Genomic DNA, 72,089 nt, shown 5'->3' with positions numbered 1-72,089 from the left:
GTAAGAATCTGTCAATCTCAGTCGCAGAAGTAAGATAAATACTTCAGTTTAATGAAGATGTGTTCATTAGATCTCACTCAGTGCTCATCAGTGCATTGAGGGAACACATGCTCAAATAATCAAATCCGGACTCGCACTCAAAAATTATCGATATATTTAACGAGGTAACTGACACATCTCCTGATGCAATAAGGAACAGTTTTGTGATTGAAGAAGAGGCCAACAAATTCTTCAGCAAGGTTGACTCTGGGCAATGTTCAAATGTTCATTTATCGAATTCCTCCCATTCTAATCATCCAGTCACGTCAAGTGAAATTCAAAATCATTGTGAGACAAATGTTTCGAATGAATCAAATTTTGACCAAATTTCTAGTGATGTCATATCAGATGCCATCTTAATGGTTCATTAGTTCCTAATGAAGTCTTTAATGAGTCTGAGAAAAATATTTCAAATGAATCAAATTCTGAGGACATCATAACAAATGTCGCTTGTTCTCACAATGTATTTGTTTCTAGTGAGCACCGCAGTCAATACGAAGCACAAATTCTCAATGGGTTCAAATCTAATTATAATCCTGATGGTCCCATATTCTCACAACTCATCCACTCCTAGTAGACGTGGGAAATGTTTCGAATAAATTGCAGCCTGATCACATTTCAGATGTTATTGTAGTAGACGTTAGATGCTCTCATACCTCAAATATCTCTACCCAATGCTATGATGAATCGATTGATATAACAATTGTTTGCGGAGCAGTCGCAAAAGCAGTGATCAAAAGTAATGTCGTTCATACAGTGGGGAAATCTAAATTTAGTCCCCAAGTCTGACAGTTCGGAGTTCGGGGTAAGGCTCCATGCTTGTGACAGTACAAATGAAGATTTATTTAGGATAAAAGCGGCTGAATCAGATAGTGGCTCAAAAGTTCATGCTCACATCAGAAAGCTTACGTCAAATGAGTATAAAATGCGTGTGAATTTCATCTCCCCAAAAATGTTAAATATGATCAATTTGCATAAAGCACTCAATATTTCTTGGAAAACTGTATGATGGACAGTCATCGAATTTCAGTATTCGTTATAATTACTTACAAATACCCAACAAATCTGATTATATTTATTTTGTTTATTCGGACAAAGTGAATGTCACATACAAAAGAGTAAATCCTGTTCCAAAAATTAGAAGTCAGTCCATCTTCAATATCCCTGTATGTAGAATGCAGCTACATACTGATCCTAATGAGTATGATGATGTGGAAACAAAGCGAGTCAATATGAATCACAAGCATTGTTACGGACAAGTCGAAATGTTAAATGTGCCCATTTGTATTGTGAATAGAATAATACCATCAAAAATTTTGTTATGAAAGGTGGAAAAATCACCATGCAGACGTGCAGAGATAACGAAAAGGCATCGTTTCTCACACAGACTTCTTCGCACTTTGATGACGCCTTTTAACCTAACAACACACACCCGGCTGCTAATGGCAATCCAATAGACTAGTGCCACCTTAGCTCTATTATTATTATTTATTTATTTAAACACATAAATATTGGTACAAGGAAGCACCAGATAAATATGCGCCTCACAAATCTCATTTGATTAGCTTTAGTGTCTGACGCGACACCAACGCCAGCAAAACGGGATAAAGATGCTACAAGTCTCTAAGTAATCGCACGTAAGACAAGCTTTTCAAAGCAACAGATGAAGAGCGAATTTGTAGTACTTCAATGGGATAATGCCTGAGTGGTTTTTTAGAGGGTCATTCATCAAGGCTTTGATCTGAAGGTCTAATCCACAAGGCAGTGGAGCGACGTTAGGAGATGCAGACCCAGGGTAACCGATGACAAACAATAGGTTCATACGCCATTTGATTATCTACAATGCATTTCAAGTGTTTGTCAGCTGTCTGATTGTTTTAGACAGGATATTTACAATCAATCATGTAATAGATTCAGCCTTTACTGAATGAATAAGCCCTACATATTAGTAAATAGAATTGCAAATTTGTTTGGTTGGAACTTTTGAAGAGTTCTGAAAAATCTATCAGCATAGGTTGTTCCAAACCAAAACATGGCATCAGTGCTTGAAGTCACTAACTTCTAGTCTGAGCCATGTTGGCAGATGCAGACTACCTGGTTGGGGTCCGCGTGACTATCGTAATAAATGGCTGGAGACTCTGGGTGACATGGCTCAGAATCGATCACAATGGCGTAGGTGTATACACTCTTTATCTTCCCTTAAACCTTGAGATTAAAATTGCTTCATAACTTTTTTCCTTCCTATACTATATCCTTATATACAACCTTTCTTTATATACTACCACCAGTAAATTAATTACTTCTATGAATCCGGTGTTCATCTTGTTGTGCTAACGAGGTGTGGCAACTTGGACCGATGCATATATGTGCCTGGTCCTACGTTGTCGCTGACTGACTGACTGATAGGTTGTTCCTTGAATGGTTTGGTGAAATAAAATATATCTGAACAAGAAATATTAATAATTTGTGGTCACTGGTTTGGAAATAAAACTCGTCATTTTAACGCGCATAGACAAAATTCCACGGAAGTGCGTTTTCATTGTAATCATTATTGAAAATTAAGTTTCTATATTATTTTAAGTTTGAAGCCCTGATTCAAGCCATTATTTATTGAGATTGTTGTAATGTTTGGACTATTATGATCTGTAACATTATAAAGTGAGCACTTGTAGTCGTAAATGTGCATAACCGTCAATTTCATATGGTGGAAGTGAAGGAACGCTTTAAATCTGCTTGTGTCTTTATAAAAGTAGAGTGCACATTTTTTTGACTTTTATGAAATGATTGAACTGAGGTCTACCAGATAAGGTATGCGAGAAAATTTTGCCGATTTTAGTGCACTCGTTATTATTGTCTATTGTAGTAACTATCTATAAGATTCGGAGGCTCGGTACTCAACGATTAAATTAAGTTTTCATCAAAAACACACTTGAGTCCATTATTTTGCATTTCTAGGAAGTATTTTTATTAGCTATAGTAATGATTTTATTCCCTTACGACGCTATCAAGATTTTTCTCCATCTTGTTTCATGAAAGGCAATGAATAGAGAAAATAACTGTTTTATACATTATCTCACAATAAAACAAACAGTAGTTTTAGGAGTAACATGAAGGTTCTGACTGCTTGTGTATTATTTCCAACGCATTACATAAAATAATGCCACTAACATACATTTATTCACGCACTACTGTTTTTTTCAACGTTTGAGACCTTTAATTTACAGACGGAATTCAACAAATCTTCAATATAATTTTCTCTTTCAACAGGATGACCGCGTGCGTATTCGAATTCTACATAACAGTGAAATTCGCTTCCCATAACAAAAGAACTTACCTCTAAGAGCATCTTTAGGATTCATATTCATAAAATCGGTAAGGTATCTTGAGTCTGATAGGTAGTATGGTAGCAAACATTACCTGCATATTAAGTAACCCGTTCGATTTACGCCATGTGTGCAGTGTACAGCAATTATGCCATCTAAAAACATAAAAATCAGAACATTTGTAACACTCGAATTTACGAAAATATATTCAAAAATATAGATGAGTAAGTAGTTGATTATTCATAACAGCTATGGAAAATGATAAGCAACGCCACCTTTAGCAGGAGTGATTTAAACTACATAAAATGATAGGAAAAACTGGTTTTCAAAGTACACTTAATTATTATGGAACGAATATGGGGCGAAATAATATCAAACTAGTCGATTAGAAAAGCTACAATATTAGAACTTCGCGAGGGAAACTGTCGGATCTCTTGAAATAAGTAATCGAGGGAATGTTCCAGATGCGCATCCACGAGAAGGATGAAAGATAGTCACTAAGGGACCTATGGATAGATGAGGAAGAACCAATCATGAAATATTCTTTCAATAAACTAAAACCCAACACTTTCAACAGGCAATTCAATTATCAGGAAAATTTTATTACCTTTATTGTTGACAAATGAAATGCGCCAGAATTATGCGAAACTCGAAACATTGACACCCGACGGCGAGACCATAATTTATGGTCTCACAAGCGTTACTCAAAGGTCAATGAATTATAGCCTCACCGAAAAATGATTGTCTTGCAATCATTATACACATACGGTGAATGAGGCGTTTCGAAAGGTTTGAGTGACCGACTTATTGTAGTATTTGTCAAAAGATAAGACGGCTAGGAATTGACAGGCACAACACAGAGAAACAAACCTTAGACGCTATTAATGCCGACAAGTAGAAAAATTTCGAGACAAGATACAGATATTTTCTGGTCGAAAAAAGGATAATGTAGGATACTGTGCAAGACTGCATCAAGCCGTCTTGAAAGTTGAAGGCAACATAAACCACGAGATAAACTGGGTTTACAACTAAATTCAAACACAGTGAGTTGTTGGAAATCTAATATATCACAGGAAAACAACAATGTGAATTTGTATAAAGAGATAACAGCAAACCTGGGGATTGTTCACGCTCCTTGTTAACCAGGTCGATGAACCTATAAAACATAGATTCTGAACTTGAAAAAAACTTGCTGCTCAACAGTTTTTGAGTTTGGGACTGCATGTCCTTCCACATATATCTTATGGTAACTTATGTTATTATCATGAAGGAACTGAGGAGGTAAATAACGAGGGAAGTTACCTTTGTAGAGTAATATTTTGTATAGGTCAGATCTATGACACATGTCAACTTCTGGTTGCATGATTGAACACAATCAATAAGGTCACTCAGTGTAAATCTGTATAATGTTTACTGCACCATATTCACTCTTACCTTAAATGAGGAGGGATATTGTAGGACTTTTCTGATGGTATGGGTAGTTTTATCGGAAGCAAACGCGTCCCTTTAACTGGGACACCCAGTGGGGTATAATCAAACCAACTAGAAAAGGATATAAAATTACCAAAAAATTTGTCGTTAAAAAATGAACAATTATAAAACAAAGTCTGGCAATTTGTATACTATAGAAAAGTCTGTTTACTTAAAATATCAGTAAGAGTTGTTCTAGAATTATTAGACGGACTTAGTTGTTGTTAAACAAAAAGATATTAAATACTATGGATTAGATGAAACTACCGATCGGGCGGGTAGCGCGGCATTTGATCTGGCACTTAGGTTAAGGTCATCCATCCGCCCAATACTGAGTCTCATACTTTTGTGAGATTCCTGTATGAACGAACAACAATTTGAAGACAACCGACATGAGCACATTTAACATTTCGACTTGTCCGTAACAATGCTTGTGATTCATATTGACTCGCTTTGTTTCCACATCATCATACTCATTAGGATCAGTATGTAGCTGCATTCTACATACAGGGATATTGAAGATGGACTGACTTCTAATTTTTGGAACAGGATTTACTCTTTTGTATGTGACATTCACTTTGTCCGAATAAACAAAATAAATATAATCAGATTTGTTGGGTATTTGTAAGTAATTATAACGAATACTGAAATTCGATGACTGTCCATCATACAGTTTTCCAAGAAATATTGAGTGCTTTATGCAAATTGATCATATTTAACATTTTTGGGGAGATGAAATTCACACGCATTTTATACTCATTTGACGTAAGCTTTCTGATGTGAGCATGAACTTTTGAGCCACTATCTGATTCAGCCGCTTTTATCCTAAATAAATCTTCATTTGTACTGTCACAAGCATGGAGCCTTACCCCGAACTCCGAACTGTCAGACTTGGGGACTAAATTTAGATTTCCCCACTGTATGAACGACATTACTTTTGATCACTGCTTTTGCGACTGCTCCGCAAACAATTGTTATATCAATCGATTCATCATAGCATTGGGTAGAGATATTTGAGGTATGAGAGCATCTAACGTCTACTACAATAACATCTGAAATGTGATCAGGCTGCAATTTATTCGAAACATTTCCCACGTCTACTAGGAGTGGATGAGTTGTGAGAATATGGGACCATCAGGATTATAATTAGATTTGAACCCATTGAGAATTTGTGCTTCGTATTGACTGCGGTGCTCACTAGAAACAAATACATTGTGAGAACAAGCGACATTTGTTATGATGTCCTCAGAATTTGATTCATTTGAAATATTTTTCTCAGACTCATTAAAGACTTCATTAGGAACTAATGAACCATTAAGATGGCATCTGATATGACATCACTAGAAATTTGGTCAAAATTTGATTCATTCGAAACATTTGTCTCACAATGATTTTGAATTTCACTCGACGTGACTGGATGATTAGAATGGGAGGAATTCGATAAATGAACATTTGAACATTGCCCAGAGTCAACCTTGCTGAAGAATTTGTTGGCCTCTTCTTCAATCACAAAACTGTTCCTTATTGCATCAGGAGATGTGTCAGTTACCTCGTTAAATATATCGATAATTTTTGAGTGCGAGTCCGGATTTGATTATTTGAGCATGTGTTCCCTCAATGCACTGATGAGCACTGAGTGAGATCTAATGAACACATCTTCATTAAACTGAAGTATTTATCTTACTTCTGCGACTGAGATTGACAGATTCTTACACCAGTAACCGCTTTGTTACCCAATTTCACCTTTCCTCTTCAATTTTGTTGTCGATGACATTCTGAAAACAACTCTGATGGATATAGGTAATAGTGGTGTGAATCTGTTGCCTGGAGAAAGAATTCCTGACCTTGAATGTGAGGGTAATATCGTCGTACTGTGCGATGATGCCCAATCAGTGACCACGCGTATGGCATGTGTTTTGCACCCTCAAAGTGCAAAGTACTTTTACGAAACTAGTAGGACCCTGACCCCGCACTCACTTTGGGTAGTGAGTAGATGAAAGTAGTTGAGAAGTTTGTGTATCTGGTTAGCTTTGTGAGTAAGTGATGAGATCAATTCACGTACAGTGAAAGCCAGAGCGCCTTATGCCAATCTGGGTCATCTATGGCACCTTCGTGGTGTTAGTCTGGCTGTAAAAGGTCGGATCTACAACGTGCCGATGAAAGAAGCTTTGCTCTATGCTTGTGAAACTTGGCCTCTCCGAGTTGAGGATATTAGGCGACTCTCTATGTTTGATCATCGTTGTCTGATATCCAGTGGCGACGCCATGTTAGTAGTGCAGAGTTTCGGTATCGTGTGCTCGGACATACTGACGATCGTTCAACTAATGTCACCATCTGCAAACACCAGCTTCAGTAGCTTGCACATAAACTACGAATGTCGTCCCAGAGAACTCCACGTCGTGCATTATTTTCCGACACTGGGACTGGTTGGAAAAGTTTGTGAGACAATCAGTGTATGACGTGATTTCGTGGTATGAAAGAAAGCTGTATAGAACTGGCTGCTGTTGGACCTTTGCAACTCCCTGGTCAGGGTCCTAGAGATGGTACAACTCAGTGGCTAAGGACGTTATGGCTCAGAATAGAAGCCAGTAACTTTCTTCATAAAAGTAAACGTAACTTCTTTAACTGAAAGAATTCCTTCTGGTCGCATTTTTCCTAATTGAGCTGCTTCTTCCATTATTATTATTTCACTCCAATACACTAATTCCTGTTCATTGTTATTTTTTTTTATTATACGCGCTTTACATTATCTATCTCTTCACGACCTCATTGTTATTGTGTGGCGCATGTGTATTTGGTCCCTTGTTGTGCCAATGTTTATGTGTTCAATTAAATAAATAAGATGCATTCTTAGTGTGCCTTTTTATTTCACTGTATTGGTATGGATAGTCGATTGAAATCCTGGGAATAACTAACAAACATTTCTGTACAGTTGAAATGTGAAACAGGAGATAGCTGTTTGTATATTTTATTTTGAGAATCGCCCAATGTACATAGTAGACTGGGGGATTCCAGACAGATCTTATTTCACTCCGAGGCAAACATATTACATGCTATTTCAAGGCCGCGTGGTGGGCGGTTTTTTGCGGGATGCAATTTATTCACTAAGCCAAGGTTACCGTCTACATTTCACCGTTCGCATCAGCTGATATGGTGAACCAATCAGAAGTAGCCGAATGGGAAGGTCAATAGATAGCAATCAGAAGTAACCTAAAGGACGTATGAATTCCACTGTATAACCATTGGGGAAAACCTTGGAAATCATTTGTTATAACCGAATCAGACCAAAGGCCATAACAGTACTAAACATAGATTATTAAATCAAGCAACTAGTATAGATCCAACTGACAAAACAAAGTGACGTATGACCTAAATATATTTCGAGATTTGGCTAAATGTTTCGTTAGACAAAGGAATTTAGTTAAGGCAGTGTCGGGGAAAGGAATATTATTCAGTGAAATGACTAGCCAAGTAAGTTTAAAAGATATATGAATATTGATCACCTACATGACTTGAACTTATTTTGAATATTGGTTTCAAGATTTTAAGACTCGAAATTCTTCACAATACGTTATTTCTCATCTGTTCTAATTTGATGAAATTTCAAATTAATAATCAAGTACTTATTCGTTTAGTCGACCTTAAATCAAACTCGAAGGTTAATGACGTTATCCACATATCTAAGTCGAAGTAAGTAAAACGACTTTCAAATCTATGACTTAGTTGTTGGAAGTATATTATTTTGAACTAAGTTGTCTCGGTTAATTGATAGTATAACTATGTGTTCGCTTATGCACTACTACATCTAACCATATACAAAACTAGATTGTAGTGGTGAGAGTATTACTTCACAACCTCTTGACGATCAGGTGGGAATTTGGGAATTCGAAACATTTCATAAGGGCGCTGTCATTCCACCGATTCGGCCGATAGGTCATTCGATTTATTGTGTAACTTAAATTTTACTTTCGCTTTCACGTAAAACACCAACTTGAAATATTTGATGATTATAATTATTTGATACACAAAGTGCGTTGCAATCAATTTATGGGATCTGATGGGTGTCATAACTTATCTAACCATTTCTCTACACTTTAGGAGAAATATAAAATATTCCTTAGGAGGTCTTCAGTTGTTATAATGTGTTTCATGCCATCCTACATGCGGCCTATCATTTGTTTAATTTTGTTCAACACTGATTGATACTATCCCGGTACGATGTCACCAGCTGTTTAGTTCCTAACCTTCCAAAGTACTTTCTGGTTTTGGTTCCACATCTCTATTACGGTCATTAAATATCGTAATTATGATCAGCAAATAAAGGATTGAAGCTAATTATTTCAGGCAATAACTTCGTAGTCCTTTTGTTGTGCTATGTACATGTCTACGATAGCTTCCGAAATTGATAAGGACCTAACGTAGTATAGAGTAATTTTGATCTTATAGTTTGAGGAAAGACAGAGAGTGTACATACCCACGTTAGTGTGATCGATCATGAGCCATGACACACACAGTCTCCAGCCATTGGTTACGATAGTCACGCGGACCCCAACCAAGTAGTCCGCACCTACCAACATTGCTCAGACTAGAAGTTAGTGACTTCAAGCACTGATGCCACGTTTTGGTTTGACCGCCCCTAACTCTCTTCCAATCATCCCCAACACTAGTCAGCATAGCGCGTCGTGGTAATCGGTGTTCAGGCATACGTAACACGTGGCCCAACCATCTCAGTCGATGAAAATTTATCACCTCATCAACTGATTTACCATCATTCCCTAATACCCTGTGTCTAACCCCACTATTACTTACCTGGTGATCCCAGCAGATGCGAGCAATATTTCCAAGGCATCTGTGGTCAAATACTAGTAACTTACGAGTATCTTCTGCTCTTAATGGTCATGTTTCACAGCCGTAAAATAGAACAGAGCGAACTGATGCGCAGTATACTCATCCCTTAGTTGATAGACGGATATCTTGTCTTCGCCATAGATGACGTAAGTTGGCGAAAGATAAACGAGCTTTTTGAATCCATGCAGAGATTTCGTCAGACACCAACCCATTAGGGCTGATCAGACTTCCAAGATAAGTGAAGTTGTCCACGCGTTCGACTACTTCACTCCCTATCCTTAGTTCGGGTGTTGACGCAGGCCAGTCCTGGAGTAACAATTTACATTTAGATGGGGAGAAACGCATCCCAAACATCCTGGCATTATTACTGAGTTCCAACAGAAGACTCTGCATTTTGTTAGCGTCTTCACCAAACAGGACTATGTCATCTGCGTATTCTAAGTCGCTTAGTGGTCCCCCTGGTAGGAGATCAATTCCTGTAAATTCAGTCGACGAGTGTTATTTCCAGCAACAGGTCTATAATGAAGTTAAACAAAAACGGGGATAGTGGACAGCCTTGACGTACACCACATAAGGTTGTAAAATCACATGACAGTTCGCCATAAGCTCTCACTCGACTGATAGTGTTCGAGTAAAGAGCCGTCACAAGGTTTATGTACTTCTCAGGTACACCTTTCAATGATAGACATTGCCACAGAACCTCTCGGTCTACAGAGTCAAATGCTGCTTTCAAGTCAAGAAAAACTATCATTGTCGGAGGCCGATAAGCATGTCTGTGCTCTAAAACTTGACGAATGGTGAATATGTGGTCGATGTAGCCACGACCAGGTCTGAAGCCACCCTGATTTTCTCGTGTTTGCAGTTCACGAGTCTTAGTTAGGCACCTGATAATTATTGAGGCTAGTATTTTAGATACTATGTTAGTCAGACTAATCCCTCTATGGTTATCGCAGGATGATTTTGACCCCTTCTTATATATTGGGACAATCAGTGATTATGACCAGTCGGATGGGATTACATCCGTCTCCCAGATTTTAGCCAGAATATTAGTCAACCTAATCGCTAAAATTGGACCACCATATTTAAAGACCTCTGGAGCCAATCCATCTGGTCCAGCTGCTCTTCCTCGTTTCAGATTACTTATAGCCTTTTGAACCTCAAGTAAGGTCGGGGGGCCTACTTCAATGTTCCATTCAAGTTTTCTGGGAATAGTGGGTAGTTGTGCAGTAGCTGAAGGCCAGCTAAACTGCTCCTTTAAGTGTTCCACCCATCGTTCTAAACGTTTGGGTTGAGAGCAGATAAGGGTTCCGTCTTTTTCCGAGATTGTCTCACTTACACTTGACTTCTTAATTCCAGTTTCTTTTATTAGTCTGAATAGTTGCCTGGTGTTGCCTACAGCCGCTGCCTTTTCCATCTCTTTTGCTTTCGTTGCCCACCACTGCTCACGATCGTTCCTTAGACTTTTAGTTAACCTAGATCTAATTTGTTTACGTTCTTCGTCATGTTCAGAGCCTGATGGGATGAGTTTACGCGAATCCATCAGTGAAATAGACTTAAAAGAAATCCATTGGTTTTTTGGAGCCCTATGGTTTGAATGACTAATAGATGTTACTGCTGTTTTCACAGCTGTTCGTATGTCTTTCCAAGCAGTATCTGGTTCAGTCTTGTTTACAGAACTGCCTAGATGTGAACTCAGTTGTTTCTGGAATTCGCATTTGGCTTTCTCGTCCTCCAGTTCAATCCTAATGGGTCTTCTTAGTGTACTTTTCCTGCGTCCATCGAGGTGCAGACAAATGCATGCTCGTATTAAAGCGTGACCAGAGTCTAAACAAGTATTCCAATACGAGCGACAATCTTCTATTGAGCCTCTCCAACGATGACTGATGACAATATGGTCTATTTGAGTCCATCGTTGGTTTGGTGCAGGTGGTCGCCATGTTAGACGATGTCTCTCCTTATGCTTAAAATTAGTGCTTGCCAAAAATAAACGATTGTCTGAGCATAGTTGCAACAGACGATCACCATTATCGGTTCGTTGAGCCGGAATACTAAAACACCCACCTAAATATCTTTCTGTTTGATTTAAGCTGCCTACCTGGACATTAAAGTCACCCGCTACGACTACTATGTCTGAGCGCTTAGCTTTCTGAAGAAGCTCAGAGAGCTTTCTGTAAAAGTCATCTTTCACCTCATCATGGCTGCAGTCAGTGGGAGCGTAGGCAGAAACGACGAAAAGGCAACGACGTGTGTCCCTATCCTTCCGAGTTCTTACGGAGCCATTTAGCCGGACAGCACACAGGCGACTGTTAACGGGGATCCATTCTAGTAGTGCCTGTTCTGCCCTTGTACTGAGTGCTATGCCTACACCTGCAAGTTCACGAGAAATAGCCAACGGATCGCCAGATACACGGAGGGTGTATTTCGTTGGCTGTCCATTTTGGCGAGGCGAGGTCAAGTAAATGCCCACACTGGGATCCTGTATGCGTGTTTCGGAGACACAGCATACATCAATGGTACGAGATTCCAGGGTTTTAGCCAAGGAGGCCTGTTGACCGATTTGGCATAGGGTACGTACGTTGAAGGCTCCAATGTGTAGTTTGGAGCGAGGTTTTAGTAGACCTGGGACAGCGTTTCGCGCACTAGAATCGTTGGCCATGGTGACACTTGAGGAGGAAACCGGAACAGGAAGTTTAGTGTTGAAAGTCAAGGTAGAAGGAATAGTAGGAAGTGAAGAAGGAGATTGATTATGAATACAGTGGTCTTGAGTGTTGTTAGAGGTATGAGGGCAGTTATCAATTCCCGGTTGCCCACACCGTGGAAGGATTCTTCTAGAGGTACCTGAAAAGGAAATTGGGTTAGAAGTGGTCTTAATGACCTGTGAGCGTGACCGCAGTGCCCAAGGGACAACTGCTTGAGGTCGGTCACACACGACCTTTTTGTGGGGGATTTTTGACGTGTTAACTCCGTTCTTCAAAAAAAACCTTACCGCCGGAGACGGATATCCGTGGGATAAGGCGAGGTGTGCATTTTTAGGGTCGACCTTTTCTAACCCCACCCCTCCTTGTGGGAAGGCAGCATCGCTGTCATGCTGGTTGTCTGAAGGAAACACCTTACTGCTGTCACACCTCTGTACAGTCAGCAGTACGACTTCGCCTTCGGACCTTGGGTTTGCTGCTTTAAGTCTCACCGCTCTTCAACCGACCTGTCTGGCATGGTAGGACCTCGAGGAACGATTGTTCCAGCCAGCATAGCTCGATTGCCTCATCAGGATAGGCAAGACCGACCACCACGTCAAGGTAGCAGCAACGGTCGGGTTTTTCTTGAATGATGCTAGTTCAAATATTTAGCACCAATTCCGATAAAAATAGCAATAAAATGCATATAGTTATCTAAATTTCAGTAAAACTTGTTATCTAGCACAAAGAAATTATTGAAATCACAAATACAAAGATCTTGAAACCGTCACCACTTATTTGGCAATAAGAAACAGATGAATTAGACTAACTTCGCGGAAGGACTTAATTTCAGATGATCTGTTTAACTTCTGCTTAAACCCGGATGGATAGATTAGTCTTTGATCCAGGAAAGAAAGTTTGACATTTACCTGGGACATCTGTTTGTTAATTTATTTCGAGATAGTCTTTAAATTAAGTTTCTACTAATTTACATTATTTTTGTACACCCGACTGTCGGCTAGGTTTAACTGTAAATAGTGTGAACAAAAAGTCTACAAACTATCATTTCTTATCACTTACGATTACCACCACAATTTGTAGTGCACAAGGCCTCTTTGATCCTTCAAAACAATAAGGCGAGAGAAATCTACACGATTTTCGGTTCTAATACTTAGTTTTATCCTAGCTGAATTATTTCTAAAGAAACTAAAGCCTTATCAGAGTCCTAACATTTATGGTCTACATACGCTTACTACTGTTGATATGTGAAATTAATTAACAGACCTACCTACCTGTCTGATTTGAAATAAAAGTGTCGTAGATATAAATTGCGATAGTAGCATCAAGTTCGTTTGCAACAATGCGCCCGTTAATTTTAGCATTACTCTTGGCCAACTTAAATCTAAAATGAAAACAATTTTGTCACTATAATAAGTACATTTTCATGACACTAAACCGTAGAAAAGTTTCTGTGTGAGATTAAAATGATTGAACTAACTTGTATCGATTTTATCTTCATGAGAATCCATAATTTACAACGGACTTTATTGTAACAAATTCCTCTCGTGATTGAAATGCTGACCAGTGTTTTTGATGAGACAAATTAACGAAAGAAGGATAAATTAGTAACTAAGGTGAACGAGAGAACATAACATTGTTCGTTCCTTGTATAATTGTCGCCTATTTAGTTTGATATCAATATACTCAGAGATTTTTAGTTTGCACCCCTGCTTCGGTTTGGGCACCTGGGCAGTATCACAGCCCTCACACAAATCAAATGAGATTTGTGCGGCGCATATGTATCTGATCCTTTTTTGTACCAATATTTATGTGTTTAAATAAATAAATAATAAATTTTAGTTTGCACCGATATACTTTTGTACAGGACTCTACATTTTCCTGTTTGCTTCTGCATTCAAGCTGGTGCTTAACGATGCAGAAACGTCTTTGTGCATATAAATAAATATATATATATATATATATATATATATATATATATCAGTCAATATAACAACAGCTATACAAGTGTCCTGCTACTTTCTATAGAGGACTCTCTAGTTATATATCAAAATATATGCGAGAAAATTTGAAACCAGACGATACCCAAATAAAAGTATTTGGATTGACAACTAGAGTATGTCCTTAAAGTAGCACGTTCCAGAAGAGTATATAGATGATGAAAATCACTGAAAATTCCACCTTTGAACAACTAACCCATATTAGTGACTTTAAGACTATTTGTCTAATTTGTCCGAACTCTCAAAACCTCTTCGTTTTCAATGCCCTTGAATATTAGATACTTTAGCTACTCACGAGATCAGGTCTAGTCTTTGTGTACAGAAGAAATATATCTTTACTTTGTCTAAAATCTAAATCTACAATTTTCGTTTGTTATACTTTCGCTTCCGACATTATCTGTTTTCAAATTATTTTTGTCTCGCTTAGTTCTTAATTTTTAATTCTTCCCGATATCATTTTTCCGAACACCATTTTAATTAACTGACTCCAACTACATTTCAACAGATGGTTGGTTTTAAAGATCTTTCCTAACAATATGAGGAGGTCGCACAGTATTTATTGTTATTATTTGCATGATATAACTTATTATTAAATTATCATGATTATCAGTTGTTTACATCTCACAAACACATATATTTCTCTAAACAAACAGGCTGATAAGAAATCCTTTGAAATGAAGCTGTCCTTTTCAACCTTCTTGTTTTTAGAGTGTCCGGTAAGTCTCTGCAATCTCGTCCTAGTAAACACTAAGTTTTAACCACAACATGGAAATTCTTCGTGCAGTGGTCTAAGCACCAATTTAGTTCCCTTATCGTCAAAATTGGTTTGTAGCATTCTATTGTTTTAAACCAGTGTCTTGTAACTAAAATCGGACTTTATAAACTTAGAAACCAAGCTAAACTAAAAAATAGTAATCGCTTCATAGATTTCGGATAACCGCATCAATGAAACTCACAATGTCGGCAATGCGGATGCTGGAGCTGTTTTTCGATCTCGAACAGAAGAACGCCTCATTGCCATGTAGTAAACTTGCAGTAATTTACTAGCGTTTTCTTCCATTTTCACCGTAGGTGCATTCTTGCATGCATCTAGAAGCTGTTCATCAAAAGAAGAAAACTTAAGTTTACCTGTATTGTACTACTTCAAGTAACTGTTTGATTAATCACAATCTCCATGATTTTGTCAAAGCTTATATTATCAATTTTTCATTAGACTCACTAATTAACAGTGATTTAACAAGTGGTAATGTTTGTTTGCACTGACATTTGCATCATACTTTGTGAAAAAACTGAAATATAGAGGCGTTTGGTATGCTTCAGAAAAGATAAGTTCGTGAAGTTGTTCGTAAATTCAGATTTTCAACAAAAAGTAACCATGATATCAGTTTTAACATCGACCGATACCACACAGAACCAGTAAAAACTAGGGAGTGCTGATTAACTACTCAGATCTCCTTTTTGGTCCGTTTACAATTTAGGTAAGCTGTGGATTGATTTCAGTCGTCTTTGGTTTGTTAGTTTGCTCAATTTTCAAGTACTGAGATGTAATTTTACAAGCATGTTGTTTTGCTAAGACTGTTTAGTGGTTTCTGATTTTTGTGTTCATAATGTTTCAAGTAAGTGCGTCACCGTTGTACCTAGATTATTTGTGAATTTCTGATTTCATAGTAAACGCCAAAATCTCATGAGCGTTGATTATAGCGAAAAAAGTCAAAACACTGGGTAACTTTGTTGTCTTAGTTTAGGACTCCTTGAATAACATCATTTATGATGAAAACGTACTTAAAATGGAGCAGTTTCCACTAGCTTACTATTTTAATAATAACGATATCCCCGGTAAGAACTAACATTGAAAAAACTTGAGTGTTGGTAACCTGTGAGGTTAAATCATGTTAGTATTGAGGCGAATACCAGCGATATTCTGGATGATAATCGCATTTCAACATCGAATGACTGAAGCTAGTGATGTGAACTAATGAGTCCGAAATTGATGGTCTCAGTGTATAGTTTCCTCGATCTTCTGTGAGGTGCACACTTGGGAGGAGTCCGGAACCGGATTGAAATAGTTATTCACTGGTCTTACGTTACCGTATGGCAAAAATCAACGAACTGTCACTTTCTTGGCTTTTTGTAAAAATGATTCGCAAGAAATGATTTTCATACTCTTTACTGAATGCCAGATCATAGATTTAAAATCTAGTCACCATTGTAATTACCTGTAAATTTGTGTTGATAAAAAATATTTGTTGGATTGTACGTTATATCATACCAAGAGTTAAGTCACATAAATCTTATTTAACTGCGACGATTTCTTAACGAACGACAGTTATAATGAAACTTACACTTGAGTAAATTTTCATATTTGGGAGTGAAGACTTCCCTGAATATTTCATGGTTTCCAAATTGCATGTTGCTGATAAACAGAAATCTGCTAGTAATCCATCCATGATCTTGATTGGTCCGGACGCATCTTCAGTATTGACAACTATATCAAAAGCGCTAAAACCGATTGCTTCAGATCAATAACCTAAAAGTATTCTCAAGCATTATATATATATATATATATATATATATATTTCGAAGCTCCGTCTCAATGTATTTTCTCACTTAGAAACAGTTGAAAGATGACTGTACAGAGTGATAAGGTGGGTAGTAGGTAGTAACTCTCATGAAAAGTGTTGGAGTCTAAAGTGCAAGTTTCTTATATAAACATGTATATTTTTTATATGGTCGTCTGTTAAACACTTGATTTACGAACTTGACTAGATATTGCGTAAAATATAACTAAATCCAAATAAGTTATATGCCATCACATTGTCTTCATTACTAGAACTCCAGACGTACAACAATATTAATGAATTAGTTCTGTGCAAGCTTTTCACCCGCTAGTGAACAACCCTAGTTAAAATGACAAAAGTAAGAAACGTTATCAAAGGTGCTTACTATGCTTATGCATGATACAGCCAGTTTTTACGTTTACTTGAGAAGTATGTAGCGGTAAACAACAGTATAATTAGTTCTTTAAGCCTTAGATATGGATGCTGATCTTATTAGTTTTACTGGACACAACCTAGGTGGAGGCCTTCCGTCAAAAATCTGCACCAGATCACAAATGGGTAAGCCATGCTACCTATCCTTTATAGCGGTCAGTCAGCTTAGATCATATACCTCTTTATGCATCGACCATCTTTCACATACGCCTTCGAGCCCCTTCTTTTCTGACTTTCAGTTTGACTGGGTTTTGTTTCCTCGATTGAAAATGTGTTGTTTACAAATAGCGTTATCAAGCACTGAATACCCGTGACATCTTGAAGTATTATAACTTGAATTGTGGCAGATTATGGTTCTGAATGTGGTATGAGTTTGAGAAAACTGAAAGACCAAGAGTTCAATTATGAAAAAAGAAAGCTATATAATCATGAATAAGATAATCCAAACCTGCAATATAAGCTCACTAAACAGGTATTAAAAACGACTAAATCCTATAGAAGGTGTACAGTTACGTTGAATTAGGTTGTCACTAAAATAAGTGGGGAAAAAGGTGTTTTGAAACCAACACACGTAGGGAAAAAGGCAGAAAAAAATTCAAATCTGGAAACCTTAGTAAATTTTATTTTGTACTATCTGGTACCGCACCACTGCCCGTAGAACTTCTAGGGCTATTGCCGGTTCCAAGCCCGGGTAAAGGAGGAGGGTTGGGCATTATTATTTAATGGTGGAATTGCGAACAGATTGAAGTTAAATATATGAACCATTGGATGTTGCCGGATCAGCGGCCTAAAGATTAAAAGCTCGCCGAAAGACCCAGATGTCCTGGAGTTCTGGATGGCGTTACTGCGGAGTCCCATATTAGGACGAAACAGGTGTCCAATACTTCCTGATTCTTGAATATCAGTCTGTGATGTTGACTATGAAATACCGGGGCTGCTAACCTTCTATAAAGTACTGGTATCGAACGTACTGTGAATATGTTGTACGGATAACACAATTGTACAATACTCATTCAGTTTTCTGTACTATATAGGTTCTTATTATCATTCGTATTATGAATCATCTCAACATAACTTTGAAATACTTCTTGAGTTTCCGTTAATGCTGTGAACTTTTTGATGCTACTGGTTTGTAGTAATGACCAGGTCCTCAAGTTAAGCTGTAAAATTATGTAAATTCTCGACATTATTCAACTCCGCCTGCAGCTCCTGTTGGACTGCTGCCGGTCCCAAACCCGGGTAAAGGGGGAGAGTTGGGCATGGGGTCAGCAACTGCATCCCTTACAAAACAACCTTACTAAAACTGGCTAACCAGAATAAACAAATCAAACCATTTAAACTCTGCCCTGACAGTTGAACGAAGAATTATGAAGCCTCATGGTGAAAGCTAATATTCTTCGGAAGTCACGAGGCCGACGCCCCTTCTAACAAGCAGAGCAATAATTTTTGTAGGTACATGGAATGTCCGGACTATGTGGAAGACCGGGCGTACCAATCAAATAGTTGTGGAAATAAGAAGATACAACTTAGCGGTTCTTGTAATTAGCGAAACCCATTGGACCCAAGCTGGACAGGAAAGGTTAGGTGCGGGAGAGATGCTACTGTACTCTGGTCATGAGCACACACTCAGGGCGTTGCTCTGACGCTGCTCAAAGAGGCATGTAGTACGCTTATAGGATGGGAATCTCATGAATTAAGGATCATCAAAGCATCCTTAAAAATAAGGAATGAGGGGATTACAATGAATGTTATCAAATGTTATGCACCCACCAATGATAGCAATGACGACGATAAAGATCAGTCCTACGAGAAGCTGCAATCGATCATGAGGAAGTGGTCAGGAAGGAATCTGACCGTCTTGATGGGAGACCTAAACGCCAAATTAGGAATTCACAACGCAGTGTATGGAGATATCATGGGACGACATGTACTGATTGGGAGAAAGGAACGAGAATAATTACAGATTTGCATTCAACGAAATGGTTATGGACGGCACAATATTCCCTCACAAACGTATGCAAAAAGCTGCATGTATTTCACCGGATCACAATACAGAGAATCAGATCGATCATAGTGGTATCACTAAAAAATTCAGAAGGTCAATGGAAGAAGTGAGAACCAGGAGAGGATCTGACATAGCTTCAGATCACCATCTGGTGGTTGCAAGGATGAAACTAAAGCTAAGGAAGCATTGAATAACTGGACAAACAGTATTACAAAAGTTCAATGCAGCCTTCCATCGAGATGCTGACAAGCTCAACGAATTCAAGATAACTCTCAACAACAGATTTCAAGCCATACAAGATCTACTGAAAGAAGAAACTACTATGGAGGACAATTGGAAGTGGATCAAAGGAGCACTAACTTCAAGGTGTCACGAGGTGCTGGGTTTCAAGAAGCATCATAATATGGAATGGATCGCTATGGGAATGACCATCAGACAAATCAAAAATGGTGAAGTAGCAGGACGAGATAATGTGTCAGCTGAAGCACTGAAGTCAGACATAGAAGCAAATACAAACATGCTTCACCTTCTATTCAAGAAGATTTCGGAGGAAGAACAATTGCCAACGGACTGGAAAGAAGGATACCTGATCAAGATACCAAAGAAAGGAGATCTGAGTCATCGATGAAAGAGGACCTGGTGCAGATGTAAAGACAAGGATTGGCAAAAGACAGTATTCCTATCAAAATCAGAATCTTCGATGCGTACGTCAAGACAGTTCTACTGTACGAAGCTGAAACTTCGAGAACTGCCACAACCATCATGAAAAGGCGCAATTATTCATAATCAGTTGTCCACTCAAGATATTAAATGTCCGTTGACCCGATACCATACTGTAGGAGAGAACAAACCAGCTTTCGGCTGGGAAGGAAATTAGTAAAAGACGTTGAAAGTGAATAGGACATACATTGAGAAAATCTTCAAACTACATCACAAGACAAGCGCTAACTTGGAATCCTGAGGTGAGTCGAAAAAAAGAGAAGGACCAAAGAAAGGACTGCGTCGATGGTTGGAAGCAGACATGAAAAGAATGTAAAGCATCTGGTATTGTAATAATCTTATCCAACCATTTACAGTTTTTTACATGACATGTTTTACTCTGTAGTAATTCATTGTTCGACCAATTTGTAAACAGTATCCTCCAAGTGCTGGTCTTGACGGCAGCAAAGTTCCATAAGACCATTACTCGGTTGCCAACACACCCTAATAAAGCTTCTATGGTTCGATTACAGAGCTTGCAGAAACAGTATACGTTAGGTTGACCCATCCTTAAGCAAAAACCTCGGTTCTCCTCAGAAAAATTAAAGTCCTCCTGAAAACTGAGGGATTCAGTTGGACAGATAAGTTTTAGTATGAATATTTTTAAGAACTTGAGAAACACTACATATCCACCAGTAAACCACCTAGGTTCTGTGCTCTACTTTTGTAATCCTAGTCAGATATTTACGCTCCAGATAAATTTTGTCTGTGTCAGTTGTTTGAAAAAAAGTTTTTTTAGGTCTTTTAACTATATGTTCATAAAATATCATGGCGACAATTGTTATTAAATTTAAATACCGACCTAATCCACACAAATACGAAGTGGCAGGCACATAAATTTTATATAGAATTTAAACAAATCGAAAATTCGTTGCTGAAGCGAAAAAGTTTATTCTAGCTCTGTTTTACTATTCAGTTCTTTAGAGGAAGAAGAGAGATAGTTTTTCATTAAATGTAGCTTTATCATCATCTTATTCTCCATTATCACTTTTATTCGGGTTACATATCTGTGGTGTTTGTATGAACTAATGATTCTTTTGTCTTTGATGACGGCCTGATATTGAATTCCATATACAATGCGTTCGTTTGTGCTTACTTAGTTCTGGGTCTAAATTATGCTATTTCGTGGATTCCTAGTTCGTACAATAATTCAATTACTTCTAATTATCACAATATACTGTGATGTTTATTCTCAATCAGATGGATTATTGCTTGATCTTAAATGTAATGACTTAATTATTTGAACAGAAACTTGTAATGGAATGTAGTAAATTCTTCTTTTGATAACTTATTATTTAAAATAGACGAGAACAGTTCTTTTATCTAAACACTCAATCTACATATGTTTCCATGGTGTTAACATCTACACTGTTTAAATTATTTCATGACATAAGTATTTTTTTGTAAAGAAGCTACCTAGAATCGAAAAGTGAACACTTTTGGTAATTACTCACTGAATAATTCTTTTCAAATTTCCATTGAGTAGTAAATTGGTACACTCCTCGTTTATTTTTTCCATCCTTTCCATAAAAATATCTGTATCAAATAAATAATTTTGTGAAAGCCTAACAATTGGATCTTTGACTTTGTTCCTCTGCAGCGGATTAACTTCAACAGTAGCCCAAATAGTAGTTTCATTAGGGTAAAATAACTCTTCGCTGATCTTATGAACAGACGTCAAATCAACCCCATAGCCTGAAAATGAGTCTTCCACGGTCATATTCTCTAAAGCTAAGTTGAAGATGGTGAAGAAAAATAGAAGACATCTCAAAAGCAGTAACTTAATTCGAAGATATCATGAGTTAGAAAGTGGTAGTATGGTGTGTGCTACTGATGTCGATAAATATAAGTAGTATGTATCATCAGCTGAAAGTGAAATACCTAGCACTAGAAGGTTAGGAAGATCGAAGAAAAGAGAACGAGGACAGTGAAGTCTGAGACGATTGATTGACATTAGCAAAAGGAGCAGTCATGTATGGGACAATTGACTAACATTATGCAAATTAAGCATTCGCTGTATGGTTCTCAGATTTTACTAAGGTGTTTTGTAATTTTATGTTCAAACACATTCGATTATCTACACTTGTTTTCTCGTTCACAACATTATTATTTCATGTAATTTACTCGGCTATGTTCATATGATAATAGCGAAAATAATGATAATGCCTTGGTCTACATATTACCATAAACTGCATATGTAAAGCAAAATATAATCCGTCAGTTTTTTTGGGTTTTTAGTGATTATCGTTTTGAGAACTGTAAAGTTCAGTTAATAGCACAAATGTTACACAAATAACTCACACAGAATTTCAAAAGCATAGAGAAATTCCTTAGCTAAATTATATTTGAAGATTTGTAGTAGGAAATTTAAGGTATTTCGTTACTTAAAGTGTTCTGGACGATCTTTGGTTTGTATTCATATGCTTATGTCTGATAAACTGCTTTGAAAAAACCATAAAACTTTGAAGTAAGCTGGACTATTTTAAAATTTACTTCCGTTTTTAACGGCTACTCCATGATATAAGAATGTACGGGTTTTTAATATGTGGTCGGCTAAGCACCACTTAAAGCATTTTATCGATATGCGTATATGTTCTAATTTTTTTGATGTTAAGTCATGTATTTATTTAACTACCAAAAGCAATCTAAACAACTTCATGCTGATGACATCAGTATAACCGGTCTGAAATACAAGAAGTAATCATTATTACAAACTTGATTTTTCAGAAAATATTACGTTATTCTCAACTTACCGTAAACGAGACTAGTTAGCTCCTTTTTCTTATAAAGTTCCAAATTTGGAAAATAAGCTATTCCTCCAGAAGCTAGTTCTATAGTTCCACCTAGTCGGTAGATCACAAAAAAACTAAGAGTATGTAAGTTAAGAGTTTCATGAGATTTGTATTGCTTAATGAAGCATTTTTTCACTGAGTCTAGAATTTGGAGGGCCGTTACATAAATAACCAAACTCTGTAAAATTTACTAAACCAAGAATGATGACTTGGCGGTTATGGTTTAACTCTAAATTGACATATCTATCAAAATCATCTATTTTGTTTGTTATTTATTAAAGTGGTAGTCTGTAAATGAAAACATTTGGTAGATTAGTTGAAAATAACTGCATATTTTCATCGCCCTGATTGTTCATAACACAAAATCTCTAGTTTTCGCAAAACGTTTATCAAGAAAACTTGTGGTATTAAAATCACCAAACTCTGAATGACTGTGGGAAAGTATACTAAGACAGTTACTAGTCTTCTTTGCTGAAAAATAAATTTGACAAGTGTTTGGTTACTGATCTTTTACCACTTGGTTTGCGTAAAAAGATAAGTACTAGGTGGTACCAATTAGGGGCAATATCTTAAGGTTCAACTGAAAATTGAATAATAATAATTCAGTATATCTAAATTCAAACATAAAACCTACACATAACTGTATGTTCTTCATTTGTACACAATTTATCCAGCTCTATAGACTTCGTTTGTAAGGTATTCTGTTTCTTCATAGTTTTCCAGAGACATTTCAAATTTGGTTTCTTTGATCCACTTAAGTCCACTTCCAACGATGTTGGAAGCATACTAATCCCAGGCTTGTACTCACAAAATGGTTTTGTAAATTCTCCTGCTGCCCTCAGTAGGTTATTTGACAAGCTATCGCCAAGGGATCCCACTAAAAGTAGAGCTGGAGGTCTACATGAGATTTGCGAAAATAAAAGTTTTTCATCCTGATTAAACGAAAATTTAGGTAGATAAAACGATTAAAGTGATAGTCAGTGCCGAAAACCAATAGTAAAGTATTCATAACAGAAGTGGTGATAATAATAATGATTTTTAAAGGGGGTATGAGAAAACTGAAATAGTTGAATATCTAGGTTGATGATGGAGGAAACATTTTGCCGAATAATCTTAAATTATAAACTGCTTATAATAGCCATAAATTAGGAATGAAAGGTTGACTAAAATAAACATTACAAGAGTTATTCGGATTAAATAAAGATAATATCAAACAACCAAAGCAAATCTCTAGATATTATTCAAAGGAGAAGAGAAAGAGAGAGGTAGTATTAATTTGATAATCACGATAGTGCCGGGTGAACTAAATGTTATTTTTGTGCACACAGTTTGGTCTCGAGTCTATGAATAACGGTTAGTTCCATCTAACGTAGAAGTCTCTCATCATTCTACTTATCGAGATGATGGAGAAGATTTGTATCTCAGGTGGATGATCTCAGTGGGGTTTCGTTCTCTGAGATGGATGATTTGGTTGTAGAGCATCATCAGCACAAAATTCAGGGAGCAGTGAAGCATTTGAATTTCTCCACATATGACTCATATCAACAATCAGAAATGTTATTATAGTTAATTTCATTGAGTAGTCGTTCTTGTTTTTGTGTAGCTGTTAAGTTGGGAGCCGGAAAGATCACCGCACTTCGGGTCGATTGTCGATGCCGACTCTGCACACTAAGACTAGCCCTTTAAACAAAAATTTGACAAATGTAGACTTTTGGAGGACAGTGGTTTATTTCAGTATCTATTTTATTGATTCATGGCTCCCATTTACATTATAGTACTTCCATTCTCAATTAGTATCCTCTTAATTATTTCTACTTCATTATAGACCTATTGCTGGAAATAACACTCTCTTCGACTGAATTTTCAGGAATTGATCTCCTACCAGGGGGACCATTAAGCGACTTAGAATACGCAGAGGACATAGTCCTGTTCGGTGAAGGCTCTGACAAAATGCAGAGTCTTCTGTTAGCACTGAGTAACAATGCCAGGATATTTGAAATGCGTTTCTCCCCCTTTAAATGTAAGTTGTTACTCCAGGACTGGCCTGCGTCAACACTGAACTAAGGAGAGGGAGTGAAGAAGTCGAACACGTTGACAACTTCACTTATCTTGGAAGTTTAATCAGCCCCTGTATTATATCCTTAAATGCAATCTTTTTTTATATACTACCATTATTAAATAAACTACTTCAATAAATTCGGTGTTCATCTTGTTGTGCTAATGAGGTGTGGCGACTTAGACGGATGCATATATGTGCCTGGTCCTACGTTGTAGCTGACCGAGTGTTCAGGACATAGTCTCGTTATCCTCAGGAACTCCATCACGAGAATTCTCGTATATGACTGAACAGAAGATGTTTTAGAGTAAGTAGAACTTGAAACCAAACTATTGTCGTTCCTTATTACCTTCAAGTTTAAGACACTCATTTTATTTTGTATTTCATGCTCACACGTCGACTTTGAACTTTAGTGAATCAGATCGAAACACCTAAGTAACTAATCATCGTGGCTTCGGATATCACATGTGACCCAAGTGCCAACAACATATCTCAAAACGATAGCATTAGTTTTTATCATATTCCTTAGTTTGTTGCTTTCTAGTTGTGCAAGAGAAGTACCATGCTCGCATACTAACCATGGCAACATCTATTTGTCAAAAATACCTTTCGTAAAATTTGAACTGCACACATTTTATGTATAATAGTAATGATTCTTTTAATCTATTCGGACAATCAATCTTGTAGGCGTAACTGAATATGATATGATACAATCTCTTTTAATGGGAAATTACTAACTAAATTCTCCACGTACAAAGAAATCGTTTAATTTCTGATTAGATTGATGGAGTCAAACTTATGAACAAAGACAAAACTATCTTTGAGACTGTGTACAGATTGTCCTTACCTTATGGGCTCCACCAACTGCGCAATTCATCCGACGAGCTTGTGATATAATAACATACTTATAGCTAGGATGTGTCATAGAGAATTATCAATTTTATAAACCTTTGATAGACCACACAACCTTGATAAATAGGTAATTTACGATTTCGTGAATTGTTCTTTATAAAATATTTAAATTTATTAAAATGTTCATTTGACATAAATAACGGACAATGTTTTAGTAGGAGTTATGTATTGGAGTAGTGCGAAGTTTTTTACCTTGGAACATAGCTGACTCATTCTAATTTTCTAACATTCAGTTTAGAACGCATCGTTTAAACTAAAAATGGATGGTATAGGTTTGTTTTCATGAAGACGGTATGTTTATCAAAAATGAGTTACATGATGGATAAACAAATAATTTTAGCCTGTAAAGTGATAGAAAACTTTTGTGAGTGAAAACGACTCCATATACTAACTGTTGCTGAATCGTAGATTGTTCCTACACTTACACGAAGGCATTATCCAGTGACAGTACGAATTATGTAGCACTAACAGTATCTGAATACGTGTACCACGCACACTACTTTTCCTATGTTACAACTGATAGTATGAGTGTCAGATTTGTTCTGTTGAAATTGATGGAAAATGGTTATCTCAACTAAACACATTCGTAGGAGACTGATACAAATCTTAGTTTATTGCTGATAACCCTAAAAGGTCAAGATTCGAAAATAAACTTTGGTGAAATTTTCACCAGTGATCTTTGAACTACGTCATTTTGAATGATAAATTAAATAGTTATTGAATTGTATTTAATAGTGTTCTATCACAAAGTAAATGATTTTTTTAATGCTGTTTTGTACATGGCATTGAGTTTATGAATAAAACAAACCTTAAATTAATCATTTTAAGTTACTAAAAATAAACCCGAATTAATGAATTGTTCAACTCACAGGCTCTGTGAATTCATTTTGAACGAGAAGTAAGAGTAGAAGCCACTTTAATAGGAAAAAAGTGCCAGCTTTCGTAACATTATCTGTATAATAATGAATATCAAATTAACTATAAAGATATCTCACCTAAGAACATGAATGCGAACGTGAATGCAATGCCAAATTCATATGCACGAACATCTGGAATGACAGAGTTAATATTAAGAACAGTTATTTGGGTTATGAGAATCAGCCATACAATTTTAATTCACTACCAAAGTATATACTCCATTTAAACCATTACATTGCATTATCATTGCATAAATAAAATAGTACACCATGAATACGGAAGCTAAGTTAAGTTTGGTTTAGTATATATCCCTAAACACTTGTTGTGTCTGAAGTTTTCATTTTTTATTCATCCAGGAGGTTGCTGGTTATGAAGATATTTTATTGGACTTCACACTATTTTGCAAAACAATGATGACTAGCCAAGGAATCCTTCGTGCTGAAGGGATATTTTAGAAAGCTTTACTCCTTTGATAACTGGTTGATCATGGCTAAGGAGAACCGTAACCCACATGGTACGACCACCAGTCCATGGTTGTTTCATGTCATAAACGTGTAGAGTAAAAAGTGGTTGTATTAGACTAGCAAGAATCGACACATTACGTCACCCTGTTTACAGTGCGACAGATATGTTAGCTTAAAATGACCTCGAATATATATCAGCAGCAAATATACACGTAGTATATTGTAGTTTCTTTTTGCACTATACGTAAACATTATGGAAAACGTTGGGAAAGCAAATTCTTTTGGTCTGTATTTGAATGTTTCTGTTGTCTACATTATTATTATTATTATTATTATTGTTATTACTATTATTATTATTAAAATACTCGGTTTTCTATCTTATGATTCTAATAATAACAAGGATTTTGTATAGAAGACCTATTGATTCGTCTTTCTATATTTCTGAAGAAATTGTATGTGGTGTATATGATACGAGTTACGACCTGACTAGCGAATAAAAGACCACGTTTCGATGATAGATTATTTCATTTCATGATGCGAATCACACAATGAACAGAAAGGTGTGCATTCTTTGGAGCTGGAAGTTATTTTTCGATTTCTGTCCTCTGAATAACAATTTTTATAGGTAGAAAACGTAAGAAAGTGTATCGCCAAAAGTTGGATAACTTATATACTTAACTCTTGTTCGCTTCTCGACGACCATTCTTCTTGCTGACAATATTTATATCAATTTATAGTCTGTTTAGTAAAGTTTGTTTTTTCGTCACACTACTTTAACTGATAGTTCAACTTATCAACTCTGTCTCTCCAAACGGTAACGTGATTAATCCATTTGCAAAAAAGCTTTAATTTTTATTGCGTCAATAAATGGCTTTATTTTTGCATTAAACATTTCTATTTTAATTTTCCAACGTAAATGCTAGTCACTAATACCTGGTTCTTTGTCATTCAGCAAAAAAACCGTAAGATTGCAAAAGAAGTGATTAGAAATAAGTAACCAATTAGCTTCTTATATATTCTTACAGTTAGGTAAACTTTCTACAATTGTAGTGAGGACGCATTTCCAAGGGTCCATGGAACTAATAAATGAATCTTCAATCCCATAAACCTGAAAACAAATCAGAAACTTAAATTTGATGTAATCAATCATACCTTGAACTGCCATTGGTATGAACGACCAGCTTTTTTTAAATAAGGAACACCAGAAATGAAGCATCTTCTTCCGAATTTAAGTTTGGAAATTAGTTTATCTGCAAAAAAGCATCGCACTTATTTGATTTTGCATTGTTACTTAATTAGAAAATAGCTTAAACCTAGTCTATTAATCATAGAAATACCAAGCCTAATTTTTTTTTTAATTTTTCTCTAATTTGTATTTAAACGTTATGCATCTTACACCTGTTTTTGTAAGAACTGTCAAGAACCTTTACTGAACTAATTTAGAATTAGAATACTTTTTCAGCATCAGTACATGTCAAGCGCTTTATAAGAGGTGTATCAGCGTCGAAACGAGAAGCGTGTGCTCAACGAACAGTTCTTTTTCTTGTTTCTAACATTTTTTTATTACTTGATGAAATCAACTCTTTTGAAGCCTAGAAGTATGTGAATTATATTTTATTTAGAAATTGTAAACAACAAATTTAATAAGTTTAAAACTTTAGAAACTGTATACAGCTAACATTTACATGAAGTATAATAGAGCGAAGAAATATTTATTTTCAACCAGCTTTACTCATTGGTCTGTATTAAGTGGTTCAATCAATATTAATCGATTAATTTATCATGTAAGTTATCTATAGCTAACTTTCTTGATAATTGCCCAACTTTTCCATCATTTCGACGAGGTCCTTATGGATTTATGTATCTACTTTGACGTTCAACTCAAAAAGAATTATTATATCACAAGTCTATTAATTTATCTCAATAAAAATTCTATGACTAAAAGCATTCCGAAAAAAATTTTGACGCTATAAAAAATGTGTCATTTGTTGGTATATGAGTGGTAATGAAAAAGGCAAATCAAATTTGATTGTAAAACGCAGCATTATAATAATCACCCGAGAGTGGCAAACAAACCACGAAAATTATACATAAATTCAGTTGCAAATCAGCTTTTGATAAGATAGAAGTATTGCTGAACGTCTTTTTATCTCTGAGATATGTATTATATTCGTACATATTCTGCAGCTGTAAATGTTAATGACGCGTAAAAGCTGTAGAGAATACATATCATTTTCATGGAAATATTCATAACAATATATGTCAACATTTTTATTAACAACTTTAATTTAAACTGATGTAATTGTTAAAGATTTCTCCTAAACTTTGTTGAATTAGCACTTGTATGAACAGGTCTATGGTTGAAAACGTATTTATTAAGTTTGTGATTGTGCTGAGATCTTGTAAATAACCCTATTTTTAGACACATTTAAACTGGGCAAAATCGACCTTTTTTACAATGCATATGTGATTGATGAAGCCATAGATTTTTTTCTCCTAAGATTGCACCTACATGTTGGTACTCTGAAGCACTAGACTGTCTAGTTACTTATGGCTTATTCACAATAAACTTTCAGTGATTAAACTTGTTTTACTTGTTTGAGAAAATAAAATTGTCTAACATAATGCACCATATTATTCATTAGGATTACATTTTGATTGGAGAAGACTTACCATAAACAGTGCATTTGATGCTTCTATTCAATGTGATAATTTCTGATCCGTCTTCCCGTTTTGGTAGTAAGAGAAATGCCACTCTTTCTAAGCATCAGAAATGGGATATTCAACAATAATTTTAGTTTTGTATTTCGTATAAATGCGAAATTTTACTGTTTCCGTAGTATTATGCTGTTTAAATAATGTTAGTTTTAGCTGAGAATCCTTCCCAGTCTAACAACCACATGTCAAGATGTCTGCACCTTTCTTTTCATCAGGATGCAATAATTTTATTACTAGCATCATTCATTACTACGCCTAGAACACCAATATAACTACTAGCTAACTGTTTAAGCCTTATTAGACAAAATTCAATGGTCAGACAGTATGTTTGGGACTCAGAAATATTTACAGTTGGAAGTCGTTTAACTTTTTCATATTACTTACTGCTTTCTAATTATAAAAAAATAGTTTTCTGTAAGAAATGATTCGAAAAGTGATTCATATGGACCAGTACATGTCACATTTAAAACGAATCACTACGCGGGCTTGTTGAACTCCGTTGATGATGAATAATGGTAAATACCAGCTTGTATAGAAACAGTTTGTGAATATGTGTTTGCAAATACTAATTGTAGCTTCCGAAATATTGATTTGACAACTAACTTTTCGAGTGTTAAATTAAGTAGGACTTTATTACTCTCCTTCAAGAATATCGGCCCCAATTTAGGAAACTTATTTTTTAGCTTGATGATCATTTATCTTATGTTCTTACCGAATTATAAGAAAACTCCAAAGCTCTTTGTTAAAAGCTTAACGGTTTTCTTTGTAAATGGCTTCATCAAGATTCTTAAAATTCTGATCTCTTTTGCATTTCTCAAGTAGACGGATCATTTTCCTAGTTCCTTAGTTACCAATAAGTAAATTTGGTTCTTGAAATAGTTCCTTTAGTTCAATACTTCATTTTTGAGACTCTGAGTGACATGGCTCAGAATCGACCACAATGGCGTGAGTGTATACACTCTCTGTCTTTACTTAAACCGTTAGATTAAAATTATTTTGTACCTTTCTTTCTACAAACTAATTCTTTCTTTCTGTATTATATCCCTATACGCAATCTTTATTTTAAACATTACTATCATTGAAGTAACTACTTCTATGAATTTGGTGTTCATCTTGTTGTATGAATGAGGTATGGCGACTTAGACGGATGCATATATGTGCCTGGTCCTACGCTAAAGCTGACTGGCTGACCAATACATCATTCGTGTGTTAAAACGATGAAAAATGTGCCAGGTGGTAAGCTGAACCAATATCTCTAACTAAGACTTGTAATAAAGGTGGTTTTAAACTGATTCAATGCTTGAGTGCAGTTTTTTTAATATTGAGCACCGTTTATTTTACTATGTAATTAAAATAATAAAAAGCCTAGCGTTTTAAGATTTCAGAGAATAAATTACTCAATATCACTAAATTGTAGTATCACTAGTTTGTATGGACGTTTTACATCTGATAAACCGACATCCAAATGAGTAAATAAATATCATTTTTCGTATTGGATTTAAGTACGCTTTTCTAATCAAGTGAGTTACCAGATATGAACTATTTTCCATATTCTATTTTATAGAACTTATTTGTCAGCCAACAATCATGTTTTGCAAATGTGGTTGGTTTCGAACAGATACAAGTTTTAAAGTACTGTAAGCACACCTTGTGCAATTAAGCATTATCGGCTTCACAAGATGACAGTATCGACTAAATAAGATGGAAAGTAAATTTAGTTCGTTATAAAGGAATGTGAAGACGAGAAATCAAGTTCTTGTAAATGGGAATATCTAAAATGAAAATTTAGCTTGCAAATAAAAATAAATAAATCGAAGAACAAACTGTCCTGTTTCGTATGACAATCAGTCTAAGTTCTGATTTAAAAAGTTTCGAAACTTATTAACGCACTCGAGAATAGCCTTTTCTCTATTTCTTCTCTCAGTTCTGTATAACAAAATTTGCATTGGAATCTCAATAATAAGTTACAGTTTTCAAACACCTTACCTCTCCAACCTTTTATCAACGTCCGTTATATGCTGGATGAAGTAAGTATCGTTTCCCGGACAAAGATGTTCTGGACATGAATACAAAACTGCTTTGGTGAAAAAATGAACATGTGTTATTCCTATAACAACACCTTCTATGACAGTCAAACAATCTTTAGTAAATTTGTAGCTATTGTTATAGTGAATTCTTCAAAAAGCTGTATAAGATGTGGTTACTCACTCTGGGATGCATAAAATGTCTGTGAAAATTACTTCAACAATAATAGAGTTTATGTCATCGTCGTACGATAGTATATCAACTTCAACCGCAAGACAAAATATTATCTACAATATATAAACAAACATGAGTGCAATCAGAACAAGATTTTCTTTGTTCAAAGGATACTGACTTACAGGCAAGCAGATATGACATAGCTAATTAACTTATCATTATAAAACCTACGACTGACGTCAGATGAACATTTAATAAACATCATTTTTGAAAGATAAGGCTATTGAAGCTTCAAAATGACTATATAACACAGAGATTATAGTTATTTCCCAACATTTATTTTAACTCCGCATACTATTCCTATTGCTGAAAGATATGTCACTGAAGTTACGACTAGAGGATAATCAGCCTAATAAGAAAGATCACTCTGGTGCCATTCAACTTCTGATCAGTGATTTGTATTACAATATCGACTTCTCAGTTCTTGGTTATTATTGGAAACTTTTCAATAATGTCTGTCTAAACAAGAAATACACACAATTGCTATGAAACGAATTAGTGTCGATCGAGATAGATTTGCCGACATCCTCTTCTGAGACATATTGTGGCAGTTATAGACACTTTCTGATTAGTTCCAGAATAAGCGACTTTATTGGCTTGTTTATTAGGTGGAATAGCTGTGAAAAAGCAAAGGATTTGTTGATTCAAAGCGAAACTTTGGTATTTGTGTGATAGACTCTACTCACAACGATGTTTGTAATTAGTGTATAGCGTAGCGTGTCGTCAAAGTTGCAACAGTTGTCGAACGGATTGAGGAGTTTCAATGCGTCGAAAGCAAGGCGTTCGCATAACACTTGGAGGTCAGTTGAAAAGAAAATTCAGATTATAGGACACACCGGAAGATGCAAGCAGACAATTAAAGGCTACGTATATGCATTGTGTAAATGCTTTGTAACTTCTCGCGACCAATATGCATTACATCGGCCTGTTGCCGTGTTTTGCACTTGCGCTTTACGTGCATTGAGTTGAGAACAACTCCAAAGAGAAATACCGCAACACTTCACAATTTTACGTAAAGGCATCCCTCTGGAAAGTTCGAATGAGATAAATTATTTCTACGTCTTTGTTTATTGTTAAAAACGTAGTTACAGCTTAGATGAAGCTTCAAAATTATTAAATAACCCATAACAATTTAGCTAAAAAATATTGAAACTTAAACTAAAGAACCAATCATAACGTACCTATATGACAAAATACTTTGTATCAAAAAAGCGTTTATTGCAGCTGTGAATCACGAGCTAAAACGCTTCCCTGTAGTATGTTAACTTAATCAACCATCTTATTCGCTAGTGGTTTTAAAGACAGCATTTTGAAATATAAATAAACGCGGCTGATGTAGGCGAGTTTACTATCAGATTACCGAAGGCTAATATGATGTGGAGCTCCTTGCACTGTTTTGCTATACGGCTTCGGAACGTGGTCTTCAAGAGAAGAGGACATTACTAGGTTACTAATGTCTGACAGTAGATTTCCTTGAATATTTGATTACGTGTCTGTGAACTACGTATTAAAGATCCGTGGGATTATAATAACAACCTGTCTGATATGCCACGTAATGTTTATCAGAGTCATTTCCAGAGTTCCAGATGGATTTACTCCCCACCCTCCTCTAGAGTTTTAAAATTATTTTACCACTTGTTTCCCCTCAAGTCATCCTTATTCTTTAAATCATAATTGTCATTAATAATCTCTTTTACTAGGGCTGGTACTACTTCCAAGTTTGAACCCACCTTGATCATTTCATCTCGCGTAACTGGTGTGATGTGAGATCTTGTGCCTATCCATTGATGTGCTAAGTTCTGCCTTGTACATAGCTACCTAACTGGGTCGATATCACAATAATCTTTAAATTTCTAAGTCAGTAGAAAGTACCTCAACGCAAATTTTAAAATGCAAGTTTCATTTCTAGGAATCAATCTTTTACCAAATTTAATTCTAGAAATGAATCATCATGGTTTGTCAAGAAAAAAACCCAGGTTAATGGTTATCATACACGATCAACGATCCTTGAGCCTAATACTTGATGTACGGGGACTATGTGATTCTAGTTTATATTGATTCTTCAGAAACAATACTAGCATAACAAAGAGAAGATCTTTTACACTTGATGAAAGTCAATCAAAACATCCGAGCGTTTTGACAAAAGCCGACGTGGTATTACAAAAGAATTAGAAAACCTGAGAGAAAACGGTCTTCAAAATAATATAATAGCAAAGTCTTTGTTAACAAATTTGTAGAAAAGGAAATTTCCCTATCAGAACGACTCGACTAAATATTAGACATGAATTCATGGTATGTTCAACTGTCTATTATTTTACTTTAAATAAGAGGCTTGATTTGTCATTATCTTACAAAAATTTAGACAATCGAGGATATCCGCAATAAACAACAGGCTTGTTTTTTATTTCATAGTATGAGATTCATTGATAAAAGTTTTCTATTTGTAGCTACGCCAAGACCATGGTTTGAGCTACTCTGCATGATTCAAAGCCGAACAACCAAGATTGCTGCTTCAGTGTTTATGTACAATATCAGTTAATTTAAACGCAACGAATAATATCAATCCACAATATTGTCTTTACAGAGAGTCCGAGTACCCATCGAACTTTTAGTAGTAGACTTACTTCTTGAAGGATTTTTTCTAGCTTTGAAAACCGGTACATGGTGGGCATAAGACTCGGTCCTAAGATTGGAAATAAACATTCGTAGTTTGGCGGCACATTACCTAATTCTTCTAACAAATCATGCAGAGCAAGGTAAACAGGGATGGTACAAACTAGTCGTTTCTTAATTGCCGAAGTAATTGAGTGCTAATTTCAATTACTTTCTCACGGAATGTTTTTGGTAGACGATTTTCAAACCCTTTCATAAGAGAATGTCTCTCCAAATATTTAATTAGACTACAGTACAGCGGAAACAAGTCCATGTTTCAAATTGTAGATCTTTTCAATGGTCAAGTGCTTTCAAACAGAATAGAAGCTTACATTTAACGGGCTTTCGTGTCTAGTAGCAGTGGATCACCAATATCTCCAGGCAGGACACTAGGCGTATTATTGATAATAGAGGAAAAAGAAATTGGTAAATCATAATAAGATATTATCCTTAGTTCTTAAGAATAGGTCAAGTTGCCTAATAAAGGACCCCTGAGAAGTCACTTGGACTAGCTCATCCGGCAAAAAATTCCAGCATTCTACAACCCTTAAGGAGCAGACGTTGTGTCTACAATCCGTTCTGTTGTGTTGTGTCTCTAATTTCTGGGTGTTGCCCTTTAGGTTTGTGTTGGAGCTAAACTTAAAAAGGTGTTTAAGGGGATATCCAGAAGTGTTAAGGATACTGTAAGTGATAAGAAGGTCACCTCCAAGACGCCCTTACTTTAACTGGCAAAAGTGATTGAAGGCATTCTTCATAATGCTTGAATTTGAGTCCCTGTACTGATTTCGTGGTTCATCGTTAGATACATTTCAGAGTCCCATAATAGGACGAAACGGCAGCCCAGCGCTTCCAGGTTTTCCATGGTGGTCTAGCTTCAATTGGCTCATTATTTCAACAGTGGAAATACTGAAAATCCCCACGAAACCCCTTCTGATCTACTTCTCAGAGTGTTTTTCTTTTTTTGGAGTGAGGGAGGAAATACTATATTTCCGTACTCTAAATGGATAAAAATAAGACTGTTGAAGATTATGCGGAAAGTTCTTCCGTCAAAGTGGCCAAAAATGCGCTTCAAAATTACCAGTGCGAGGTTTGCTCGAAAGGCGTTTTTGTCACAGCGTAAGACTTCAAATCGCAGGGTACCAGCACACCTAAATCTTTTTCAACTTGGAGTACTTCCAGCGAGAACTTTCCTAAGTTTTAACTATAGTCTGCAACATGTTGCAGATGGACCACTTAACACTTTGAAGTGTTAAAGATAAGTCCGTTGTCATCTGCCCAACTTTGAAGTCGAGTCAGATGTTCCTGAAGTGCCAGTATATATCCTTGGTTGCGTACCTCTCTCCAAAGTTTAACATCATCAGGAAAAATAATAAGTCAAACGACACATGTTGTGAAAGATCGTTTATACAAACCAAGAAGAGAAGAGGTCTCCGTAATGAACCTTGGGGGACCCCATTAGGACATTCCATAGCCTGAGAAAAAGTGAAGTTAACCCTGACCTTAAAATGTAGATTTTTTAGATATGAAGTAAGCCAGTCTATTAGAGGTGGTTTGATACCCAATCTTTTGAGCTTATTGATAAGACATAAATGGTTGACCCTATCAAAAGCTTTTGAGAAATCAAGGTAAATGGTGTCAACCTGCCCCTTGTGATCAAGGATGCTTGTCCATCTGTCCACCGAATTCAGCAGGTTGGTTATACAAGAGTGACTCTTCCCAAAACCAGGCTGTTGGGGTGGGAAGAAGTTTAAGGGTAATAAGTAGTCGTGTATACCGTCGCATAGCAGATACTTCATAATTTTTGAAGGTATAGAGAGAAGGGTCACTGGTCGGTGGCTTGAGGGTTCGCTGCGTCGACCTCCTTTGAAAATTGGTGTGGTGTGAGCCAGCTTCCAAATTTCCGGTAGTTTGCCCCGACTTAGCGAGTGTGAGAACATCACGCTAAGCGGTGTGGCCAGGATTAAAGCTGCTTCCCTCAGCATAGCAGAATGAACCATATCCGGGCCAGGAGAAGTGTCTTTTCTTAGACGCTGCAGTTTCTGGTACACCAAGTCAGCTCTCAGGTTCACTTCAGAAAGTCCTGTGCAGTTGCGGATGAAGCTTTCATCAATTCAGTTGTTTTGAATCGGTTGAAATGTCCGAGAGTATTGTTCAGCCAAAAGGTTAGCACCATCACCGTCGTTATTGGTCGGACCATTTGGACCTAGCAGTTGGGAAACTTCAGTTTAGGCTTGTCGAAGATAGGCTGCAAAATGGAATAAGCTTTTCGGATTGGAGACAAAGTTATCGATAAGCTTTATCTGGTACTGAAACCTGTCTTCTCTTATTGCCTTCGTGCATATGTTCCTTATATGTTTGTGTTGCTTGTACATGCCGCTGTTATCATTTGGCTCGCATTCTACCCAACAGCGTCTTTTGCGACTTAGCAAACGAAGAGTGCGGTTCTTGATAACTGTAGGTTGCTTGTGGGTTTTGGGGACGATTTAAGGAACAGACTGCTTTGCAGCACATAAGAGCGTGTGCAGTAGGAAATCCCAATGAGTATCCACTTCAAGTTGAAGGTGGACATCCCAATCCACCTGTTGTAGATAATCGTGTAAAGCTGACACATTCAACTGTTTGAAATTCCAGCACCTGTTGTTGGTGGGATATCTTAGCTCAATTTTGATGGTAAGACTGAAGGCTATGACGGCGTGATCGCTTCCCCCCAGGAGAGTCAAGATTGAGAGGTTGTCGACTAGGGATTCTTCATTTGTGAATACCCAGTCTAAACGTGACAGCATCTGATCATTTCTCCAACGAGTTGCTGACTTCACGTTTTTGATTAATCCCAGATCCTCAATGAGGTTGAAGGACCGAGCTTCAGTTGAGTTTTCACCTCCAATATACGTATTTTTCACGAAATCGACTCTAGGAAGATTGAAGTCCCCTAGAATCAGGATATGAGTGAATCCGAGACGAGTAGAGCGGGTTAGTCTTTCCAGCATACCATTGTTGTGCTCGATATGAGCGGTGGGCTGCCTGTAGATGACTCCAAATGGACACCTCGAGGCGGTAGACAATCTTACTGAGCAGCATACGGATTCATCAAGGTTGAAAAACTCTTGGTTGTAAACTTGATGTAAGAATTCGTAGAGGCCGAAAGGAGTGATGATGGCGGTTTTTGGAATGTCGTCAGTTGCCATAGGTATTTGATTGTAAGCCTTGACTAAGTCGATTTTCGAAAAGACAGTTGTACCTTTCAAGGTAGCTGTCAAATCGTGAATGTGAGGCAACAGGTAACGATCGGGAATGGTTTTAGCATTTAAATGCCGATAATCACTAGTTGGACGCCAATCATTGCTGTCCTTTTTAGGGACCATGTGCAATGGGGATGACCATGGACTATTTGATGGTCGAATTATTCCTAAGTCTATCATGTGTTCGAATTCGTTTTTAGCCAACCTAAGCTTTTCGGGAGCCAGTCGGCGTGCTTCTGAGAATACCGGTGGTCCTGCAGTCGAGATGTGATGTGTAACATTGCTGGTTACACAAGGCAATTTCGATTGCGGTTGGTATATCCCGGAGTATTTATCGAGTAATGGTTGATATAAGGGGTCTATGGCATGCTTAATTGTGACTGGGGATAATCCGCAACCAGAAAAAGGAGTTACGCAAACAGATAACTTAGTGTTTCCGTCTATTAACCTTCGTGAGCGTGTGTCTATTAGTAGATTGTGGTATTGTAGCAGGTCTATATCAATGATTGGCATAGAAACATCTGCAACAACGAAAATCTAGTAGATGGGTTTGCGTAAACCTACGTTAAGGTAGACGTACCTTTTACCATATGTGGCGATCGGTTTTCCGTTCGCCATCTGTAAACTTAAAAGAGACTCGTGAAGTCTGTCGTTAGAGTTCGCGGGAAGCACACTAACTTCTGCGCCGATGTCGAAGAGGCAGCGAACTTTCGTAGTCACATCCGTGACACATAACAGACGGCTGTGTTCGCCGGCCACGGTTGCCGTTAACGCACACGGGCTTGGAAGTTTCCCGGAGTCTTATTCATCGCGAGGTTCTTGACCGACTACGACCATTGCGAAACCGAAGGTAGCGTGTGAGAGTATGACATAATTCAGAGATGTCATTCGGGGTCGTTTGAGGCTTTTTTGACCGAAAAGACCTCGGCGATAGTGGATTTGGTAATTTCTAGGGTTTGATCGGCAGATGCAATTAGTTCGTCTGCGGCGTTGTTTAGGAACGAGACGAGAACTGCCTGCACCTGTTTTGAGAGTTTGGATAAGAAAAGTTGTTTGAATAGGCCTTCGTCGAAGGTTCTTTGACCCATTACTTCTCTCATCCTTAACAACATGTCCGTCACGGAACCATGTTGCAGGTCGATATTGTTAAGGAATTGATCCAACCGTTGTCGATCGGTTAGATTTCCGCGTTTTAGGATCGACCGTTTGAGTGTTTCGTAAGGTTCCGGAACATCACTAGTAAACATACTAGGTGTTACGTACCTGTTAAATTCGCGCGGTAATGCCTTAACTACCGCGAGGAATTGTGAGCGTGAGTCCGTGATTCCATGCCCGCAAAAGTCAGCTTCTGAGTAGCAAAACCAGGACTCGATATTGTCAGGCCAAAAAGGCGTTAACTGAATCGAAGCTTGGGGAATAGATTATAACTTAAAAACCTTAGGTGTCCGTTCCGTCATAATATTATTAGAACGAGAAATATATAATTAAAATGTATCCGAAAAAGGTATATCACAATATATATAAATCAAATAAAGAAAAAAAATTAATAATGAAGTTCCAAAAAGGAACAGACTCACAGTTTATGCGCTTGGTGTACCAGATCACGTCAGGGTTACCACTGAAGATACGACTAGTTTTCTAGTTTTTGTAACTATAAACCAGTAACACCTTCTGTATTCGAAGCTTTCTCCAACCAATCGAAATCAGAAGTTAGATGCGAAGAGATCGGAAAGATATATTTATATATATCGAGAAGCGTTTGCTCTAATCTGGCTAGTGAACGTAGGAGCTGTGTCACACGCCGGTTCGTAACGTGATCTGGCGCGGATGCATGACCGAAAGCCTTCAGTTAAACAAGTCCACTTAAAACAATGTGGTCAGCATCCAATGCCGAACACCTAAAGAGCTATTGATTGTGGGGAATTATTTACAGCTACAAGTCAATTGAAGCTAGACCACCATGGAAAACCTGGAAGCGCTGGGCTGCCGTTTCGTCCTATTATGGGACTCTGAAATGTATCTAACGATGAACCACGAAATCAGTACAGGGACTCAAATTCAAGCATTATGAAGAATGCCTTCAATCACTTTTGCCAGTTAAAGTAAGGGCGTCTTGGAGGTGACCTTCTTATCACTTACAGTATCCTTAACACTTCTGGATATCCCCTTAAACACCTTTTTAAGTTTAGCTCCAACACAAACCTAAAGGGCAACACCCAGAAATTAGAGACACAACACAACAGAACGGATTGTAGACACAACGTCTGCTCCTTAAGGGTTGTAGAATGCTGGAATTTTTTGCCGGATGAGCTAGTCCAAGTGACTTCTCAGGGGTCCTTTATTAGGCAACTTGACCTATTCTTAAGAACTAAGGATAATATCTTATTATGATTTACCAATTTCTTTTTCCTCTATTATCAATAATACGCCTAGTGTCCTGCCTGGAGATATTGGTGATCCACTGCTACTAGACACGAAAGCCCGTTAAATGTAAGGTTCTACTCTGTCCACTCCCATTTAAAGTTGTACGTTGCGTTTCGAGGTGGGATTCAAGATTGTGGATACTTCGGGATTTCTGGTTAGTATGTACCTTGAGTTTTTATAGATGTGTTTCCAATAGATACAACCCAATTGTCACACATCCAATTTCAATCCTTGAGAATTCTAGGGTTTTCACGTTTATTTATCTGATTGCAGTAAGTCAAAACTCAGAGACAAATCCATTGACGTTTGTAGTTGACAACCATACCTTACGATTCCTATTCTTTTAAAATTAGAAATGAATACAAAGGGCATATCAGAACAATGTTTTCGAATTTTATCGCGAAATGTAAATTTCTAAACGGTTACCGAAAATTTCGTGGGCTTTGTCCAAAATACTTGCTTAATTTAAGCCCAAATATGAACCTTTGTAGCAACTTGTAGAGATTAGAGGCATGACAAATGCAATTGGAATGTAGTTACCTGCTGTCTTGTGTAATCAGATTCTCTAGTTCTCTGCCGGCTGCTGTGGTCCAAATAACATACAGTGAGTTTTTCGAAAGGGAAGCTTGATATATTTCTAATGACTCATATTGATTTTCGTTATAATCTGTAAATTTCTCTGACATTTGAATGTACTCAAGTTCGATAGTGATCCATTGCTGCTAGATACGCCAACCAGCTAAGCCGAAGCTCCTATTTCGTCCACAACCCTCTACAAATATTTCATCACTGTTGATAAATTCGTCGTACAAAAACACTTGTAATCAATATAGACTAAATCGGTAAGGCTATAATTTATGGACGATCTTTGAGGGACGCTGAAGTGGCTTTGGGAATATCCACTTACTGACTAGAGCTAAACGGGGTTTTTAAGCCAATGCGGAGGATAAAGATTGTAATTTAGATTTGATGCTTAGGAATATGGATTAACTTTAGGGTTTCTATAACGAACTGACATCAGCTAAAATGTCAAGACGCTACTTAGCCAAATAGATAAAAAAAATTTCTTGCCGAAATCTAAGATCTGTTGTCGTAAATCTGATTGGTTCGTCCATAAATTATAGTCTCGCCAATTGTTTTTAATTTACTTTTGCGAAACTGATGAGTAATATAACGCGTAATCATCAATGCATTATATTTGATTTGTAACAATAAGAGTTATGAAAATACGGCACCAACCATGTTATTTCCTTGTTTAAACAAATATTGTTGTTAAGGAGCACTACTTACGCCTCCCAACGGAGCATAGGCCGACTACCAGCATTCTCTTACCCACTCTGTCCTGGGCCTTCCTTCCTAGTTCTATCCTATTTTTGTTCATTCTCATGTCTGTCTCCATTTCTCGACGTAATGTGTTCTTTGGTCTTCCTCTTCTCCTTTGGCCTTCAGGATTCAATGTGAGGGCTTGTCTTGTGACGCAGTTGGGTGACTTTCTCAATGTGTGTCCTATCCACCTCCAGCGCTTCTTCTTGATTTCTTCCTCCGCTGAAATCTGGTTTGTTCTCTCTCACAGTAGGCTGTTGTTGATAGTATCTGACCAACGGATCTGAAGTATCTTACGTAGACAACTGTTAATAAACACCTGTAACTTCTGGATGATGGCCTTCTTAGTTCTCCAGGTTTCCGCCCCATACAGTAGAACTGTCTTGACATTTGTATTGAAAATTCTGGTCGATGTTGGTTGACAATTGTTTTGAGTTCCAGATGTTCTTCAGTTGTAGATATGCTGCTCTTGCTTCGCCGACTCGCGTCTTCACATCATCATCAGATCCATCGTGTTCATCGATGATGCTGCCCAGATATGTAAAGGTTTTCACATCCTCCAAAGCTTCTCCGCCAAGTGTAATCCGATTGGTACATGCTGTATTGTATTGGAGAATCTCGCTTTTCCCTTTGTGTATATTGGGACCTACTGCTGCTGAGGCTACTGCTACACTGGTCGTCTTCTGCATTTGTTGTTGAGTGTGTGATAAAAGAGCCAGATCATCTGTGAAGTCTAAATCGTCCAGCTGCATCTTAGCTGTCCATTGTATCCCATGCTTCCTTCCAGATGTTGACGTCTTCATGATCCAGTCGATCATCAGGAAAAAGCGAAGGGGTGAGAGTAAGCAACCTTGCCTGACGCTGGTCTTTCCCTCGAATGAGTCGGTGAGTTGTCCTCCATAGACGATTTGGCAGTTTAGTCCATCATAGGAGTTCCGTATGATACTGACTTTCTTCTCAGGAATGCCATATTGTCGAAGAAGACTCCGTAGTGTTGTCCTGTCCACATTATCAAATGATTTCTCGTAGTCAATGAAGTTGATGTAGAGTGATGAATTCCATTCAATTGATTGTTTCACAATGATACGTAGTGTTGCGATTTGGTCTGTACACGATCGATCCTTACGGAATCCAGCCTGTTGATCTCGAAGTTGGATGTCGACGGAGTCCTTCATTCTTTTTAACAATACCCTGTTGAAGAGTTTTCATGGTATTGAAAGAAGAGTGATACTCCTGTAGTTATAACGCTTGCTGAAATCGCCTTTTTAATACTTTGATCAGAACTCCTTGTTTCCAGTCTGTTGGTACTTGTTCTTCATCCCTAATCCTACTGAGCAGAATATTCCACATATTTACGTTTGTCGGTTCTGATGCTCCTCTCCACTTGCTTGTTTGCCTCTGTATATTCGGTTTGTACGTTGGCTTTTTCTGCTCCTGTTCGGCTGATATTGATTGCTGCCTTCTTGTTCCTCCTTTCTCCAATCTTATCCAGTGTATCATGAGTGATCCATTCCTTGTGATCGTGCTTCTTGTGGCCCAGAACCTCCTGACATGTTGAAACGATTGCCTCCTTAATACCTTTCTAGTTGCTCTCCATGGTAGTTCCTTCTCCATTGAGTAGATCATGAAAGGCCTGGAACCTGTTGCTGAGGGCTATGTTGAATTTGTTGAGTTTGTTTGCATCTCGAAGAAAGGCCGTATTAAACTTTTGTGACGTTGTCCGCGCCATTGTCTAGTGCTTCTTAAGTTTTAGTTTCATCTTGGCGACCAGCAAATGATGATCGGATGCTATATCAGCTCCTCTCATGGTTCTCACATCCTCCATCGTCCTCCTGAACTTTTTGTCGATGTAGATATGGTCGATTTGATTCTGTGTAGTGTGTTCCGGTGAAATCCAAGTGGCTTTGTGTATGTTTTTGTGTGGGAATATGGTGCCACCTATGACCAGTTTATTGAAGGCACATAGGTTTGCAAATCTGTCATCACTCTCGTTCCTTCCTCCCAGTCCATGTTGTCCCATGACGTCTTCGTATCCAGTGTTGTCCATTCCAACCTTGGCATTTAAATCTCCCATCAGAATGGTCAGGTCCTTTGTTGGGCACTTCTCAACGATCAACTGCAGCCTATCGTAGAATTGATTTCTAACGTCTTCATTGTAATTGTTGGCAGGTACATCGCACTGGATGACGTTCATTGTAATGTCCTCTTTCTTTGTTTTGAAGGAGGCTTTGATGATCCTCGGTTCATGAGATTCCCATCCTATAAGTGCATTTTGTGCTTGTTTGGACAGCATCAATACAACTCCTTGTGTATGTGGGGCATTTTCCTCTCTATGGCCGGAGTATAACAGAAGCTCCCCTGAAGCTAGTCGTTGTTGTCCAACCTGCGTCCAATGTGTTTCACTGATTCCAAGAACCTCCAGGTTGTATTTCCTCATTTCTGCAGCAATTTGGAACTCCCAGTCTCCCGCATTGTACGGACGTTCCACGTACCTACAAAAATTATTGCTCTGCTTGTTAGAAGGGGCGTCGGCCTCGTGACTTCCGAAGAATATTAGCTTTCACCATGAGGCTTCATAATTCTTCGTTCAACTGTCAGGGCAGAGTTTAAATGATTTGAATAATTTTTTCTGGTTATCCTTTTTGTAGCGAGTTAGTTCTCCACGGGATGGGGTCGCTAACCCCATGCCCAACCCTCCTTTATCCGGGCTTGGGACTGGAAGTAGCCCCCGGAGCGGCTACAGGCGGAGTTTTGAGTAGTAATATATATATATATATATATATATATATATATATATATATATATATATAGTTATATCTTGTGGCCGAGTGGATGCCTAGTTAATCTATGACGTGATAAGACCGCAAATCAGAGAGCAGCGAATTATCGATTGGAACAGCGATACACGAAAACCGTACGAGCAGTCTAGAGTGCTTATCGGTCCTGCTTTCTGCCTAGCCCAGCCAGTTAAGTCGAGAACGCCAATAACAGCCTCTGTAGTATGAATCCTTGTATTTCAAACACACTGAGTTTATATACCAAACAGACTGACCACATCGTACCAATAAAATAGGAAATAACATTTGTACAAGATGCAGCCAAATGTGGCTGTGAATAGGGGGAACAGTAATCAATAGACTGGGGATAGCTCAAGAATGGTAAATCGTATAATAATAGTCTATAGGTTAAAATAAAGCTTATAATAAGGGTAACATGGATATGAATAATTTAGTTATTCTGCAATTATACGATAAAAAATATGTGCATAATATTTGTCCATAAATGGATCCCAAAGTTACCATTCACTATTGTTATCGGGATATAACTATATATATATATATATATATATATATATATATATATATATATACTCCAAACAATAAAAGTAAGATATCGAAGAGATAAAGGTAGGTGAGTATAATAAAAACAGCACAAAAATAAATAAAAACTTGTGAATGAGAGTAAAGTAGAAGGGAAAACCAGTTCACTAAAAAATACGACTACATAGGATTCTTTAAGTTTGAGTCCCCAGTTATATGAAGACAGTGAAAAAACTGCAGCATGAATCCCACTGGCTTCTATCATGAGCCACTGCGTAGCATTGTCTCAAGGGCCCAAACCAGCAAATTGTAAAGGAACAACGGATGTCAGTCTTGCGCAGTTTTCTCTCTTGCCACAACATCATGTCATACATTGGCCACTTTTCTGCTTTCTCGACCAGTTTGTGTCGGCAAATAATCACTATATGGAACTCGCTGGTACAACATTCCTGGTGCATGTTTAAGCCACCGAAGTAAGTGTTTCATGACCGTGACATTACTCGGATCATTGTCACTGTACCCGAACACACGTCAAACCTCCGCATTACTAGCATAGTGTTGCCATTGAATGCCAGCAATCGTTTGACGATGATAATGATCAAACACAGTCGTTTAACATCCTCAACTCGGAAAGGCAAACTACATTTGTAATGAATTTAAATCCCTTCCAACCGTGATCATTTTTGTACACCAGTGATAAAGACCAATTAGTATTCCAATCTAGTCATGAGAATTTACTGAGAGATTAGCCCACTCAATCCAATGACCTGTCACGCAGTCCTAATAAAAACCACCTAAGTAAAGCATGCAGTAAAAGCTTTGGAGCATTTTGTACTGTATAAATGTCGCATTTTTAATAAATTTTTTCAAGATATGATGTCCACTAGGTGTGACTTTCGAGTTTTTAAACATAGTCACGTCTTTTCGTATCCATAATAGAATTTTATTTTTGACCTCAACTTTAGATAAGGGTGATGACTCCGATTTGTCAAATATAAATAAAATTTGGAAGTGTTGGGATGGATGATGAGGTTGACTACATGTCTGATGCTATCCTGAATGAAATGTAAGATTTTACTCTCACTTCATAAATTTTTAGAGAAGATGTAAAACCCGGATTATTCGTATCACGAGATGCTCAACGACAGCGTACAGTAGAGGCGAATCGACGGAAAAACAAATGTCTCTCCAAGTCGGAAAAGGAAATCCACCACCTCAAGGAAGGCTTAAAGAAAAAGGTTGGGCCTGAAAATAAGGGTTTCAGCCTACTTTCAAAAATGGGATACGTTCCGGGTAAAGGTTTGGGAAAAAATGGTATGTAACATACAGCAGTTCCATATTCATTTGTTTTCATAACTTGAAATTACTTGTATCATCACAGTGACAAATTTTGCACAGTTATAGCTTGAGATACTACTGAAAAGTTTTAGTCCATCAATCGTAAGCAAGTAACAATGAGCGATGATGTGTTGATCATATTAACTTATGAAAGTTTTGCTGAAGATACTTAACCTCACAGAGTATGGAGTATGGGATTTTAGTAGACCAGACTACAATCACCCATGTGCGATGAATTGGCTTTTATTAGGAAATAACAAAATCAAAAGTATCTATTTTGTTTCTGATAATTATCTTGGGAACTACGTAGTCGGTCGTAAACAAGAGCGATTCACAATCATAAAACTGATGATTCAGTTTACTTTTATGAAATACTAATACATATGCCCTCTAAATCCCTTCCTCCATTTTCATCCAAAATATTACTTCCTTTATTGTAGGGAATTCAGTCAGTCACTCAGCTACAGCGTAGGACCAGGCACACATATACATCGGTCCAAGTTGCCATACCTCATTAGCACAACAAGATGAACACTGAATTCACTGAAGTAGTTAATTTAATGGTGGTAATCTTTAAAACAAAGGTTGTGTATAAGGACATAGTACAGGAAGAAAGACAGATGTGAAGCAATTTTAATCTCATAGTTTAAAGGAAGACAGGGAGTGTATACACCTACACTATTGTGATCGATTCTGAGCCATATCACCCAGTCTCCAACCATTAGTTATGATATTCACGCGGACCCCGACCAAATAGTCTGAATCTACCAACATGGTTCAGACTAGAAGTTAGTGACTTCATGCTCTGATGCCACGTTTTGGTTTGGCCGTCCCTCACTTTCTTCCAACCATCTTCAATACTAGTCAGCATTGTGCGTCGTGGTAATCCGTATTCAAGTATACGTAACACGTGGCTCAATCATCTCAGTCGATATAGACTCACAACCTCATCAACTGATTTACAATCATTCCCTAATACTCTGCGTCTATCCTCACTATTACTTACCCGGTGATCCCAGCAGATGCGAGCAATATTTCTAAGACATCTGTGTTCAAATACTAGTAACTTACGAGTATCTTCTCTTAATGGACATGTTTCACAGCCGTAAAGTAGAAAAGAGCGAACTTCTGCGCAGTATACTCGTCCTTTAATTGATAGACGGATATCTCGCCTTCACCATAGGTGTAGGGAATTAATAAATGTCGAATTTTATTCATGTTCTTTATGTATTTATCAGTGTGAATTGAACGGTAATTTTAAACAAAGAGATAGAAATATAGAAACGTGATAGTACCAGTCCGTATCTTTAAGTTTGAAGGGTGCACAATGCTACGTGCAAATAAAACTAGTTCACTAAATTATACAAATTCATCCAGCCTTATTTCGCTCACACATTTTGTTTTTTGACCATTAAAGATTAATGGTTGAAAACTTTGTTACTGTGTTTAACAATGTAGGAACCAAACTAATGGGAAAATAAGTGTTGCTTTACTTCTGCAAGTAGAACTATTTTTCTCACTCTCTGTTCCTATACTTTTTTGTTTGTAAATTTTAGCAACTGGGATAGCTGATCCTGTTTCTATTGAAATCCCTCAGGGTCGTGAAGGCCTAGGTTTCACGTCTGAAAAAAATGAACGGATGATATTTAGAAAAAACCTCGAACAACAAATACAAATGGCTTACAAAGATGAATTCCGAAGCACTATGGCCGTGAGATTTCGACAGAACCGTTTGAACCGACAACTGGATGTTGCCCGTCGGATATGTCGAGATCTGGATTTGAAGGAACTTATCGGAAATCCAGTTCACGAATCATTCTGGCCTGTTGATCTTGTTCCAACTGAAGTCATTGATAATGGTAAATGTGGATCAATCAGTTCGAATGGTTTTAAGTCTGTTAAAGACAGACTTCCTGTACGTACTGTTCTGCCTCAGGAAGATGATGTGAACGAAGACTTCCCAGATAATGATTTAGCTAAACTGGACTCAAAGCATGCGAATTGTGACTACACCTCTGTAAGTATATATAGTTTCTTTCCCTATTTTATTTACCCATTATAACCATACTGTATATTTGTATTGTATCACTCATTCACTAAATACTGAGTCAGAGGATAAATGAAGTATATTTTTCTTATGCGAAACCTCTAGTTTATTGCTGTAAGAAAAAATTTTCCTTCAATAATAATGCAGAGCAAATATTAGTCACAAGTTAGAACATTCCGTATCATTTAAAATTAACCATTATTTTTTATTTTATAGATCCAAAAGAATTTCATACAACTCTTGGATTATTTACGAAATCGACATAATTATTGCTTTTGGTGTAGCCTACAGTACCCAAATCAATCTGAACTTTTAGAACAGTGCCCTGGAGAGGATGAAGACCAACACGAATAACTCATTTTTCCTGAGATATTGTGTACAGACAATTAATTATTCCAAAAATTCTGATATACTTTGAATTGTTGATTCACAACTTCACTTATGTTTTAAGTTAGGTTTGTTGGTAAGTTGTTTGTTATGAGGGTTAAATGTACGTAAAACGGGTACATATGGAGAAAGCTAGATTCACAGACTTATATTCGTTAAATAAGTTAGTTCATAGTTTAATTATTTTTCTTTGTGATCTGTTCACAATACACTTTCTTTAAGTGGTTGCAGTGTTTTTCCTTCATGGGTGTCAGTTTCATATTCAATAATTGAGCAGATTTTCCCTTGATTTCTAATAAAAAAAATTTTGGTACAATACAGCGGCATAAGAATACTGTAAACAGAATGTAAATTTTGTGAAGTAGAAAAGCAAATCGTTGTATAATCAGTAAATGAGTGCAAAAAAACATTTGGTAGGTTTAAAATCTACAGTTACTTTCAGTTATGCAGTTCCATCTTTTACGGAAAGTTCCGCAAACAACTACAAAAAGATCGACATTGGCTTTTATCTTAAGCCATGTCTGAAGGCCTATTGATTCGCTAAGTCCTGTAGAATTCTGAATCACTGAGTTTTGATGACCAGACAGAACCCAGTCATCTATAGCTGTCATGAAATTATCACATCTCTACTTTTTCCATTTAGTCAAGGGCTAGCAAATAATGTGCAACCTAAAAGCATCTAGGGTCGCATTCATAAATCATGCCCAAAATACAAAACTGGTGAACAAAGATTGACACACTGATTAAGTTATCGTTACTGAGCTTCAAACAAAAATTTACTTTTTTAGGTTTCAATCCAGTTACATGTTTGAGAGGCTTTCCTGAACGTTTTCTGGGTTATGGCTATCGAGATTTGGTTAAAACACCTGGCTCCTAACCAATGCGTCGTGGGTTCTAAATTTGCCGCATATTTAACGTGATACGTTGACCTGTATATGGTAAATGAGTTACGTGTACAATTCCTGAAGGTGAAGCAATGTGGCCGACTTTATATCTGTAATGAATCTGAAATGTTTTGGAATATCAATAGTTTTAACTGAGTATTCCCAGGACGTTTTGAAAGCTGTGGTCAGCTAAGTGATATTCTATGAAGATGTCTAGAAATAAAACAAAGGTTATTAGAACGTAATGGTTTAAACCTGAACTCGTGGCTCTACATAAGTGAACAATCGTCTAAGTTGCAAACGAAAATAATTCGACTTGATCATTGTCAATAAACAAACAGCGGACTCACAAACCGCTCCAAATATCGACTTTGTATGTATTTAAACACTAATTCATGTCATTGTGTACAAACTTCTTAGTCGGCGATATATTTCCCTGTTGTTTGCAGTGGCGTAGACTCCTGGGTTCTTTGTCTTTTGAATCTTGAGTTTTAATATTATTTCCCAATTATCATTCTTCAATCTCATATGTCTCTTCCGAACTTTGACGTTTGTGTCCCATTTCTAGTTACTAATGATAATAACCCTTGTTTAAAATCCTTAACTTACTATCTTTGCGATTTCCTGTAACTAAACCGACGCAATGTAACAACGTGAACAAACGTATATTTATCTCAGGTGCAAACGGGCTCCAGAATCCTGAAGGAACAAATGGCGTATGAACCAACTATTGATCACCGACTACCATGGGAGTGCATCTCCTAACGTTGTTCCACTGTATTATAGATCAGACATTTAGGTCGAAGGATCTGTGTGTGGTTCCCAATGAAGACCACCTATTTCGGTCTGAGCACCCAAGCGGCAACACAGCCCACACAAAAATCAAGTGACTTATGTGGCGCATATGTATTCGATGCCTCTTGTACCAATATTTATGTGTCCAACTAAATAAATAGGTCACTAATTATGTTGTATGACGCCGTTGCGAACTAATTTACTACTAAATATGTTATTAGTCAGTAGTTACTGTCTCGATCCAATTAATAACCCGTCATTAACCTCCTCTTCGTTGCAACGTGGAGTAAAGCTTTCATACGACTACTATCACTGATGCCTTAGTGGCTTTAAGTCACACTTGCTGTTTACAGGCACTAGTGATACTACTTGACTCCCAGAACCGAAATAGGTAAGTCAAATGAACTACCAGTTTACTTCCCCACTATTTCCAATTTGACCTTTAAGAACACTGACTTTCGCTAAAATAATGTCCTAAATTTTAACTACATAATACTAATCCACTTTGTTTGTTTCCCTACTAATAGCTTTGTGTAGAACTGTTCTCCTTTATTTTCACAGCCAATTTTCTGACATCCATATAATAACCAACGATTGTAAATACAACTAAGAATCCATTTATGTCACTATATGGAGGCTAACCACTTTTCACTGTAGATTAGTGACAAATATAAACAATATAGTGGGTAAATTGTTGAGTATAATATAAGAATATACATTTACAGGGCACAAAATAATTGAAACCAACAATTCCCACACATCAGTGACCCCAAAGAAATATGGATAGGTGTCTATTTCTTTGTTAGATGCATTAATCGTACCAGTAGAAAAATGACTAATTAAACATATATGCTTAAGTCCATTGCTTTTTTTTGTAATTATATGACTACCGGTTAGAACATAAATTATGTGGTCACAAAGTGAACTTTTAATCTAATCGTTTATCACTAATATGATTTCCCCATAAAACGTCAATTTGCGGGTCGAATTTCACCGAGGTTATAAAACATTATTGCAATAATCAACATAAATTCTGGTGCCGGTTAATTTGATATAAGTTACTTTGTCCAATTTTTTAATGCTAAATTACTTATAAGGTGAAAGTGATAATAATAATACAGCGATTTTTTAAGATTACAACAAACTCTTTGCGTACAGTTGCATATCACTCTGTCAAACAGACTCAACAAAATATTTCAAATACAGACATTTACTTTTCATGAAGTGTTGACCAGAAAAAAATTCATTATTAGAAAATACCATAAGTGAAATGAATGTTGAAAAAAAAGCAATTTAATTCATCCCAACATAAAATACTTATATGTTGTAAAACAGAACAAGCCAAAATATGAAGGATACTTTAGGTAGAAGGTAATCAATTATGCAGAATTTTAATGCATGATTATGAAATGCGATAAATGCCATATATATATATATATATATATATATATATATATATATATATTGAGATCAGAAGCAATTTGCAAAATAAAACAATGGGAAGGCAACCCAAATTGGTTCACAGAAATATTTGAGTCGGAAGTGACGTAGGGAATGTGAACAACAGAATTTCAATATGCTTCGAACGGTGGCTGTTTGAAGTTACTCAATGAGTATAGAAGATACGGTAATACAGCCACTTAGAACGCCACAGAGAAAATGAATTGTCGAATTTGAACACATAAACACCAACACCTGGATACTGATGGGTACCACAATAAACTTCTGTATGACAATCCCTTCTATAGATTGGTATAAGTTCATCAATAGGTAAACGCTGTTGTAATGACTTTTTGCCTAATTCCAAATCATGAGATTCTGAATACAAATAAAAACAAACATTCAAAACTTATTCCGTTACTTTAAGAGGAATAATCTGTAAATCATTGCAGGCAGTGAAAAATGAGTAAGAATGTCTTTTCTTCTCTATTACGTTCAACATATACCTTGCGAACTTATTCTGGACTCTATCGATCTATCAAGTCAGGTCCCAGAGTAGTATCATCATCAGGCTTACTGACATTTGTAGACGACACTAATAACAGGAATTAAGAATTACACTAAAAACTATATTTTCCGGACAAATAGTGGTACTAAACCGATTTCAACTCTGCACATCCATTCAGTGCAAAAAATCCTCTGGCTAGGCATCTGTCGAGAAGAGCATACTAAGACAAAACTATCCATCTATGAATAACAATTCTAACTAGAGTTCTTTAATTGACGCCTAACCTCCAAGGTACGATCGAACAATTACAACGAATCGTAAAGCAACCAATAGTGCTTGGAATGCTTAATTAGCCCCAAAATGCCCTGGTACGGCCATGCGTGGGGAGAGTCCGATCTTCCTCTTCAAATGCTCTCACATGGCCACGCCTAAATAGCCACTTCTACGGAAGTCCTACTCACTGCCTTCTCAAGGCAGGGGTGTTACTTACGAAATTGGGAGGACGAAAAGCGAATGCTCGGTGCTTTAATCGGGTTGGTGGACACGGAAGGTCCACATGGGGGAGTTGGAAATCCCTGAATGCAAACCAGTGGTGCAAATGGGCTCCAGAATCCTGAAGGAACAAATGGCGTATGAACCAACTATTGATCACCGACTACCATGGGAGTGCATCTCCTAACGTTGTTCCACTGTATTATAGATCAGACATTTAGGTCGAAGGATCCGTGTGTGGTTCCCAATGAAGACCACCTATTTCGGTCTGAACACCCAAGCAGCATTATTTATTTATTTATTTAAACACATAAATACTGGTACTAAAGGGCACCAGATATATATGCGCAGTACAAATTTGATTTGTGTGAGGGCTGTGCAACTGCCAAGGTGCCCAAACTGAAGCAGGTGGTTTTCTTAGGGATCGATTGCAGCCTCTCGTAGGACTGATCTTTATCGTCGTCATTGCTATCATTGGTGGGTGCATAACATTTGATAACATTCATTGTAATCCCCTCATTCCTTATTTTTAAGGATGCTTTGATGATCCTTAATTCATGAGATTCCCATCCTATAAGCGTACTACATGCCTCTTTGAGCAGCGTCAGAGCAACGCCCTGAGTGTGTGCTCATGACCAGAGTACAGTAGCATCTCTCCCGCACCTAACCTTTCCTGTCCAGCTTGGGTCCAATGGGTTTCGCTAATTACAAGAACCGCTAAGTTGTATCTTCTTATTTCCACAACTATTTGATTGGTACGCCCGGTCTTCCACATAGTCCGGACATTCCATGTACCTACAAAAATTATTGCTCTGCTTGTTAGAAGGGGCGTCGGCCTCGTGACTTCCGAAGAATATTAGCTTTCACCATGAGGCTTCATAATTCTTCGTTCAACTGTCAGGGCAGAGTTTAAATGGTTTGATTTGTTTATTCTGGTTAGCCAGTTTTAGTAAGGTTGTTTTGTAAGGGATGCAGTTGCTGACCCCATGCCCAACTCTCCCCCTTTACCCGGGTTTGGGACCGGCAGCAGTCCAACAGGAGCTGCAGGCGGAGTTGAATAATGTCGAGAATTTACATAATTTTACAGCTTAACTTGAGGACCTGGTCATTACTACAAACCAGTAGCATCAAAAAGTTCACAGCATTAACGGAAACTCAAGAAGTATTTCAAAGTTATGTTGAGATGATTCATAATACGAATGATAATAAGAACCTATATAGTACAGAAAACTGAATGAGTATTGTACAATTGTGTTATCCGTACAACATATTCACAGTACGTTCGATACCAGTACTTTATAGAAGGTTAGCAGCCCCGGTATTTCATAGTCAACATCACAGACTGATATTCAAGAATCAGGAAGTATTGGACACCTGTTTCGTCCTAATATGGGACTCCGCAGTAACGCCATCCAGAACTCCAGGACATCTGGGTCTTTCGGCGAGCTTTTAATCTTTAGGCCGCTGATCCGGCAACATCCAATGGTTCATATATTTAACTTCAATCTGTTCGCAATTCCACCATTAAATAATCTCATTTGTGTGTATCTAATAGACATGCCCAGTTATTGTCTGGAGAGAAAAGTGTTTCACAATCTAATCCTGTCCGAAGTTCAACATTATTTTGGAATTTTTTCCTTTTTTTTTGTTTTAATAGCATGTAATATGCAGGTTTGTATATTAGTAAATAAAAAATACAACTATCGGACAAAATTTGCAATGTCTTGCTTAATTCAAGACAAAAAATTAAAATCAATCTTTTTAGGTGTAGTTTCAGGAATGCTAATAACTCCTTAAACTTTTCTTCATGTAATGTCCTGATAACATGCCAGGTAGAACAGTAAGAGCTTTCAGATGTCACGAGGTACATTAAATTTATACAGCGAGCCAAAGCAAGGGTAAAGGTGGTAATGAGGCAAAATGCATTATCCAATGAGTCAAACTTCAAAGCTCCCTATCAAAGCTATTTGAGTTATTTGATTAGCTGAGATCTGTGAAGGATATCGGTCAACCAATGAAAACTATCACGGAAGCTATCACCTATTAGTTTGTTCAATTTTTAAAGGTGCACATTAGTAACAAAGTTAACAAACGTTCCTTAACTAAAATGGGGGTTAACATCCCTTTTCCACGAAGTTCACGTAAGTTCATGAAGGAATTTTTCACAATTCAGTCACATAGGTGTAAATGGTCAAGTTGTATCGCAGTACATTCATAATAAAACGCAAATTTACTAAAAACGTCGACGAAAGTAAATTTAACAAACATATTACACTGAGACAATCAAGGTTATTTTTGTCCTAGTTGGTATTAAATCGAGAAAATTTATTACCCAGTCTCTGTGGATGTACTGCTGAATGAGATCATTATGATCCCTAAGCTCAAAGTCAATCAATTAGAGTTTCGAGTCATAACTTTTTATCTTCACTTATTGTCTATAATCTCAATCTTGAATTATGGTACTTGAATTACAAATCGATTGTATTTGTAGAGAAGCTTACATTTTATTAGTACATAAGGAATCATAGTCGATAAGAAGCAAATGAAACAGTTCATAAGTTACAACAAGTATACGATATATCTTTTAACAACCTCAAGTGTTATTTGTCATTTGCACAATCAAACGATATTACATTTGCTACATGCCAATAAATATAGGTAGTTACCTGAACAAGAATTAACAAAACAACTCCTTCGTTTAATGAATACCAATTAATTTTACACTGGAAAAATCAGCAGAAACGTGTGTGATAATCCAATTACGAAATTCAACGTTATGCATAGAAATATAATTTAAATATGGATGCTGATATCCTCACAATGAAAGATAATTTCCTACCTTTATTTTCGTTTTTAGGCGACGTTTGCTCCACAGAATTTCCACTATTAGGTCCTTCTTCATCCTCATCTTCACCGCCTTCTTCATCACTTGACTCCGAAATATTAACAGAAATATTTTCAGGTGGTTCCAAATCCCATTCAAAATACAATCCGAAACCCAAATCATAATTATCTGTAGCAAATTCCCAACATATTGCTCTCCCATTTGGATGAGTTGGAACACGTACCTAGAAAGGACGAAATAACTCCGTATAATACAGCATTATCGAACCACTTATAATGTGAACTATAACATACACAAAGACCTAGATAGTTACAGTTAGTAAGGACTCGTAATACAGAAGAAATAGTGGTTTAAAAATAAAGAATATTTGAGCGAACAATTGTTTTCAATAACTTCATCATCAGGTTTAACAGTTATAATTCCATAATTATCGTGATATTTTACAAAGGCCAATGTAAAACATTAATGAATTTGACAATGTTATATGTTAAAAGTGGTGAACGTTTGCATCTGTTACGACATATATACTTCAAAAATGTGTTATTTGTAAATTAGAAAGGTCATTTAATAAAGGTCAGAATGATTTGGAATAAAGTGTCAAGTCCCAATCAGCATAATAGTAATATAGCAAAAATAAAAGTGAGAAAAAAGTCATGTGAATAAAATGCATAGCAGGGAGGTAATAATGATAATAGCCGTTGTAATAATAATAATAAAATAATAATAATATCGTGAACATGTACCAGCATGGTTGGGAAAAGGAGTCACTAAATCCATTAACAGCGCCATCCTTTCTCACTTGGTAGACAGTGAACATCATATCAAAACAGAAGTTTTCTCTGTTTTATATCAAGTTCCAAAAAAATCTACCTCAGGGAGCTAGATTACAGCTACTCTACATAGCCGAAGTCATCTGGATCAACTCCAGAAAACCGAGCTTAAGTGTCCAGGAAAAGTATATCCAGCCTCTATTTTTACCTTGGCCTACGACTGGATCACCGGATACCTAAACTGAATATTATAAACCTCTTACTCCCCATTTTTTTATTACATCTATCTTAATCTTCACATCCATCTTTCCCAATTCACATGAACCTTTTTTTATCGTAATTACCTTGATAATATCCCTCTTATTACATATTATATACACACAATGATATTATTACTATTATTATTATCAACATTCGGGTGCCTTTGTGAAAAAGTGAACATGATCGAATCAAACAAAGTATCAAGAAATGACGCTACAAATTATTTGATACAATCACTATTCAATTCGTATTGAAATTTGACGTTAACTTTTACTGAAGACAGATATCATTCTGTTACAATTAAAACCACCATATAAATATTAGGATTAGTTAAGAAATTTCAAGTGCAGAATATCAATCTTGAACATAATTTTGTTTCCTTGTAATGTAATATAATAGAAGCTCGTTAAGAGTAACATATATTTTCTAAACAATCAAACAAATTTGACCTTAACAGTCATAGAAATTAAAAGACAATATATAAGATTAAATTTTTACAAAATGAAAAGTAGCTATGAGCATCACTCAAACCAGTTTTGATTCCATGAATCTTTCACTTAAAAACCAACTATTAATACAGAGATAGTTATTTGTCAACTATAAGCAAAAGCTTTCTAAGAGAATTTCTGAGAATTACCCTGGTTGACTATCGAAAGAATGCATGCCAATAAACAGCACAACTTCTAACACTATACCAACGGAGATCACTCAATCCCGTTAAAGCTTTACTTGTAAACCATTTAAATTATCCGACGTCCAACGTCAACAAGTATAAGAATTAAAGGCTTGTGAACGAGAAAAAAGTAAACAATTTATCGATTTAAGCCCGAACTTTGTGTACAACAATAATATGTTCAATCTTTTATTCTACCAGATCTTTAATCCATTCTTATTTTTGCACATTCAACAATCAGTTGTTATTAATGTCTTTTAATTGTTCATACCTGTTAATCCATTATTATTAGCACCCGCAATTTTTTATTACTTCTCTATTTTCTTCGTCATTTTACTCAAGATCACCAAGTGGATACTTATCTCTCATGCTGATAATGTATACTTCATCTGTAGTTATTTTTTGTCAATCTTTACACCATTTCGTAACCTTCCGTTGATACAATCTCTCCATTATTTTAATAGACTACTATATATATGTATATGTTAAATACCAATAAATACTATTGTACAACTTCAATGAATTACAACGTCTAGAAAGAAATTTTATTCGCTAGATAGCATTTGTTTTTTACATAAAATGAACTGATAACCCAAATATTTCACGTGGTTCACTCCAAGCATCAAGTAATGAGAAAGTGGGGGGGAGATACACGACTTATAGAGTAGAAGAAAGTTAACGAAAATACGCTCTGAAAGGATAGTCATGTAAAATCAACCTGTATCCGAGCTGAATACTCTTGGCTCATATTATGAGAGAAATTAAAGAAAACCCATATACCAAAAATCATTAGTGAAAAAAATTAATCGAGAACGATTTCTTATTCGTAAATCCCATTCTAACAGTATGTCCTAAAATTACTGATGGAATACCTAAGACCGTTCTCTATATTCACATGAGATCCTAGAATTTGGAGGAATCAAATCGTCAATATTCATTATTCATATCACTGTTAATATTGTTACTTTTTCAGAATTTCAGAAGCATCAAGTCATTGATGACAACATATACAAACATACGGGTGTCCGGTATGGTAAATATATGGAGCTTAAACTAAGATAATCTTTTCTTCACTAACCTCAGATCTGAATTTAAAAGTCCAAGTTAAACAGTCTCCTTTTTTTCTATTTACCCAACAATAATTGTTGGTAAAAAGGATGGATAAATGGCTTGATGTTTTAAAATATTCATTCAGATCATGGAGTGAAGTGGTTCTGTTTTTAAAAATCGAGTGAAGTTTGTAATAATTATACGAAAAATTCGACTAAAAGACTAGCGCATTATTTGATCCTTAGAATTTATAAATTGAATAATCAAGTTTATCTCTCTAACAAATTATTAAGGATAACATTTATGTATCACAAAGTATCGAACTCAAATGATCATAGAATGAAGAGCTAAGTAATGAAATCAATAAGAAAATATACTGTGAGACTTACTGTTGCAGTTGCTAAAGAGCTTATCTTTATACAACATTCCTTCTGTACATCGAGAATCTCTCGTTTGAATTCTGCAATATTTTTACGAGTCCAAACAGTCGCAGGAATGAGAGGTAATGGCTCTGGAAAATCTTCGGATATGTAAATAAAAGGATATTTTTACAAAAACTGGCGTTTATTCACCCTGATTAATTTATTTACTCTTGTATTAACCGATATTAATTCGTCCTTTTGTAAAACAATCTTTTAACTACCATACACCTATCCAAACCGTTAACGCGAACCATTATCGTAGAATGAGAAGGCAGTACAACAAAAAGGTTTAGAGTCTGGATCAACAATTATCTCCATAGACTGAATGTTGCGGGACGATAATCAGTGACCTAGATTCATGAATTATTAAAAAGTGGCTTATGCCAATCTGGGCCATCTTTCGCACCTTCGTGATGTTAGTCTGGCTGTAAAAGGTCGGATCTACAACGCGTAGGTGAGAGCAGTTTTGCTCTTTGCTTGTGAAACCTGGCCTCTCCGAGTTGAGGATGTTAGACGACTCTCTGTGTTCGATCATCGTTGTCTCCGAAGGATTGCTGACATCCAGTGGCAACACCACGTTAGTAATGCAGAGGTTCGGCATCGTGTGATCGGGCGCAGAGACGATAATCTAATTGGTGTCACCATCTTGAAACATAGACTCCGGTGGCTCGGACATGTTCTACGAATGTCGTCCCAGAGAATTCCTCGTCGTGCATTATTTGCTGACGCTGGGACTGGTTGGAAAAAGCGGAGAGGTGGTCAGTGTATGACATGGTGTCGCGGTATGAAAGAAAGCTGTAAAGGGCTGGCTTTTGTTGGTAATTATCGACTCTCTGGTTGGGGTCTGAGAGATGATGCAACACAGTGGCTAGAGACGGTATCAGATATGGCTCATAATAGAAGCCAGTGGCGATCCTGCTGTAACCTTTTACTTCCTTCATTAAAAGTGGTTGTAACTTCCTTAACTGAAAGAATTCTTCTGGTTTTACCTTTCCGTCTCCCCCATTATTATTCTTATTGCCCCCAAATGCCCTGGTACGGCCGAGAGTGGAGAGAGTCTACTCTCCCTCTCGAAATGCTCTCACATGGCCAGCGAATATATAGCCTCTGCCAGGGAAGTCCTACTCACTGCCTTCTCGTGGCGGGGGTGTTGTTTACGAAAGTGAGAGGACGAAAAGCGAATGTCCGGCGCTATAACCGGATTGGTGGACACGGAGGGTCCACCTAGGGGAGCTGGAAAACCCTGATTCCAAACCAATGGTGCACATGGGCTCCAGTATCCTGATGGAACGAATGGCGGAAGAACCTGTCATTGGTCAACGGCTACCATGGGACTGCATCTCCTCATGATGCTCCACTGCCTTGTGGATCAGACCTTTAGGTCAAAGGCTCGGGGTGTGGTCCCCTAAGAAAACCACCTGCTTCGGTTTGGGCACCCGGGCAGTATCACAGCCTACACACAAATGAATGAAATGATGAACTCTATTGATGATACTATTCCTGCTCATATTAGAAGCAAGACAATTTACATTATTATTATTATCATTACTTACCATATCGCTAATTCACCCCCTTTTATCCCCAATTTGTGTAACCTTACTTTTCAACTTATGCAGCAGCTCGCTCTTGGTGGAAAATCTGTCCTATCTAAACGATCTCCAGTCACTGTCTGGTTGAAAGTGAATGCTTCCACCGATTACGAATGCTGAAGCAGTCTTTCTGAAACCACGTACGCCGTTCAAGCTGGCTTCCTTCAACGTTCGCACACTAATGCAGATCGGACAACAGATAGGGCTGGCTATGTCTTTGGGAGGTCTTAATGTTGATGTTTGTTGTCTATCCGAGACCCGTATTCAAGACTCTAGTGAAGTACTACAAATTCGTTCTCCATCTGTCGCTTCGAAAAGCTTGTTTCATGTGCGCTTATCCGGGGACCCTGTGGCATCTTCGTCTGGTCTTGCTGGCGTTGGTGTCGCACTAAGCGCTAGGGCTGAGGCAGCACTAATCGATTGGATCCCCATTAACAGTCGGTTATGTGCTGTTAGATTAGAAAGTTCCATCAAAGTGAGAAGAAACCGGCGTGAGAAACGGTGTCTTCTCGTCATCTCCGCCTATGCCCCGACAGATTGCAGCCCGGATGCAATCAAGGATGAGTTTTACCATCAGTTAACAGTTCTTCTCCAGAAAGCGCGTTCAACAGATATTGTAGTACTAGCCGGAGACTTGAATGCACAGGTCGGGCGTCTAGGCACAGAAGAGAGTCGTTTAGGTGGCCGATGGGGACTTGTTGGTCGCAGGACAGATAATGGGGACCGTCTGCTGCAACTGTGCACAGACCACAACCTGTTTCTGGCCAGCACTAACTTCCGGCACAGTCATCGCCGGTGTGCCACCTGGCGTCCTCCCTCTGCATCCCAAGCCTGGACTCAGATTGATCACATCGCGATCAGCTACCGCTGGCGTGGTTGTGTACAAGACTGCCGCTCCTTTTGGAGTACCTATCTGGAGTCTGATCATGCCCTGGTCTGCGCCAATCTCACCTTACTTTTCAGTGGCCGAAGGATTGACCACCACCAACGGATTGATATTAGTAAATTGGCTGCAACTTCTGTTGCAAGTAAGTATCGAGCGGAGCTAGCCTCTAGGCTAGCTACCACCCCACCGAAAAGTATAGGTGAGCATTGGTTGCATCTTCACGACGCCATGAAAATGGCGAGTAAAGCCGCTTGCGGCTTCGCGAAACGTCCCGCTTACAAGCACTGGGTTTCTTCTGGCTCCTTACAACTGATCGAAGCCCGTCGGTCTACTCCGGGTGACCGTGAGTTTGACCACAAACGAAGGCTGTTACGTAATGAAATCGGGCAAAGCTTGCGTAAGGACCGGGAAGCCTGGTGGTCGGAGCGTGCTAATGAGATGGAAGCAGCAGCTGCATCTGGTAACTGCCGGAAGCTCTTCCAACTCACCCGAGCCACTGGCAGCAAGAAGTCTGGTGTGAGTGAAACAATCTACGAGGATGACGGGATGCCAATCACTAACATCTGTCGACGTCTTGGACGATGGGCGGAATTTTTCGAAGGGCAGTTCAACTGGCCTGCTACTCCGGCAACATCAACCAGCTTGTCCTGCCCCTCATGGCCGGTGACGACTGATCCACCAAACGAGGCGGAAGTCCGCAAGGAACTCCAACTCTTGAAACGTTACAAATCACCTGGCCCAGATGACTTACCTCCGGCTCTTTTTAAAGATGGTGGTGACTTTCTGACTAAGGAATTGACTGTGTTGTTTGGAAAGGTTTGGGAGCAAGAAAGTGTTCCAACATCATAGAATGAGTCAATAGTCGTCCCTTTCTTTAAAAAGGGTTCACGTTGTTCCTGCAATAACTATCGGGGGATAAGTCTACTTCCGATTGCGTCCAAACTATTGGCTTCTATCATTCTTCGTAGGTTGTTTAAAACCCGAGAACGATTGACTCGCGAGGAGCAGGCTGGTTTTCGTTCTGGTCGAGGGTGCATTGATCACATCTTCACCCTCCGCCAAATGTTAGAACACCGTCATACTTATCGCAGGCCAACAATCGTAGTGTTTCTTGATATCAGGGCGGCCTTCGATTCGTTGGACAGGACTGTTCTCTGGGATTGTCTATTGAAGAAGGGTGTGCCTGAGAAGTTCATTAACATCTTAAAGGCCCTGTATACGAACACCTCAGGCAGAGTGAGGGCATACAACCACCTTTCTCCCTTGTTCCATTCGAGCAGTGGGGTTAGGCAGGGTTGCCCGATCTCACCATTCCTCTTCAACTTTGCCATCGACGACATCCTGGAAACAGCTCTGGTGGATGTAAGTAATGGCGGTGTGGATATGTTGCCTGGAGAACGACTTCTCGACCTTGAGTATGCGGATGATATTGTCTTACTGTGAGATAATGCCCAAGGCATGCAATCAGCACTTAATCAGTTGGCAATCAGTGTCCGCAGGTACGGCATGTGCTTTGCACCCTCCAAGTGCAAAGTACTCCTACAAGACTGACAGGATTCTCATCCTGTACTCACCCTGGATGGTGAGGAGATCGAAGTAGTTGAGAAGTTCGTGTATCTAGGTAGCTATATAAGCGCTGGTGGTGGCGTGAGCGATGAGATTGATGCACGTATAATGAAAGCCAGAGCGGCTTATGCCAATCTGGGCCATCTTTCGCACCTTCGTGATGTTAGTCTGGCTGTAAAAGGTCGGATCTACAACGCGTAGGTGAGAGCAGTTTTGCTCTTTGCTTGTGAAACCTGGCCTCTCCGAGTTGAGGATGTTAGACGACTCTCTGTGTTCGATCATCGTTGTCTCCGAAGGATTGCTGACATCCAGTGGCAACACCATGTTAGTAATGCAGAGGTTCAGCATCGTGTGTTCGGGCGCAGAGACGATAATTCAATTGGTGTCACCATCTTGAAACACCGACTTCGGTGGCTCGGACATGTTCTACGAATGTCGTCCCAGAGACTTCCACGTCGTGCATTATTTGCCGACCCTGGGACTGGTTGGAAAAAGCGGAGAGGTGGTCAGTGTATGACATGGTGTCGCGGTATGAAAGAAAGCTGTAAAGGGCTAGCTTCCGTTGGTCCTTCACGACTCTCTGGTTGGGGTCTGAGAGATGGTGCAACACAGTGGCTAGAGACGTTATCAGATATGGCTCAGAATAGAAGCCAGTGGCGATCCTGCTGCAACCTTCTTTTACTCTCTACATAAAGAATGGTTCTAACTTTCCTAACTGAAAGAGTCTTCTGGTTGTACATTTCAGTCCGCCTTATCTTTTCATCCCTTCTCTTCCTACTTTCATTATTTTGTGTGGCGCATATGTATCTGGTGCCCTTTTGTACCAATATATATGTGTTTAAATAAATAAATAAAATAAAACTAATCTGTGGTTGTTATTGTTCTTCTTTTTTTCTTATACGCACTTTACCTTCTTTTTCTCTTCCCATTCTCATTGTTTTGTGTGGCGCATACATATCTGGTGCCCCCCCCTGTAGCAATATTTGTGTGTTCAAATAAATAAATAAACTACAACTGGACCACCATTCCTATAGATCTCTGGATTTAATCCATCTGGACCAGTTGCTCTTCCTTGTTTCAGATTAGCTATGGCTTTTCGAACTTCAATTACAGTCAGTGGAGGATAGAATATAATCCTCATCCTTTTTTAGAACCTCTAACTGCACTAGGTCACAGTAAGAAAACATCAATACAGGACCTACAGGATGGTTAATTGTATCAGCATACAATTTGGTATAAGATATAATTACTTAAATTATAACACTCACTGACTATATGTTTTTAGAAACTTAACAGTTAGGACAAAAAACAGTTGTAAAGAGTTTAAACAAAATGAATTTGGTCCTAAAAACAAAAATTTATCAGAAAAGAACTTGGTGTACATACATTTAGCTTCCATAGTCGATTTTGAACCATCTCAATTGGTGAGTCGAATAATTACAAGATCTTATTAACAAACCCGTGGTGGTCCACTTAACCCTACATCAAACAGTGTCTAGGTACTATTTCTGATTACCTATAAGACTTTTTTATGCTATTAGTATTTCAGTTAAAGTTTCAGCTTAAGGTTAGCACTTGAATTACCACTTGATATCTGTAACCTACGTCGCAAGTAATTTAAGTGCATTTACATCGACTTCAAGAAACAACAAATCTCTCATACAAAAATTCCATCCTTTTAATAAGCACTGGTATTTGTCTTCTTGCAGATTCACTAATTTAGGATACAAAACCGACACTAAGGCCTCTACCTTCATTGCTCTATTTCATATATGTACGGGTAATGTACTACTAAACCCGTCTTTAGAAAGTCAGCTATAACGTGATTAATGCTGATAAAACTACCCAACAAGATGATTGACTGAATGTTTGTAACGAAGTGGAGAAAGTGATTCAAAAATAATCAACTTCATTCAATAATACCGTTGATTGCTAAAAAATTGATGAATTAGTGTAAATTCAGACAATAAGTGAAAATAGTACTAAGTAGATGGAAAAACAGTTAAACTGAACAACCAATCAAGTATTAGCTGAGTAAAATGTTTGTTTACATTTTTTGTTACTGGTTAACTCCCTTAGTAATTAAACATTAATGAAAAATTCTACATGTTCTCAAAAATCACTTCATTGTTCACTTAATGTAAAATAATTATAATAAAAATAACTAAGGATAAATGACATAAATGTGGACAAATAATCTTTATAGAAACACGATCACACGAGCATATTTTTATCGAACTGGATTGCGAAGCGTTATGTATTTTGAGAGAACGTTATAAAGTTATCCTTAAAAGAATGACATTTTAAAATAAAAAGCGGGTAGTGAATAGAAATTAAGACCATGCCGGCTGTTCATATATAATTCCGTAGACTTCAGTGGATATTCAAAACATCAACTGTACCTACAGTTAAAATGCCAATAATTTCCATACTCTTCATGTTTTCCAATAAAACAAGAACAGCTTAAATACAATAATAGGAATTTGTTCATTATGGGGATTCTTTTTAAAAGTTTGAAGTCTAAAACATCTGTACCAATTATTCGAAGAACGGTATATGAACCCTCTATAAATGTTCATAGAAAAGTATCAATTAAAAGCAATAACATAAATGTACGACAATTGAAGGTAAAAGACGTGAAAGCAGTTGAATGAGTCATCTGCAATACTCAACTTGGACAGAACACTAGTGACCAAAAAGTAATACACCTTGATTAAGAAACGATTATTTATTGTTAAAACTACTAAAAATAGGGTTGGTGATAAAAACACCCAGCTTTTAATTACTGGTTTAAATATTTGAACCACACATGACCTATTTTGATATGACTATTCAAGTAATTTAATAAAATATTATGCGAAATTGTGCTTAAATGCTGAATTTCACAAATAAACACTTCGTTAATGAGTTACATTATTTAATAAACATGATGAATCAGCAAACAAATCTTTGAAACCAAACCATGTTCAAAACATTTTATTTCACGAAAGTTTTGTAATTCCTAATTGTTTTAGATAGATGTTTTGCTGAAAACACGAACAAAAATAAACAATTCAAATAATGATGGAAGACTAAAATTTAATAGAGAAATTTAACAAAGAAAGATCAACTAATAAGTGATTTACTGAGTCATTTTGAGGGATCCGTCCACAGATATTCTAAAATTCAAATAAAAGCCAAGAATTGGATCCAACAGTAAGGACTTAATCGGTTGGAGATTAACTGACCTACAAACTAATCTCCTATACTTGTCCACAACAGTCTAAGTCCTTCGTTGGTAAATTTCGTACATAAACATGCCTCTTCTGGTTAGAATTATAGCCATCGACTTTAAACCAGTCGAGGGCTTAATGTCAATAATTCGGTCTCGTTACCCACCAATCAGCCACATCACATTACTATCTATCACCAAACGATTAGTATTTTGTTCACTGGTTTTGACGATCTAACATTCACTCGATAACAAATCAAGTTCTAATTCATAAAGGTATTAACAAACACTAATCCAAACACGACATACGCAGTGCATCTGTTAGTGGTATATATATATATATATATATATATTCAGTCATTAGCCTAATTATTAATAGAAAACCACTAGGTTGCGTGGAAATTTCTCAGTAAAAAACTCACCTTTATCAGATTCAGCATTCTCATCGTGAGGATCTTTCACAGCCGATTTTACCGCTCGTAACTAAAAGTCAGATATGGCTGATTAAAGTAAAAATTTAAGCATTATGATTTAGTTAAATAATCTATACACTCATAAAATCCCACTGTTGGAATGATGTTATCAGATAACAATAATAACAATTCGTTTACTGTCTACATGATCAAGCCAAGTTTACCACTGAGAACGAAATTTTGCGCATATTTTATGGAAATTAACCCACATGACTCAAAGAAATTATAGTAAAATATAATATGGGGTAATTACAGCTATATGTTAAAACATTTAAGTAGACTAACTGATAAACATCGAAACATCATAAAAGACAAACTAGATTAGATAATGAGTACGGCGAATGAAAAAAGCGACCCTATTAGCAGTTTTCACCGGTTATAAATATAAATATAACAGTAATAAAAACTTGAATCGAAAGTGAAAATATTGTAGTCTGGCACATATATTTTCATTTGTACAATAATTTTACCCTCATCAAAGATTTAACAGTAAGCAACAAAATTGTACGCAATGTTTGAGACACTTGATCATGTTTATTGAATTATGAAAACATTCCCGTCCTAATAAACGATTGGTTTCGTTTCCATATGGTCTATATTGCCACCTCTAGTAGTTAGCTTTGTTTTATACTATACCAGGATAAAAATGTTCAGCATTTCTCAACAATATCCAATGATTTAATGGTTCCTTTAAACCCATTTTTGGTAACGCATTGAGTAAATAAGTATGCCACTTTAGAAGCATAATATATAAATGGGATAAAAAAATTTTCTAGTGATATCGAAAAACTGTGTAGGTGAATTGGGATGTATTTCAGAGGTGAACCTTTAGGATTTTAGATTAGGAGGGTTAATTAACTTTCCGTCTAATCTAACTTCAGTAGTTTGACATAATTCAGTGCGGAAATCATTTGACGCTTGACGCCATCGATATTCACATACGTAAACTTGCACTACTTGTAGAATTCGCTACAGTTTCTGACGTATTGCTATCCTATATATTGCTGTTAAAATAATTAGTTGGTTGTAGCAGCAAGGCTTTTAGTCACATCTGACCAAGATTTTAAGGACTGTGACTCAGAAAAATGTTGTAAGCTAAGAAGCTAAGTATGTGGTATCAAGTCTTTGCTACTTGAACTGTTTATGTTTTTTGCTAGAAGCAACTTGTAATTTGATGAACCATCACAACTCTATGAAAATAATAGGATCCAGGTACGATAAACTAATGTGATATATAAATTTGCCTTTCCATGTGATTTCACATTTTCAAGAGGCAAATAGTGACAGTAACTCAAAGTAAATCGAGAAGCAAAACCTCGTTAATCTTGAGTTATAAAAAGCAGTTTTTAACCTTTATATCGACATACAAGACGGTACGTATTCGGCCCACTAGAAACTTCTTAAAAATATAAAGCAAAAGTCATGTAGCAAGTATGATTAATTCTTAGTTTTATGGATGACGACTGTCAGGTGGATAAAAAAATCTCCAGGTTAACTGACATCAAACGATGAATTATATTTGAAGTAATTCGTCAGAAATGGTATTCACCAAGAGACCAAAGACCAACACAAGACAAGCGTCGTTAGTATTATCTTAAGATATCTGTAGAAGTGTTTGTTTTCGCGTAGATTTAAACTTTGATGGAATATATATATATATATATATATATATATTACAATAGAGCACTCCAGGACAATAGCTGTTATGCTTCAATACTTCTCAAAACTATTAGCTTTATTCCATATTTTGCAGTTCAAAAATCAATTGATAGCGTCAACATTTGTCCGATCATTCTTTAATACTTTTGTCAGTAATCGCAATGTTACGTTTCCCAAACAAGTCAACAAAATTTAAACTAATTGACAACTGACTTGCTCAAGTTGCTGCCGCTGATGAACAAGTTGAAACCTATACACTTCGGAGAGGTAGTGTTCAAAATATTGGTCCTGCATTTCAGTTATCAATGCCTTTTGCTAAAAATAATAATGAGATTGAAAATAGGGTGCATTTACTTTCTCTAAATCTTTAGGAAACTGTTCCCGAGCATACTGTTCATATAGATCTTTAGTTTGCTGCACTAGAGCCGATTTAATTTCAATCCTGAAATGCTAATACAAAGATGAAAATGTGATATTACTCTTTCTGACCTAAATCTCCTTGATCATCGCAAAATCCTTCTTTTACGCGAACAGAGGTCTCATGGATCTCATTCGAATCAGACGGATCATTTAAAGAAAGGGTTTCAAATTTATCCGGATTAGATACATTTGTTTCGAATTCTCCCATTATTTAGAAATTATTCATAATCTGTTGACAAACTGAAACAGAGTGTAAATGATCATTAGTCATTCTAGGTCTACACAATCACATAAAATCGTATACTGTTTGAATACTAAACGTCCACTTTTAAATTTTCATCATACAGAATCCAAAACAACTGGCTCCTTATCACGGCAAAACAAAACGCAATTAATTCCTTAATAGGTTAGAATTAGAACATTAAGTACAGCTAAGTTATATTCGCTTGGAATGTCAATAGTGAGATGGATTTCACGGAGAAAAGATCTGGGCGAGACTATAATTCATGGACGAGCCAATCAGAAGTGTTTAACGAATTTTAAGGTCATGGCGCCAATTTCAGTACCTGATGCTCATGTACATTCGGTTCACATAGAATTTTAGAGAAGACGTGACAATTAAACTGCTAAAATAAGTGGGACTACTAAGAAGTTCTTCTATTTGCAATCGCGGTAATCAAATGACTTGAAGGCCTTGTGCAGACTGTCCTGATGTTGTCCTTCGATGTAATATATGTTGGAGGAAGACGTGTGCTAGAATAGGAACTTCTTTCGCTTGATCCAGATTGAGACTAAGGCAAATTATAATAATTGCTGCGAACTGTATAACAAAAGCACCAGTAACATTGGCTGCAATAATCGCAGATGTTAGTAAAGCTTCGGCTGTCCAGTGGTCCGAGTATTGTAGGGATATATGCGTAATAAAAATGACAAACTTACACAACCGGAGTACACACGAACAATATTGAAGCTATGTGGTTGAGGCTAAGAGTTTGAGCGACCTTGTCATGGCATCAGAGACCGACTATTATGGAGCCATATGCATGAGTTCCTCTACCTTATGCATTACGATTTTAGAACCTTTGAACCTCTTTCTAACCGTGACGAGTTGTAAACCATGTAAAATAAGTGTATCCAATTTAATTCTTTGGTTTGGTATGACATGTTTTTACGCTTTGCTATTTCCTGAATAGCTAATACCTCTCAAGGTCACTTAAGATTCCTTCAAAGGTCGTCCATAAATTATAGTCTCGCCAAGATCTGTTGTAAACAATATTCAGGTAATTTTGCGAAATAGGATCAAACCCGCCGTATTAACCAAGGAATAGAGTTTTTAATGGTTAAATGAAGGATACTTAGGTGTTCATTTCGGGAACAAAACGCAACAAATAGGTTAAGCCAAAACGGTAACTACCTACTGCAATCAACTTCAATTCAAAACTTCTACCCCATTTACTTTGGAACTTTTATTTTTACTAAACTGAGTTCAAATATCAATGGTTCGCACAAAAATCTAGTGATTAATATACGCGCTTTAATAAGTAACCAAATCGAATGCATTCGAATTATATCGCCAGGCTTACTCCGACATTATTAGTTTCAAAACTACTTACAACGCTTTCTAACAGATTGAGAATAACCTTTTAATGTGTCGACCCCGGAACTTCTGATTTGAGGCTGCATCAAGCCCAAATCTTCCTATTTAAAAAAAATTTTCTTTTGTTTTGAAGAAATGGCACAAAAACCACAAATTTTCTATAAGTCTGGGGAAATCCCCATAAATTGTGGAGGAATTTTGGGCTTTCCAAATATTCCCCAAAACCGCAGGGAAAAAAATTTCATTAATTTTGAGGAAAATCTCAAAATCCACCCAAACCTCACCGAAATCAGGAGATAGGTGCTAGACAAGAATAGTATTATATAAGCTTGAATTTCTTCCAAACCCGACAATTCGTCTATCATATTAGTATTTGACGGCGAAAGTATGCAAAGAAATCATATCGGCAAGCAACTTAGATGAAACAATTGAATTTTAATAGTATACTTTTGAAATTTGATTGTCTGAATATTTTAATACTATAGTATTTGAATATTTGCCTGCAGTAAATTTACGAATCACTAAACAATATTACAAAATAACTTGCAAAAAAGGTAAACAGTTTGATCAGTTAACCACAAAAATACTGGTAAGTTACCTATCCAAACAGAGAATCCTACAACCAATTAAGTACAAACGTAGCAAGAAGCTATGTAACGCTGAGATCAGTAAACCCGCTCAAATAGATTACGTAAGATATCTGTCAGTTTATATAATTAAAGAAATGGTTAAACAAGCTTCTAGGTAACTGTTTATCATATCTTATATAGTTACATTCTAAAACCATTCAATAAAAACCACGGAATGTCAAGTCATTCAGAATATTTCAGTAATATCTCAGTTTCGTCGGAAAAAATAGTATTTCCGCTTTTTGACTGTTGATAAGCCTAACGACATACTTCGAAAGGCATAAAATACGAAAGGCCAAACTAGATTTCAAGAGCGTAGGATGTCAACTTAATTCAGGCTCAGAGATGCTTTTATTTATTTGGCGTTGGAAGGAACTCTTTGTAAGTCATGGGATTCACATACGGATTTTTAACAAATAACCACATAGGTTTGTAACTCTAAAACAAGAAAGTTTACATAGTTTGCTTCATACATGGTTTCAAGTGTTCTAATTCTTTTAAGGCAAGAAGCAAAAGATTTTTTGTGATGTATTCTGTGGTCCCTGTGAAATTTCTGACCAAGCCAAACTACTTTTACGCTCGAGCACAAACAGTTGAACATTGAAGTATTCATCGGACATCGACAAGCTCAGATGTAATTCAGGATTATGAATACTTCCCCTGTAACTGCCGTGTATGTTTGTCAGCTGCGCCCAATAGTTTTATTCTCTTTGTGTCTAATCAAAAACTTTGCGTTGCGATATTTTTGTGAATTGGTTTATGAATACTGAATAGTCCGTGCCTCACGTTCGCGGTGGCAAGTATAGGCAATTGTCACACGGCTCAACTATGAAGAACGATTATGTAAGTTAGGCAGCAACATTCTTCGCATTCACTTTTGATAGACAAACCTTTGCAATGTGGAAGTGGGTCACGGCATGAGAAATTAGATCATACCGGGTAG

At 37.1% G+C, this 72,089-nt stretch overlaps 5 protein-coding genes across 5 annotated transcripts; 2 read left to right on the top strand and 3 right to left on the bottom strand.

Annotated features, from left to right (window-relative positions):
- Window positions 1–3,217: 3,217 nt before the first annotated feature.
- Smp_196350 (putative mrna-capping enzyme) lies at window positions 3,218–5,122 on the bottom strand (the record flags this gene model as incomplete). Its single annotated transcript, XM_018794402.1, has 8 exons — window positions 3,218–3,330; window positions 3,374–3,420; window positions 3,457–3,517; window positions 4,478–4,518; window positions 4,541–4,635; window positions 4,665–4,761; window positions 4,797–4,904; window positions 5,100–5,122. 8 exons carry the CDS (start codon window positions 5,120–5,122, stop codon window positions 3,218–3,220), a joined length of 585 nt encoding a protein of 194 aa, XP_018648818.1.
- Window positions 5,123–13,639: 8,517 nt separating this feature from the next.
- Window positions 13,640–25,900, bottom strand: Smp_144720 (hypothetical protein; the record flags this gene model as incomplete). The annotated part of the gene is made up of 7 exons (XM_018794401.1): window positions 13,640–13,757; window positions 15,330–15,469; window positions 16,716–16,872; window positions 21,582–21,858; window positions 22,881–22,970; window positions 23,554–23,851; window positions 25,823–25,900. The coding sequence occupies 7 exons, from the start codon at window positions 25,898–25,900 to the stop codon at window positions 13,640–13,642; spliced, it is 1,158 nt and encodes a 385-aa protein (XP_018648817.1).
- Window positions 25,901–26,890: 990 nt separating this feature from the next.
- On the top strand, window positions 26,891–28,118 carry Smp_041320 (hypothetical protein; the record flags this gene model as incomplete). Its single annotated transcript, XM_018794400.1, has 2 exons — window positions 26,891–27,014; window positions 28,054–28,118. 2 exons carry the CDS (start codon window positions 26,891–26,893, stop codon window positions 28,116–28,118), a joined length of 189 nt encoding a protein of 62 aa, XP_018648816.1.
- Window positions 28,119–40,666: 12,548 nt separating this feature from the next.
- Window positions 40,667–49,022, top strand: Smp_083150.1 (hypothetical protein). Its single transcript, XM_018794399.1, has 7 exons — window positions 40,667–40,715; window positions 40,758–40,869; window positions 40,915–41,165; window positions 46,170–46,270; window positions 46,304–46,518; window positions 48,099–48,559; window positions 48,806–49,022. The coding sequence occupies exons 4-7, from the start codon at window positions 46,224–46,226 to the stop codon at window positions 48,941–48,943; spliced, it is 861 nt and encodes a 286-aa protein (XP_018648815.1). The 5' UTR covers window positions 40,667–40,715; window positions 40,758–40,869; window positions 40,915–41,165; window positions 46,170–46,223; the 3' UTR covers window positions 48,944–49,022.
- Window positions 49,023–52,027: 3,005 nt separating this feature from the next.
- Smp_167230 (hypothetical protein) lies at window positions 52,028–71,183 on the bottom strand. Its single transcript, XM_018794397.1, has 8 exons — window positions 71,116–71,183; window positions 68,980–69,160; window positions 68,855–68,942; window positions 68,714–68,815; window positions 66,791–66,851; window positions 59,084–59,214; window positions 55,935–56,163; window positions 52,028–52,473 (listed from the first exon to the last, which is right to left on the bottom strand). The coding sequence occupies exons 2-8, from the start codon at window positions 69,126–69,128 to the stop codon at window positions 52,262–52,264; spliced, it is 972 nt and encodes a 323-aa protein (XP_018648814.1). The 5' UTR covers window positions 69,129–69,160; window positions 71,116–71,183; the 3' UTR covers window positions 52,028–52,261.
- Between the last annotated feature and the right edge of the window lie 906 nt (window positions 71,184–72,089).

This window comes from Schistosoma mansoni, chromosome 1, assembly GCF_000237925.1.
Source record: "Schistosoma mansoni strain Puerto Rico chromosome 1, complete genome".
Classification (NCBI taxonomy): domain Eukaryota; kingdom Metazoa; phylum Platyhelminthes; class Trematoda; order Strigeidida; family Schistosomatidae; genus Schistosoma; species Schistosoma mansoni.
Note: the sequence above shows the minus strand (reverse complement) of the source record. Positions and strands in the feature narration are given on the sequence as shown.

Excerpts from the sequence above, each read along its gene's own strand:
- Smp_083150.1 (XM_018794399.1), top strand. The coding sequence starts at position 46,224 with ATGGATGATGAGGTTGACTACATGTCTGATGCTATCCTGAATGAAAT. Across the intron at positions 46,271-46,303 it reads GATGCTATCCTGAATGAAAT|AGAAGATGTAAAACCCGGAT; the intron begins GTAAGATTTTAC and ends ATAAATTTTTAG. Across the intron at positions 46,519-48,098 it reads TAAAGGTTTGGGAAAAAATG|CAACTGGGATAGCTGATCCT; the intron begins GTATGTAACATA and ends TGTAAATTTTAG.
- Smp_167230 (XM_018794397.1), bottom strand. The coding sequence starts at position 69,128 with ATGGGAGAATTCGAAACAAATGTATCTAATCCGGATAAATTTGAAACC. Across the intron at positions 59,215-66,790 it reads GAATGCTGAATCTGATAAAG|ATTTTCCAGAGCCATTACCT; the intron begins GTGAGTTTTTTA and ends ACATATCCGAAG. Across the intron at positions 52,474-55,934 it reads GCCTAAAAACGAAAATAAAG|AATCTCATGATTTGGAATTA; the intron begins GTAGGAAATTAT and ends ATTTGTATTCAG.